This window comes from Stegodyphus dumicola, chromosome 2, assembly GCF_044657685.1.
Source record: "Stegodyphus dumicola isolate Sdum_Otavi_A_Nest chromosome 2, ASM4465768v1".
NCBI classification, from domain to species: domain Eukaryota; kingdom Metazoa; phylum Arthropoda; class Arachnida; order Araneae; family Eresidae; genus Stegodyphus; species Stegodyphus dumicola.
In genome coordinates this window covers 242031508-242103596 of record NC_140769.1, presented here as the reverse complement: position 1 = coordinate 242103596, position 72089 = coordinate 242031508, and positions in this window count along the sequence as shown.

Genomic DNA, 72089 nt, shown 5'->3' with positions numbered 1-72089 from the left:
TATCAGGCAAAGAAGGTATATCTTTAACGAGAATTTTTCTTTGTAAAATTGGCTTTTGTTTATGTTAGCCGAGAAAAAAATTCGTGACTTATACATGCAATCGTCAAAAGAATTTTGAGAACAGTTTTAAATGTTCATGAAGAATTAATTATACGTCAATTTCTTTCCATAGGTAGAAATTTCATCTAAAACTATCGCTATATCCAAAAGTTGAAGTCTATTTCATTTTCAACGAATATTCTATTTGCACATAATATATTTTCTAATTTATTTTAGAAAGAGTAATCTTTCACGTTTTCAAAAGAATAAGGAAATATTCGGTGTAGATACCATGTAGTAAATTTGTTTTTTATATTTCTTCCAGTAATGAAAACGATTACACTGCAATATTTTCAAAGCAAAATTAAGAAAACCGTTTACGCCAAATTTTGCATAAAGTATCTTCTCGTGTATGTATATTTTTATTTAAAGTGTGGAATTTTCTCTTTGAAAATATCAAAAATCATGAAGAGCAAAATTAATTCATGAGAAATAACTTTGAAATGCAATAATTCCATTGTAATATGACATAGTGGATAAAAGTCCAATACAGTTTATTTATTCACAAATAATCCCCCTCATATGCGTAATTTATATACTGCCGATTGAGAAATATAGGTTAGTAAATTAAACCGGTTAATTCAATACTTTTCCTTTATCAATATTTTTACCTGCTCTTCAGTAAAGCGGTAAAGGTGGCTGAACACTTATAGCTCGCTTGGATTTGAATCCCGGATAAATAGTTGGATTCATGGTTTTTGTGTAACGTAAATGCAAGCCAGCTTCTCTTAGAAAGTCCTCCGCGAAGACATAACTCCCCTTATACAGGTAATCGTTGGGTGCTTTGATGTAATTCAGTAAGCGAACAAATTAATCCAATCAATACCGAAAAACGGGTTGATTACATGTGGAGTTTTCCACCAGGAATGTAAATGCGAGCAATTTTCTCTTAAAAAGGTTTACACGAAAGCATCCATTCCCTTAAGCAGATAGCGTTCGCGTGCTTTTCCGTAATCCAATCCTAATTTTCATACATTTAGTAGTAAGTTGACATACACCTTATTACAGACAAAATAACAACTTTTTTTAAGATATTTTTTTATCAACTTGTCTGAATTCTCTCTATCTCTTGAAGAGTATAAGAATTTCAGCAAATAAAACTGGCCAAAATTTTATAACATTTTACTGATGTTTTGATTCAGTTTAGAAGTAACGTGAGCTTTACTGATATTTAAATATTTTTTGGCAGATCTCATCCTAAAATAGGGTGTAAAGATAAATTAATTTTATTTAATTTACAATCAATGAAAATCATTGAAAGCAATCAATGAATGAATGAAAATCAGAAAAACTATTATGCATACAATTGTCTCTTATTTATCTCCTGATAAATCAGACAAAATTGCCTGCATAATAGAAGCACTTTGAAAGAGTTGACAGTTCTTAAGGGTTTTATGCACTCCACAAAACAATGTGAAAATAAAATCTTATTATTCATAAGTATAAAAATGAAGTAAACGAGTAAACGATAAAAACGGTTTTACCTATTTTCTAGAAGGGCATTAAATCTAAAATATTAATCTATTCTTATTTGTTATGATTAAAGAACATTAAATATGGTATGCTTAAAGAGCGTGCAAAATCGCTGACGTTTTAATCATAGCAAAAGTCAGTACTAAAAAAAATAGCATTAAAATTATGAGACAGATTGAGAAAGAGATGGCCTCTATTTAATTTTCAGGTATATTCGCGCGAGACGAAACCTGCGGTTTTTACCAAAATGTAGCTAAACTGATAAGAAGAGGGAAATAATGCGTAGCCAGCGGGTACTCTGAGCAGCGACAATGGACCACCCAAAGATCTACAGATAGGCGATTCTCTAAAATGGGGAGGGCATGGATGGTACGACAGTTGTACCGATGCCGGCGTCTGAGAAAGTCATTCTCCTTGTACAACTGCTGTACCAGCCAGCTTCGAGAGGTCAATCGCATTTACGTTTACTCGGCTGGAGAACTCAGTAAAGGACTTCTTACCACAATGCCCACAGTTGGATAATCTTCGGTTTCTGGCAAGTACTATCTTAGCTGGTAAAAGGCAGCAGACCAACAATAAAGTGCTATTCACATTCAATGTTCCCATGTTTAGCTATTGTCTATTTTGCCTTTCTGCTCACTTTTCGAATATTTGATTTTGAGTGAAACGATCGTTAAGATAGTAGGTGCTTTGAAATTTATAATCATTCATTCTTTGGTATTAAAATAGGAAAATTCTCATCGGAAGACTCAGTGTGAAAGTAATTCAGCTGACAGGGAAGTACTGCTATATGCGGTAGAATTACATTTGCATAAAGGTATAAAACCGGCCCTTTAGAAGAGCTTCAACGTTTTCATATGAACGTGTATTTCTGTTGAAATTCAACTAGTTGCAAAAGCACAAATCTTCATAATTTATTTTGAGATGGTGGAAAAACAGTGCTGATGTGTTATCAAGCTAAAAAAAAAAAAAAAGGGGGGGGAGGACTGTGCTATATCTCCCGTTCTACTGGGCCGATTGACAAAATTCAAACTGCGTTTTTCATGTCTCGAAAGCGCGACTTAGGAATATATTAGATTTATACATAGCACTATTCTAACATAGGCATCTAACATAGGCATGTGTTGAAATCTTACTCCAGCTTTGGATTAGCGTGAAACGTGATTGCTTACAAGCTCTTTTGCGATTTCTAAATTTCTTTTGACTTTTTTGAAGGTGCTTTTATTATAACATTGCAGTTTTTGTTTAGTATTTTTATCACCTGATAATTATGGAAAATTGTAAGGAAGATGTAAAAAATAAAAGGTCTTATATTCATCGACCAAAGAAAAGAAAGTTCCAGGGAAATCAGCATAATGATACAATGAATAAGAAGTGTGGTGTCAGTTCTTCGTTTAAAAAATTATATAGTGACACTGTTTTTCCACCAAGAGATAAAGATAACTTTAGAGCCTAATTTTAGTGGTTATAGACTATTTGATTTGGATATCCTATTTCAATCTATTGAAAATAATTTATGTTGTAAAATTTGTAATGTTCATTTAAGTGAACTATTTCATCATGGTTTAAGCTCAAAATTTGAGTTACTATGCTCAAAGTGTTCATGTAAAAGAACTTTCAGAAACTCTAATATGATGGGTGTCCGAAAAAATATATCAGAGCTAAACAGAAGATTTACGTATGCAATGCGAACTCTTGGTCAATGGAAAGCTGCTATGCAGAAATTCTGCTGCGTTATGGATCTCCCTCCAGTGATTGCACATCCTTCTTTCAAATTCGTCGTTAAATGTGACTGTAAGTGGAGACGGTACGTGGAAGACTCGAGGATATACGTCTTTGGTTGGAGTCTGTTCCGTAATAGGGTCAGAAAGCAACACAGTAATCGATACAGAAATACTGTCTTTATATTGCAAAGGTTGCGAGTCATTTCTAGGAAATGGCGTAAGTGAACACAAGGCCTGTTTGGAGAATCATGCTGGTTCTTCAGGAAAAAAGGAAATGAATGGAAAGATAAACAATTTTTCATGTTCCATGGAAAAAAGAGGTGTAAAATATACTTCTTATATTGGTGACGGTATCAGGTTCAATGTTCTGTCTTACTTTCTTCGGGAACATGCAAGGACCTGACTCGGAACAGAGAGCTTACTAAAGCTATGTTCAATAACTGTGGGAAGTAGACAGGATACACAAGAAGGGTATACAAAACCTTTGTTTTTCTCTCTTTACAATAATTTCCGTACTTCGGAATACAAAGACCCACTACTTGTGGTCTAAACGTAAGAATATAAAAATATTTAACTAAACTCTAACTTAACTTTGGAATAATAAACGTGGAAGATTGGCCGTATATTAACAGGAAGCCGTATGTAGTACAGAGAACTGTTAACACTACAATACGTTTAAACATTATCACGAGGATTAAAACTCTGGCCTGGAAGGCAACCAGCAACTGAGTAAAACTTCTAAGGTAAGCGGCCTGCTTCGACTAACTCCTTCCTCTCTCTCGCTTGGCAAAAAGCCACATCTTAAGTACTTGGCGTTCGCCACACAAATTTTGCATAAATAAGTTAACGCTTTTAATTCTGGCCGGAAGTAGAAAATAAGAAGTGATAGTAAAGATTTAAAATAAAATAAACGTTAGTAAAACTTAAGATCCTTACATACTTCCCGCCAGAGTTAATTAGTTTTAAACTGAGGTCTAAAACGATCTTGTTGAAAACTTTTAGCTCTAGAATCTAACGCGAGGCCTAATCTTTTACAAACATTTCTCACTAGAAACTTGAAATTAAAAAAAAAAAAAAGAAATTTGTTTTTACAATAGCAGCTCCAAGGACACGCAATTTTTCATCTGTACTGCATCTAAACAGGAGCATTTATTCAAATCTGGTTCCTTCCAGAGATCTGGAAGGAAAACTAGTTTAATGAAATGTTACACAATGAAATGGCAAGTAACATGCATATTTATATTTCTCTTAACATTCTTATTTCATTCATGACTTTATTTTAATTATCTCTCCCCGTGCTCTCTGACATGTGTTGTAAAAGAACACCAAACACGAATGTGTTTATGTATACGTGTTCAACACTTCCTCCTACAATCAAAACACTAACGTGTTAAAACTTCAACATACCAAGACCTCATAACACACCCTAACTTCAACTCTAAACCCTGAGGTACTATTCTGAAAGTGGCTAACTCTGAAGTGTAGCGTCAGAGAGCCTAACTACATTCATTCAACCTTTAACACATATTCACCATGATTTGGTCTTTTTACAGTCACACGAATAAAAAAAAAATTTAACATTACTTTCACTTTTACCATATCACGGTATTTCTTAACATTTAAAATAACAGTTCACATTGTATATAAGAACATATTAACATGCCGTTAATTTTACGCATTTGAAAACATACATTAGTAGCACATTGTTAACTTCTATTCTTTTCAAATCAAGTGCCAATTCTTCTACATTGAAATACTACATTTCAAAAAGTCTTTCAGACTAAAACTTCTTTCTTGCCAGAATGTTTTAAATAAAATTTATACAGTAACTTTTACAATATTTAAGTCTTTACATATTCCTATTATACATCAACTTTAGTTTTACGCGCGAGTAATTGAAAAACATAATACCAAAATCGGTAACAAATCATTTCTCGCCTTTTTGGCGATAAAGGTAGACCTCGCATGACGTAAAACTTCTTGAAATCTGCCACTTACAGTAAGAATGAAAGATTAACTTAAGTTTGCAAAGTAACATAAAATTTTACTTATCTTTGTTATATTCGGACATTCTTTTCTGAGCCCAGTCCTGGAAGGTAGCAGAGATTCTCGTTTGATTTATTCTCCTTCTTGTGCGGGCTCGCCCTTCAGTGCCTTCCTCTAGAAGCTTTCTTTTTTTCTCCCGTTCGGTCACCCTTGAATACCTTCTTTTTCGCCTCTGCCTGTGGTCTTGGCCGTTTGATGGCAGCTGGTCTTGGCGGAACCGGGAGACTTCTTTCGCGTTCCTGCTTGGACCTCGTTGCTGGCCGTTCAAATTTTCCTTGTAACTTTTCTTCCGCCGCTGGTGGCCCTTCCGCAGTTCGGCGACATTTGCTGCGGAGAGTCCTGTCGGATGAGTAGATCTTCCGTTTTAGAGCCGGATTATAGTTGCCGTCTTTTGTCCTGGCTCTCTTTGCATACGTCGTCCTTCTCCCTTCTTCATTCTGGGGGTGTTCGTGAGCTCTCTTTTCTGGACGGTGGAACGGCTTCTTTTTCTTGTTACCTTTAATTTTCCAGCGGGGAAACTTTCTTTTCACTTGCTCCTGTCTCTTAATGGCTTGCCCTTGTACTTGTCGTTGTTCCACATCTGGAGCTTGTGCCCGCCGTGTCTGCCGTGCCGGATCCTGCAAAAGATCTGTAAATATTTGCATTTTATTACGATCATAGTAGGGTTTGATTTGATCAATGTTTGCGGAGCAGGTTTCACCATTCCTGGCTTTTAACACTACTACAGCGTGAGTTATTTTTTCTATGACATATGGATCTTCAAATCGTGGAAAAAATTTGGCAGTTTTAACTTCTGGTGCTGAAGAAAGTGAATGCTTAATTTTTAACACTTCATCCCCTACTTTATAAGTTACTCCCCGTCGTTTCAAGTCATAATACAGCTTTTGTTTTCTCTGTGCTACTTCAGTATTCTTTTTTGCTTCTTTAATTAGTTTTTCTATATCAGCCATTTTAAATTCTGTGGCTCTTTGTTGCACATAAAATAATTTATCTAACGGCGTTATAATCTTTCTACCTAAAAATAACTCAGCAGGAGTTTTGCCCGTTGTATCATGTATTGCGGTCCTAAGGGCGAAAGCAAATTCATTGAGATAGTTATCCCAGCTTTTATGAAAATTGTTAACATAACTACGGATAATTTTCACTATAATTCTATTCACCCGTTCCGCTATATTTGATTGCGGCCGATACGGGACCATTTTTAAATGACGTATGCCCAGTTTTTGGCACATGTCTTCAAATACATTACTTACAAATTGAGGACCATTATCCGATATAACTTATAGGGGCGCTCCGTATTTTAAAATATATTTATTTAAAATAGAATCAGTAACTAATTTCGCGGAGTCTCGCTTTAAGGGAACAATTTCGGTCCACTTACTAAAATGATCAACCATAACAAGGACATAGCGACTTTTATTTAACTGACTTTTTGGGAAAGGGCCCAATAAATCGATGCCAATTATTTCATTTGGAAATTCGGATTTAATACTATTTAGAACCCCGGCCGGGCGGAAATTAATATAATTAACTGCTTGACATGTTGGGCAGGACTGGACATACGCCCTTGTTAACTTTTGCAGTTCAGGAAAATAGACTGCCTCGCGTACGCGTTGGATAGGTTTTCGAATACCAGCATGAAAAGCTAAAGGGCTGTCATGGAGCTCCTGCAGGATATTTAATCTAAGACTAGCTGGGATAACAGGTCGAAATTCGTTGTTGGAATTCGTAGTTTTTGTATAAAATAATAGACCATCTATTAGTTCGGTATGGGCCGCCCTATTTCTTATCGCCACAATATCTTGGTGGCTAAAATTTTCAGGATCCTTTAAATACTAATAAATGCTTTCAAACTCAGGATCCGTACCCAGTTCGGTTATTACAGTTTCTCGGGAATTTATTGTACATGCTGTGAGCATTGCCACCTTTACAGTATTACCTTCTTCATCTATTTTAATTCTGGATAGGGCATCTGCTACGATATTTTCCTTTGCGGGGGTATGCTTGAGTACCAGATTATATTCTTGTAGCTTGAGTGCCCATCTTATTAACCTTGGGGATAAGTTTTTCCCTGAGTACAATCTAGTTACCGCCGCATGATCAGAGTACACTGTTATTGGCGCGTTTCCAAAATAGACTCGGAACTTTTGCACTACTAACAGAACTGCAAGTGCCTCTCTCTCGGTCGCGGAATAGTTTCTTTGTGTTTGATTTAAAGTTCGGCTAAAAAATGCCACGGGCTGCTGATTTTGCGAAAGTAGCGCTCCTACCGCATAATCCGAAGCATCCGCTGAAATTTCTAAATTCTCATCCTTTTCAGGAAATTTCAGCACAGGGACTTGCGTTGATGCTTGTTTTAATTTTTCGAAAGCACTATTGGCTTCGGCCGTCCACGAGAATCTTGCCTTTTTCCTTTTTAATTTTAACAATGGTTCAGCAATAGCTGCAAAATCTTTTATAAAGGACCTATAATATGAAAAAAGTCCTATAAAAGAAGAGAGCTTCTTCGCCGTGTTTGGAGTCGGATACTTTTGTACAGCGATTATTTTTGATTCGTCTGTCTCTATTCCTTTCTGAGATATTTTGTAACCTAAATATTTTAATTCAAGTGCTGCAAATTTGCACTTTTCGACATTTACTTTTAGACCGGCCTCATTTAATAAAGAAAACACCTGTCTTAAATCCTGTACATGTTGGTCGAGATTATCACTAGTAATAATGTTATCCTCTAAATAGATAAATGTGGACTTTCCATGAACAGTCCTTAACACAATGTCCATACATCGCTGAAATGTTGCCGGTGCCCCTGAAAGGCCAAACGGCATGCGCAGAAATGCATAAGTGCCAGACTTGGTTATAAAAGCAGTCTTAGGCACGTCCTCAGGCCTAATCCCTATTTGAAAATAACCAGTCGTTAAGTCTAAAGTCGTCATATATTTGGTGGAAGTTATGTTCTTTAGAATTTCTTCAATAATAGGTAACGGATATACCGGATATTTAATTATGGAGTTTAATATACGGTAGTCATTTGCAAATCTCCACCTTTTTCGATGTGTCAATGGATAGTCATTATTTATCTTACATAAAACCACCGGGCTAGCATAACTACTTGAGATGGGCGTTATGATCTTTTTACGTAGCATATCGGTGATATACTATTCTATAATTTTTTCCTTATTCTTATCATACCGGTATGCTTTGTGGCGAACTGGCATTGAATCTCCGGTGTCAATACTATGGTTAGTAACCTGAGTAAATCCTGGAATATCACTAAATAACGAAGCAAATTCACTTACCACTTGTCGGATTCTTTGTTGCTCTTCATTAGGCAGGTGGTCAAGGTTTAACATCGGCGGTTCAGCCTTTTCTTCACGAAATGGTTTCATTGTCAGCTTAAGAGACGCTTCATTAAAATCTAGCGTTGCTTGTGCCTCTGAAAGAAAATCTATTCCTAAGATAATATGAGCTTGCAGATTCTTTACTATGAAAAACATAACCTTTACTTGTTCGCCCTTGATACGGACATACAGCGGTAATTTACCTATACACTTACATCTTTCTCCTTGCGCAGCTAACACTGTCGTACTATCCGAATTATATATACGATATTTACGAAAATACTTCCTAAAAAAATCTTCTGCCACACAGGAATACTGCGCGCCTGTATCCAGGAGTGCGGTGGCTGGGATATTATTTACCAACACTTCAATCTTCGGAAGAGTCAAATTTTTCACCATTACTGTATTTAACTTGAAGGAATAGGGGTTTTCGTGGCCTTCGGATTTTCGCACCCTCCAGTCAGCAGAAATCCGTTTTAGTTTAAATTATTTTTCATTTCCGTGCTTTCCTTCTTTTTCCACTGGCCTTGAGACTTTTTCCTGGATTGCTATTGAACTGTCGACGTTCGCCGGCTTTTTTTGAATGCTCGGGTTTCCTTGCCCACTGATTCGCTTTGCTTCCGTAGCCGTGTGCTTGAGTTTGCTGTAGTCTTGGCGCACCAAATTGGTTTCGCAGTTGATATTGACGTCTTCTTTCAATGTCCGCCGTTCTTCTACTTTCAAAATGGATTGCTAGCTCAAATAACTTTTCCAGTGTAGTCGGATTTCTTAATTCAATAAAGTCTTGCACTTGGGGCAGTAACCTCGGCAAAATCACTTGAATTATCTCAGGATCCGGACGGTTTCCATACAAGATTTTGAAGACGTGAATTTTTCTTAAAATACAGCTTGAGAGATTTTCGATTCTTTGCTGATATATGCTGTAAAGTTCCGTTTCTAATTTCGCACGATCCCTTACGTCAGGGAAGGCTTTTACTAGGGCAGTCTTGAAATTCTCGTAAGTATAGGTGGGACTTCCTGCTTAACCCAAGAGAATTCTGCCTATACATTTGAACCAATTAAGCGCTTGGCCCCTCAAAGCGCTGGTAGCTAAGGTAACTTTTTGAAATTCGTGCACGGGGTAGAGCATGAAGTGGTCATCCAATTTTTCCAAAAAACTGATTACCGGTGAGTTTCCATTAAATGTTGCTTCTAGTTTCATCGAAGCGCGCAGGGTCTGGACGATGTAACCAAATCTTTCCAGGGCGGCAGCTGGCATTTCTGGATTCTGAGCCGCTTCTGCAGGCAGCACAGGTTCTTCTTGAAACTCGGCCATGGTTATTCTTCTTCGTTGGGCGCCACTATCAGGTTCAATGTTCCGTCTTACTTTCTTCGGGAATATGCAAGGACCTGACTCGGAACAGACAGCTTACTAAAGCTATGTTCAATAACTGTGGGAAGTAGACTGGATACACAAGAAAGGTATACAAAACCCTTTATTTTTCTCTCTTTACAATAATTTCCGTACTTTCGAATACAAAGACCCACTACTTGTGGTCTAAACGTAAGAATATAAAAATATTTAACTAAACTCTAACTTAACTTTGGAATAATAAACGTGGAAGATTGGCCGTATATTAACAGGAAGCCGTATGTAGTACAGAGAACTGTTAACACTACAATACGTTTAAACATTATCACGAGGATTAAAACTCTGGCCTGGAAGGCAACCAGCAACTGAGTATAACTTCTAAGGTAAGCGGCCTGCTTCGACTAACTCCTTCCTCTCTCTCGCTTGGCAAAAAGCCACATCTTAAGTACTTGGCGTTCGCCACACAAATTATGCATAAATAAGTTAACGCTTTTAATTCTGGCCGGAAGTAGAAAATAAGAAGTGATAGTAAAGATTTAAAATAAAATAAACGTTAGTAAAACTTAAGATCCTTACATAGTTGATGCAAAACCATTTGCAGGTATAACTGACGCCAAACCATATGGTTCATTAAGTATAGAAAAAATTGAGTGTATTGGACATATTCAAAAACGAATGGGAATATGGCTACGCAAATTAAAACTTGAAAGAAAAAAAGTGAAATTAAATGACGGTAAATTCTGTCTTGGAAAGGGAGACTAACAGATAAGTTAATAAATGAAATAACTTCGTATTATGGTAATGCGATTAGAGAATATAATGAGTCTGTTAGTGATATGAGAAAAGCCATTTGGGCAATTTACTACCACAAAATATCGAGTGATGAAAAGCCGATTCATGACGTTTGTCCTACAAATGAAACCACATGGTGCAAATACAATAAAGCTAAGAAAAATAAAGCTGATTATAAGCATATAAATTCTGAACCAGTCGCTGTAATGGAGGCAATAAAGCCAGTTTTTATACATTTGTCACAACCTTCGTTATATAGACGTTGCCTTGGCGGCAAAACACAAAATAATAATGAATCATTTAATTCCTTAATTTGGAAATTTTGTCCAAAGACATGTCGTGCTGGTAGTAGGATAGTTCAAATTGCTGGAAATGAAGCAGTAATTGCTTTTAACGAAAGGTCTGTTGGTAGACATTCTGTAAAAAATGAGCTACAGCTTTTTAGAAGTAAGTTTTCTATTGAAGGATTTTTACAAATTGATAACAAGAGAATAGATAACGCAGAAAAGAAAGGCTTGTCAGAAACAAAACAACAGCTAAGCTTGAAAGGCAGCAAAAAATGTCAGAAGTGCAGGCCTCCATAAAAATGATGGGGATGTTTATTGTGCTGGTGCGTTTTAATTTGTAAATAAAATTTTAGCAGTTTAGCATACAATTTGAAGTAAGTCGTAAAAGATTTTTTCACCCATGTTAAATAATATGTATATTATACAATATAATACATATCATATGCTTAAATGCTTGAGTTTATTTAACTAAAGTGGTTATGTAAAAATAAATTTTTGTGCAAATATGCCACATGTATTTTAATATACGGCTATCATTCTGTCATGGTAATGTATATAGCAAGGTAAATTTAACGTGTTTCATACTAACAAAAGCTTCTGCAATTTATTAGGATTTATACTTTTTAAATGTATTTTCAAAATCAATATACTATGCACTTTATTATTAGAAAGTTATATACTGAAGTATTGGCATTAAAACTCAAATTTCTTAAAACACGATTTTTCGCAGTTGTATACATAGCATTTAAAGTATGCTAAAGTTACATTGTGGAAGAACTATTAAATGTTTTATACGTTGATATACAGTAATATATTACAGAGAACTTTAGCTAAGACATTTGGCTATAAGTAAATTCTTATTTGTAAGGAAGTTTTAGTTTTATCATTCTTAGTCGATATGTTATACTTGGATGAATGTAGCAGTTTAGCATACAATTTCAAATAAGTCGTAAAGGTTTTTTCCCACTTATGTTTAAATAATATTGCATAATATGATACATATCATATGCTTAAATGCTTGAAAGTACTTAACTGATGTGGTTATGTAAAAATAAATTATTTGTTCAAATATGCTACACGTATTTTAATACACGGCTATCATTCTGTCATGGTATTTTATATAGTATGGTAATTTTAATGTGTTTCATATTGACAAAAGCTTATGCAATTTATTAGGATTTATACTTTTTAAATATATCATTTTGAAAATAAATATACTATGCACTTTATTATTAGAAAGTTGTATACTGAAATATTTGCATCAAAACTCGATTTTCTTAAAATGCATTTTTTCCCAGTTGTATACATAGCATTTAGAGTATGCTAAAGTTACCCTGTGGAAGAACTATTAAATGATTTATATGTTTGATATACAATAATACATTACAGAGAACTTTGCCTGAAACATTTGCCTATAAGTAAGTTCCAATTTGTAAGAAAAATTTTAGTTGTATCATTGATAGCGTAGAAGTTTCAAATCATTTTTAGTTGATATGTTATACTTTGATGATGGCAGCTTATTTTACATTAATTATGCTTATACCAACTATTGGAAATTGTATAATATTACAATATCTCTCAGAAAATAAGCATTTTATATATTTTATGACAAGAGAAGTATTTAAAAAAATATTTACATTAAAACTTGATTATCTCAAAACATAAATTTTCACTGTTGCGCGCATGATATTTTAAAAACGGCTCTTGGTACACACTTTAAATTTAATGGACTTCTTTATATGAGTATTATCATCTAACTGAACCAAAAATATATTGAATATTTTAATAGTCAAAAGTTTTACGCATGGAAATATTAAAAATTTTTTATTAAAGTGCATTGTATAAATTTAGATCTAAATAAAATGAGAATTTAACATGAAATTCTTAAGATTTTTGGTTCACAGTAGTCTTTAGATGCCATACAAGCTGTATATTAAGTATGGAGTTAAAATATATAACAGAATGTTTTAAATTGTGCACGAAAAGTGGGAGTATTACGTGAACATATAATAAATTACCTCACAAAGAAGATTAAATTATAAAAACATTTGTGGCAACACAAACTATTTGCTAACTAATTCAGCTGTGCTATGCAGTGAGCTGTAAAAAACTGGAAGTAACAGCTTTAAAAATAAATATGTTATCCCAATCCTTACAACAGGATCATATTCAGAGGGTTTGAGGGTTTTAAGGTGTACGAGACCCCTTAACGTAGTTCAATGGAGAACGTGATGCACCCACTTCGCATTCCCCAATGACTTTAGCTTTGGCACTTACATTTCAACCGTCACCGGAATGACGGCCTTGATAATTCAACGAAAGAACATATTATTAGTACTCATTTCGTGCTCTTAACGTTCTTAGCATATTTCATAATGCCTTACCGGAAATTTCTGTTTTCAGCTATAATCCTGGAAGGAAAAGTTCTGTTCATGCTGGTTCTATCATCTCGACTTGAGGTTTTGGATGATGGTAAATTACTCATGTATCGATTGTTATACTAAGGGAACTCTATTTGTATGCCTCATGATTGAAAAGTCCATTATTGCCACCAACCATAACGGAAATCTGAAAGGATTTTATGTGGGACTTCTCAATATCTGGCAATCTCTGGCAAATTCCGCTCAACATCCACGATTTGTTTTCGTGACTTCTTGCTGATTAGCAGCATTATCTTCTGTGTCCTAATGTGTTCTGCAGTTCTTTCGTAAGTGTTCATCACCACTGCAGTTCTAGCATACTAAGGTCGCTTTCGTCTGACGTCTGTTCCGCCTCAAGGCACTTACTTAAGTGGGTAGACTGCCTGGACGAGCTGTCACTTGTCCACTAGTTTCTGGGTTGGAGTAGTTCCGATTGGGCTATGGTGTGTGCAAGTTTCTAAAAGGACTGCCACCTTTTTCATGGCGTACACTGTAGGCATTTTTTAAATCTTTGAGATCCACTATTCGCAGTTGTTTCTATACCTCAGGTTCCCGTATGCCACCGAGGAAGTATTTCATGGATTGTACTTCACGTATTTCTGTTGAGCACTCAAAAAAGTAGAGATGGGACAGCATTTCGATATCAGTGGCGAGCTTCTGGATTATTTTGGTGAGCTTCTGCTATCGAGATATTAACTGCAGCCTTCTGTAGCCTTTTAAACACTTCTTAGTAGAGCTTTCGCGTACCGGGTACAGCATCAAAATCTAGCCTCTGGGTTTCTAGAAGAGTGGGACCGATATCGTCTTTTTCTATTTTCAGAGAAGCTGCGAAATTACAGGTTTGTCTTCGGAATTATACCCATTTCCATTTGGAGCTATACAGAACTGGGCCTTGTCCATATGCCAAATGTTTTTTCCATCACACGTGGAAAGCATGAGAAATGGGTCGGAAAACATAGGTACCAATTTAAAGGTATCAGAATCGTCTCCAGTTGTCATTATGAATGTGTTCAAGCTGTCAGATTCTTTGGCGACAACAGCAGAAACTCTGTCATCGATTTGTTGTTCGACATCAGAAACTCTTCCTTTGATTTGTAGTTTGACAACAGAAACACGTTCTCCAGTTTCTCTATCTCTCCTTTCGACCATGTTATTTCTGCTTTCAAAATCCTCGAAAATCTTCTACTGTTGTCTTTTATTTCTTCTTGACAGGCTTAAGTATCAATTTTGGATAGATTCCATCTTTCCTTGAACTGGTATTATTTCCCCTTTCCCTCTTTTGTAGGACGCATTTATCTCTTCTGTAAAGGAATCAACCTCTCCTTTTATATCTTCCTGGAACGCAGCAAAGACTGTCACAAGCTGCCCCAGATGCTCCTCAATTGTTCTTGTCACTAGCATTCTGTCCTACTTCTAACACCCAAAATTGTTCCTGGCATAAAGGTTCGTAAAGCATGCGGAAGAGCTGGTAGCTTGTTAGAATTTATTTGTCCCGAAAAAACACTAAACAATTCTGGAGTTTTTCGAAAAGTACGAGTAAAAAAATATAATTCCAAAAATATACGAAATATAAAGGAACACTGCTAGTAGTTATCACTTTAAAGTGCTGAGAATGATGAAGAAAATACGATGAAAAGCGCACGTAAAGAGCGAACATAAATCTGTCAATACTCTTTACTCTATGCTGAACTGCAAAGTTCAGAACTGAAGTTCATTCTGGTCTTATCTCATTTTCTCACTCTCCATACCAAAAGCCCGAAACTGACAAAACTGTTGGACGTTCGAAATTTTGGAAGAGAAAACAAATGAAGCCACAAGGAAAAATCTACATGGCTTATAATGATTGTCACATTAAAAAAACTATAAACTGTATTTACAGTGGTACCTCGATATACGAGTGCCCCAACATACGAGTGTTTTGAGACAGGAGCTACCGAGCGAGCGATGTTTTTGCTTTGAGACGAGAGCAAGATTTGAGATACGAGGAATCGCACACTACACCGCTGTACACGACCGCAACATGGGCGCGCATGTAGGTGTCGTGTGCAGCGTCTAACAGTTTCTCCCACCTCAGACTAGTCCTCAGTCTGAGTGCTTGTTTCCCTCGTTTTGGAAGCATTTTTGATAAGTTGGGTTCGCGTTTTTTGCTTTTTGTACATTTAGAAAACATTATCATATTTATTTTTATAACCCTGGGTCCAAAGAAGATGATGATGTCTATTGAATTAAAGCGTTAAATAATAGAAAACCATGAGCAAGGTGTGCGAGTAATTGACTTGGGGACGATGTACGGGCGTAACACATCAATGATATTTACTGTGCTTGAACAAAAGGAGTTGATAAAGTATAACGCCAACTAAGGGCGTTACAATAACTTTTAAGCTCCGACTTCTCTCCGTCAAGACATGGAGAAACTACTGATGGTGTGAGTGAGAGAGAAGCAGCTTCAAGGAGGAACCTTAACACAAAGCATCATATGTGAGTAGGCACTATTACGAGTTATTTACGAGCGATTTACGGTTATTTTCTAAAGAAGATCCCACACACTTCTACAAACGTGGAATCGGAAGACCCGTTTAAAGCCAGTCGGGGCTGGTTTGACAAGGCCTGGCTGGGTGTTACAACGTCTGCATGGAAGAAGCTGTGGCCTGAGGCTGTAGCTGAAAGAGAATTCGAAGGATTGGAACCCAAAGTGTCAGTGGTAGAGGAGCTTGTTTCTCTGGGAAAATCCATGAGTCTGGAGGTGGAGGAGAGAGATGTGAACGAACTCGTAGAGGAACAGTCTCAGGAGCTGACAACCGAGGAGTTACACGATCTGCACTTGCAGCAGCATACGGTGGTTCAAGAAAAATTAGTTTTGAAGAGGAGCCAGAGATAGAGGAGGTTATCCCTACAAGAGATATAAAACAGATCTTGAGAATGTGGGATAAAGTTGTAGAGTTCGTGGATAAAAATCACCGCGAAAAAGTTGCAACTAGTCCTAAATCGGAGTTGTTCAACTAAACTTGCATAACTCGATTCCGCAATACCTTGACAGGTAGGAAGAAACAAACCTCCTTGGACAGTTTTTTTAAACGATCTGCGGGTGAAAATGAGCAGATCATGACAAAAAGAGAGAAGAACAGTGACAAAAACTAAGCGCTTCCGTAGGCACTTTTTCTTTTAATTATGTTTATATAGAATATGTATTTGTTATTTATAAATATATGTTTCTTCTTGTTTTTGAATAAGAAACTACATTTTTCTTATTCAAAAACACTTAAAAAAACAGCTGAGGTCGTGTTTTGGGAGCTGGAACGGATTAATGGCATTTCGATTACTTTCAATGCGGAAAATTGCTTTCAGATACGAGCAAGGTTACGAAATATATTAAACTCGTATGTCGAGGTACCACTGTACTTAATTATATAATCGTTAGCAAGCAGATAGTAATAAATAATTTTAAAACTGTGCTGCTATCAATACAAATTATGTTGACTAGTATAATTAATTTAGAATTATGCGAATACATATAATATAAGATGATGTATGTTACTACAGATACGTGTTAATATAATACATATATGTCTGTGCATATATATGAAATCATAATTCTTTTTATACCAGTTAACAGTTAGAATTACTGAACAACCATGAAAGGTTCCCCAAGAATGAAATATGGTGTAACAATGAACACTTAGTTTAGAAATTCGATTCTATTATATATTGTTGTAAAAGTCATTGTAAGAGTGAAAATTCTTCATTCTGCCTTAATGCGATTTTTTGCGTTTAATGCGTTGTTTGGTGATTTTATGATCCCGAATTATATTGATGTGATATATTAATACTGCATTTCTAGATATACGTTTTTTGAGAAACGAGTCAAAGCGATTGATTTTTTGTAAAAATTTGGATTTATCCTTATTTTAATTTATTGATTTATTCAGTGCACCAGCACTGAATTGAGAATGGCTTGTGCTATGCTTCGATGGATGAAGAAGCGTTTGTAAGTAATGAATATTATGAACGTTTGAACATATTTAAATGAATAGTATTAAAAGTATATATTTACTTATATCATATACTAATAGTTTATGGTAAATTTTTCATTATAATTCTCATCACAGTTTCGTTTCTCATTCTATTGCATTTCTATAGCGGTACATAAATTTTGTGGTTTACATATTGTAGATTGCATTAGTTTTGCAGCGCAATTTATTCCTCGGTATGTTACTTGTAGTGTTATTAGAAATTCCATTATTTTTGTATTTTTTCTGCAATTGGTAGTATCTGATTAGGAAATTTATGTTTTATTTCAAGATATATATGAAGTTGGTTATATCAAGTGTTAAATAAACTTTGTTATTCGGGCAATAACGTTAGCTTTATCGAGATACATAAATGCAATTCTTATTTCTTAAATACTCAAGATATAAAGACACACTCGAATAGTAGATTCACTCACTTTACGTTTTTTAAGGGTTATATATATACATTAAGGGCGTGTTCAAAACAACCATTGACGAGTAGTCTTGGCGTAATTCGTATTCATACCAAGATTATCCATTTCTCAAGGCAATAATCTTTGTTATTTTTGCTAAACCGTTTACAAAAATATAATTTTCCGAATCCTGAACTCTTATGCATGGAAAGGCAGATTTTAAGATATTTGTTTTGCAATTTGATGCAAAATTCGTATTTTTAAAACACTGATGTATATGTTCTTTTTTTTAAATTCTGCCAGTATATAACATTATATAACATTTTTGTGTTATCACCATTTATAGTTGTCGCTTGCTGTACAGCCTGCTGAATACATTTTACTTTCTAGGTATCTACAATTACATCGTGTTGTTTCGGTACGAACAGGGGCGAAGTATTCATCACTTAGATACATTTAAAGATAATTAATTAATTTTTTCTGATTTTGATATCTATAATATATAGACAGGATTACTGATAAGAAATGTAAGAAAATAGTAAATGAAGAAGTAAATAGAAAAATTTCTTTCAGGTATTGTGAGATGTCAATATAAACTTCATACATTTTACTAGGGGGCTGTTGACAAAGCAAAATCTTTACTATATATGTCTACGAGCTCTACGTATACAGTGTGTTGCTCAAAGTAAACTTCCTGCATTGTGAAGAGTACTACGTGTATGTCGTGATGCGTTCATGCGAAGCTTGTTCCCTCGTATGAGATCTGCCTCTTCGAACCGAAATTGTCCGTAATCTGCAGCGTCTTGTGTTGTTTATGCAGCTTCTTGAGCTGTTCTGGTATTTCCTGTCGAATCTGACGATGACACGGACAGTCTTGCATCTTTCGTTTACTTGCGACTTCTTCCCGTCATCGCGCATATTCTTTTGACGTTCCGCTTGCCTAATGGGCCTCCGTTTCGCTTCTGCTTACCTTTCCGGAGCACGCAGTGATTCTTGGTTTTCTGAATGTCTTTTGCGTCTGCTACTAGTTTCTGATACAGTTTGAGCAAGCGAAGTTTCTTGTGTTGTTGCTTGTCTGCTGGAACTCCTATTCGTTTCTTCTTCAGTTTCTTGAATGCGTAGCCTTTCTTGTCACTATGCTTGCCTGCTGAGTTTCTAGTTGTATCTTCATTCATTTTTGAAGCATGCAAGTTTTCTTGTACTTGCCTGCTGAGTCTCCTGGTGCTTTTTACTTCATTTTTTCTGTAGCTCGCTGTAACATTTGTGCTGTCTTCTTGCGTTCAGACATTTTCGTAAATTGAAAAAAAAATTATGTAACTGTAGTAAAGTAACATTGCATCTAAAACGTTAAATACTTACAGAAGTTTAAACTTCTACTCAGAAAGGAACTGTACAATAAAAGAAATTAAATTTTTATAAATAAATTTAGAATAGCATAATATGCATAAAACATTTCATTATGAAGAAAATGTATTCATTCTTTCCAAGCAAAAAGTGATTCTTAAATAAATGTTTCTTGCCAAGTCAGGAAACAAAGACCTTTGACACTTCAGGTAATACATTTGAGGTCATGATTTAAATTTATTTTAATATAACAAATTTTCAAAATCTCAATAAAAGAATTAACGTAGCGATAGCATATCGTATCACGTATCTAAAGGTGAAACATAAAAGTTGCCAAAAGCAGCTATTCATTTAAAATACTTACATTAACGAAAGATTTTCGACGTACAATGACGTTATATGGAATCACGTGCTTTCTTCAACTCAGAATATAACCGTAAATAATAATAACCATAAGTTTCACGTTATTCAATGCTATTTATTTCATATTTTTTTAACTTAAAAATTTCTCTTAAACAAACTCTACGATATGAAAGTGAGAAGGGCCAACATTTTTCCAAATAAAGCATTTTGATTTCCAGCGCGCTAGACATCGGCCACTTGGAAAAATGAATGCGAAAAATTAGCGTTTTAAGAAATTTTATATAATATCTCGAGTGATAGTCGTAGGAAGATAACAATAGTCGAAACGTTTTACCATGGATTTTTGAAATTTGAGGGTACCTCCTTCCAAACTCAAATTCCCCCACCGGTTCCGAAGGATATGATGTTACGAAAAAAAAAAACAAAGAGGCAAAAACCCGCATATATTTATATTGTTGATTACTCTTTACAATATTCAATTTCCTTTAAAAACATTAAGCTTCATTTAAATAAAAAGAAATTAAATTCAGACATTTTCCCTAGCTTTCAAGCTTTTATTGTATTTTTAAATATTCTTTTTGTCAGTGTTGCGCAAGTTTTCCGCGGCGTCATTAGGAGCCGTAGGTCGAAGACATTTAAGAATCATTGCTGTAAATAATGATCATATGATAAATTGCAATACATATTCGATTCTTTTGATTAGAATTTGAGTGCAATTCTTTATACATCAGCTACTATGCCCCTTTATGTAATGACAAAGATTATTTTCAATGATTATCCGATGAGAATGATTCTTTACAATGATTATTCGATGACAATGATTATTTGCAACGAATATTAAAAGCTGATGACTATGATTACTTAAATAGAATATGCGATGACAACGATTTTTTCCAAAAACGCTTCGATCACGTCACTATTGTAGTATATCGCTATACTCCTGGGGTTGGGAATTGTACTACGGCCCTGTAATTAAGCGTTTTAAATGATGTCAAAAAAGCCACTGAGCCAGATATTTTATTAGTAACTGCTGCGTATTGGGATCGAAACCGTTATTTAAATCTTCTGAATAAAATTTGGGATAATTCCTTCTACGTCAGAAAATAAAGCAATTTGTAACACGAATTTCAACAAAATTACATGTATCGAATAACAGGATTACTTAAACGGAAAGAACAGTACAACAAATCGCTCTTTGCAGCTCGGCTTTTGTCCGACACTTGTTTTTCAGCTATCGTATCTACCCATTTGAAGATACCATGTGAAGAATCCTTTTTTAGTGTGCAAATTAATTAAATGTATGTTATGTATATATATGGAGATATTGTTTCGAATTAGGAAAGCACCAACTTCTTTTAACGGAAACAACCGAGACATTAAATTCAGTCCAATTTAATTTTTCATCTAAATCATTTCTTAATTGCAAAAGTTCATATTAATTTTCGTTGCAAAGGAGACTAGGTGTTGCTGCAAACAAATGAAATACCAAACATCATAAATTTATTGAAGTCAACAGCAGAAAAGTGTTAAACAATTAATAGATTACTTCAGTGAAACGTAATTGCATTTAAACGTATTAAATTGTTTTCAGCAGATATAATAATCAGGAAGATCCGAAGAGATATTGTGCGTTTAATATTTCTTTTTTTTCGCTAAATTTTTATACATTTCAGTTAACGCGTAAATCTATGTTTTGAACACATGGACCGTTAAGTGAAGAAGTCTGTGGGAAGGAAATTTTTAATCCTGTGCGGAAATTGTCCAAACGATTGATCATTCATCGGCTCAGCATACGCAGCCATAAGGTTGAGAGCCCAATCATTGCTTAGTTGCGCTCGACTGGAAATTTGATCAGCCTGGTCAACGGAAGCCACGGTTTAAAAAATTTACATGTTCTTAAATACTTGCTTATTAACTCTTGTAATATGATTAGATACTTATAGTCACAGTTCTATCACTTTCAATAATATATTTCATAAATTGTTCAAGTGCAGACACACACTTCATATTGTAGAAAAAAAATTCTCTGGAATTTTTGATGCAAATCCTAGTTTTCTTTTTCTAAGAATGGAAAGTAATGGAGAGTGCCATTTATAAAGCTTAGGTTTTGCTAGATTTGCAGGTTTTTTGCGCTCGCATTTTACGTGCCTTCTTAAGAATCTCTGGAAATAAAATGGAAACTTTCCATGATTTGTTGCCAATCTAATTGGAGAAAAAAATGTATTCTTTATAGGGATACTTGCGGAAAGTAACTGTGGAGCAATCTTCTTGTATCTGCCTCGTCCCATCCTGTTTGTTATTTTATCAAAACGTGTTTGAAAATTTTTTTCCTGATTGCAATGTTTGATCTGAGATGATAGATGTCAATCAGACCTTCTAATATGGCATCCTGAGCTGCTGATGGCAGCAGCTTCATTTCCTATTATACCTGTATATCCTCATAATGGAATTTAGGCTAATAAGACGAATATTCATTTCCATATTTACTGTTTTTTGAAGATTTTGAATAAGTAAAGCTATTTTCTTCGTGGAACATAGCGCCTTTAAAAATCTTTGACAAAAATGTAAAAATGTAATGTAAAAATGCTCGCAAAATGTGACTTACTACTTTTGACAAAAAACGTATAAATAATCATTTATTAAATTAATGAATTCAAACATATGAACATATATATTTAATAAAATAAAAATATTTCAGCGCAAATAATTATCGACGTATATTTGAAGAAGAAGAAGAAGCAAAAATATACTTCAGCGAACAATTACTAGAAGAATTGGATCCGCAATGTTTAAGATTGCAATACGTGTCGGAGACGTAAGTCATTTCGGAAAAAATAATAAAACAAAACATAATGTTTCAGGTCCAGTTTAATTATACGTTTAATAATTTTTTGACAAAAACGCTGGTCTGGAAAATAATACGTTTTCAGATTTATAATGCGTAATGTTTTTTCATTCCTTCATTACAAAAATAGATTATAAATGTTTAAGTTGGAAAATCACATTGTGAAGAATTCAAATTTATTGTAATACCTTTTGATTATGAGGAAACTTTATTGCATTAACTAATGAAATACCTAAACAGATAGCTAATATACAAAATACACGTGTTTAAACGGACAGTTTGTAAAATTTGTGAATGAGAAGTAAGTGTGAAATAGTTGATATAATTAGAGTAACAAAGACAAAAAGGACTTTATGTTTATAAATAATATGCATATATATATGTATGTAAAACAAATTAAGTAAACACTGAAATCCATCCCATACTCTATTCGGAACAAAACTCATATAAATTGTTCTCTTCACCTGTTTCTGTTAGACTATATATTTCTAGATTTACAGAGATTTATGATATTATTTAGCTATAGTTTTGAGAATTTACTCATCAAACATAATAAAAATTTCGAGATTCTAACTTTTCATTGCAATTATTTTTTTAATATATAATATTAAATAATTTTGAATTAATAACAAATTAAAAAATAAAAATTAATTAATTAAAATATATGTTTATGTATATATATAAATATATATATATATATATATAATATATGTATATATATATATATATATATATAAATATATATATATTTAAACAAATTTAAATTCTTAACAAATACGTATAAAAGTAAAAAATTAAAAAAATAAAAATATAAAAATGCAAATTTAAATTCTAAAAAAAGGAAAAAAGCCAAATAATTTAAAATAATTTAAAAATATGCAAACATGTAAACGATTTAATTCTCGAACTAATCTACAATATCATTTAAATTCAGAAGCATAAGCAAATCAAGTGCAAAATCTATCTATGAAAAAAAATCTAATATTATATATCCCCATCACATGATTTCAGTTAAAGATGATGACTTAGCTAAGTGGGAATATAAATTTTCCTGAAACAAATATTTCTCTTACTAAACCACAATATTGTAGAACTATGCATATTTTTTCTATCTCTGTCAACGCTGGCACGGTATTCCTATCTCTGTCGTGGTACTTTCTTCCTATTCCAACAATATGAGAAATATAAATATTCTAGAAATAGGTAAGTTTAGAATTTCAAATGAATTGGGGGCGCAAATGTGAATTGAAATAAATCTGAATATTTTATCTTATTCATCTGCCAAATTTGCTCTGTATTATAGATCAATATGTGCGATCAGAATTCCTAACATTAATTCACACACACACACACACACACATATGCATATATATCTATATATATACGTTTATCGTATATATGTTACGGTGAAACACCGAAATCTGGAGAATGTCGGCTTTCACCGGTGAATGTCAACATTCACATAGTCGCTTGTTGTATGTCCGAAATATTTTTCAAAAACACTTATTTCTGACTTACACCGGTAAATGTCGACATTCACCATTTACTAATGGTGAATGTTGAACACATAAGAATATTACATTTTCTTCTCCGTAATTCGGTCGCGAAAAAACGCACTTGGGACTTAAAATAAGAACTTAAGAATATAAGAACTTGAAACACACTGTACATTCAAAATGAGAAAGGAAAATAATAGAAGTTAAAAATTTACTAAATTACGTGATTCAAATCTTATTATTTGCAACAACTTAAACTATTAGGACACTTTCAATTGCACAAGAGGCCCTTGCTTTTACAACTGCATTTATTTGTGGAACACTTCCTTTTGCAACGAGAGCGTGTACATATACTCCTCTCTTTTTGACCTACACCAGAGCATATCTGTGATTGTCGACATACACCGGTGAGGGTCCGAATGTACAAAAATGTAATGCAATATTCGATCATTCACCGACGTATTTGGTGAATGTTGACATTCTCCGGTGAAAGTCGACATTCTCCAGTTTCGATCTTTCACGGTAACATATATATATATATATATATACGATTATATATATATAATTTATTTCCTAAACAATATTGATTAATTGATTATATTGTCTCCTAAGTTTATTTAAAGTAGAATTATTTTAAAATAGTGAATCAATACTGGTAAGTTATATTTTGAAAGATGTTTTGAGGTAACTTGAAAGTAAATTGTTAATAATGTTTTAACGGGGACTAGAATTAAATCATCATGAAGAACAAAATTTCAAATTTAAAAGGAAAAATTAAATTAAAAACATGTAATCATTGTCATTGAACGGAAAATAGTTGACTTTTCAAGGGGAACAAACCAACTCCCGTATATATATATATATATAATCGTTTATTGCAATTCATGATCGAAAACGCTTTCCTGGCCCCATAGTGACGAGACACAACACAAGAAAAATAGGGTACGAACAGTGTAAAGGTATTTGTTTATTATTCTTAGCGCAGCGGAAACTAAGAAATAAGAACAAAAACAGGGGATCGTCATCAAAGAAAGTATTCGAAAGTTCCTTCGGTGACTTCCTCTCGGGATACGTCAACACATTATTGCACGAAACCTGTTAGAAGTCACACAGGAACTTGTGACACATATCGTGGCAGCTGCTGGGAAAGTCCTGGGAATGCACGGTATTTTCGAGAACATCTTATGTTCGATGTGCGAGAGATGTGATACCTGCATCAGGGTGCAGGTCGTAATTTCGAACACCTTCTTTCAGGTCCATAAGTGTCTAATTTTGTTCCTATTTTTTAATTTCTCTTGCGCTAAGCATAACTGCTGTCCGTTCTTTCTTGTGTTTTGTGTTGTTTGTACCGGCCAGGAAAGTGTTTTCGGCCATGTTTTGCCATTTCATTTTTCGTCATCGTCGTCTCTCTCATATATGTGCATAAATACTTATGACTCAAGTGTTGCTACTATATGATGAAATATACAAACACGGTGTTTAAAATGCTACATATTCCCATCCGAAAATATCTTTTTTTTATCCTCTTGCCCTTCAAATAAGAAATATGTGTCCTTCATTGTAAAATCTCCTGGAACTTTCATTCTTCTTTTTTCGAGGTCAATGGAGAAATTATTTTAGCATAGGCAGCTGTCAGTATTCAAACATTAAATTGTAAAAGCCATTAAAGTGTAGCCGAAACGCTCAGAAAGGTTTAATTCGCATAAGGATTTAGGAAATACATTTTGAAAGATTTAGCAAATTTTCCTTCAATAAATTTAATGGAACAGGCAAAAGAAATTACAGGGAACAATAAATATAGGAGAAAACAGATATTTCTTTTCCTAATTTGTTTTGCTTTGTTTGATTACTTTCTTTATTCCTGTATAAATAATAAAACTTTAAGAATGCAACTGAAGATGAGAATAAATTTTTCAATTGAAAACAAATGATGGCAAAAATCTTAGTGCTTCTTGCTGGACGACAAAATAGACCAGCATTATGTTCCGAATTCGGAATAATGAGAGAAAATTTGAAACCTGTGCAGCCAGCGATGCAAAGAGATTGATCTGCGAGAAAGATGACTTAAATGAGGAAACTCGGAGATATTTTAATGATGTGTAAGGTTACCTCTACTGGATAATAATAAGAAATGGTAAAATATGTAAGTAAATTATACAAAAATTGAAGAAATTTAAAATATCTGGCATGCGTAAGAAATAGTAATTGATTCAAAAAATAAATGAATCCAAAGCTTTCAAACTTATACTCGTTTAAATACAGGTTTTGCTGATTCAGAAAGAACGTTACGTGTATATCTTCTAAAATGCTTTTTCCATGCTTTGTTTGTAGTTGTTTTATTTTTCATTTCAGTTTCATTTTTCCTCCTATTTTGCAATTTTCGCCATTGTTTCCCTCTGTTTTAAGCCACCTGTTTATTATTACTATTATTATTATTTCAACTTATGTAAAAATTAAGTAAGGAAAAGTAAGGCACTGAAACTTTGCAAATTATTACGCTCTACGTGAGATTCATGGAGGTCGCTTATTGCATACAAATCACGCCAAATGCTTTAACTTTTCTGCTTGGCTTTAGGTCACAAGAACAAAAGCAACAAATTCGCCTTTTGTAGAAAAACATTCTGTCAGGCAATAAATCTACGGGGAGATTTTTCCCTATGAAACTGAGCCAAAAGTGTTATATAGTATCTAAATATGGAAGTGTTGTGCATGTTAAACGTGATAGTCGTTGCATTACTTTCACTTTTTTACTACTGAAATAAAGATATACTGATTATTTTGTAGATTGGAAAACCCTCCTTGTGATCATGAAAAGAAGCAAAAACTGGAAAACGAGAAAGAACTGGAAAAGAAGCGAGAACCCGAAAAGATGCAAAAACTGGAAAAGAATCAAGAACTGGATAAAAAGGAAGAACATGAAAAGAAGGAGAAACTGGAAAAGAAGCAAGAACTGAAAAAGAAGAAAAAACTGGAATTGACACAAAAACTAGAAAAGAAGCAAGAACTGAAAAAGAAGCAAAAGTTGGAAAAGATACAAAAACTAGAAAAGAAGCAAGAGCAGGAAAAGATACAAGAATTAGAAAAGAAGCAAGAACTGAAAAAGAAGCAAGAGCTGAAAAAGAAGCAAAAACTGGAAAAGAAGCAAGAACTGAAAATGAAACAAGAGCAGAAAAAGAAGCAAAAATTGGAAAAGAAGGAAGAACTGAAAAACAAACAAAAACTGGAAAAGCAACAGAAACTAGAAAAGAAGCAAGAACTGAAAGAGAAACAAACACTAGAATGGATTCAAAAACTAGAAAAGAAAGAAGAACTGAAAAAGAAGAAAAAACGGGAAGAGATACTAAAACTAGAAAAGAAAGAAGAACTGAAAATGGAGAAACAAGTGAAAGAGATACAAAAACTAGTAAACAAAGAAGAACTGAAAAGTCAAAAGAAACTGGAAAAAATGCAAGAACTAAAAAACAAAGAAGAACTGAAAAAGTAGAAGAAACTGGAAAAAATGCAAAAAACAACAAACAAAGAAGAACTGAAAAAGAATAAGAAACTGGAAAAAATGCAAGAACTAAAAAACAAAGAAGAACTGAAAAAGAAGAAGAAACTGGAAGAAATGCAAAAAACAACAAACAAAGAAGAACTGAAAAAGAATAAGAAACTGGAAAAAATGCAAAAACTGGAAAAGAAGCAAGAGCCGGAAAAGATGCCAGAACTGGAAAATATAGACGAGTCAGAAAAGACGCAATACCTGGAAAAAAAGCAAAAAACGGAAAAGAATCCTCATCTGAAAAACAAGCTGGAACCGGAAAAGAACTGTCAAACCCGAAAAGGAAACCGGATGAACTGCGAAAAGAGCCAGAACTCGATAACAACTGTAGAACGATTGATTTAATGATCAAACGAAGCAAGACCCGGAAAAGAAAAATAGAACAAATAAATCATACACCTGCTTCATTTTACCAAAATTTATTATCAATAACATTTTTATTATGAAGAACTTTATGGTATTCTTAGTATATGGACAGCATTTGATAATATTTTGCTCGGTAACTGTAACTACTGATATATTATTAGCTAGTAATTAGTCATGCTAACTTTAAGATATCAGCATTATTTTAGCAGCAACTAAGTACACTCTTTCGTAGTTCAGATCTATGTTTTCAGTGCCTTTCATGGCTGCGAGGTCTTCCGGTTTTACCTGGAAAGTCACAGTTTATTGACTTTTTTAACACATAGTCACATGACAGTATTTTTCAACAATAAATTTATGTTATGCTACTGGCTTTAAATTGTGCAAATAAATATTGCACGTCATATCTTTCATAATTGAACTCATGAAATTAATTTATACAGATTTCATTTTAAAATTTGTTTGACCCTGAGCTGTCTTATCCAACTGCAGATATTTATAGGACTTTATATCAAGATTCAAAGAAACGCTCAAAAAGGAATGTTTATCCGCTTTTAATTATGTGTTAATCAGCTTGAGTTGCATTACTAAGATTGTAATTCTAAACAAATTAAAAGCTATTGTAGTATGTACATTAGCTTTTAATTTGCTTTCACCTTGTTTAAATGTAGTTTGACATACCACAGTTTCCGTTTCTACTCAGGATTTTTCTAGTGTAAAAATTCAAGATTACAAATTAAAATGAGCGAAAAAATAACTTTTAAAATGTGTGTATACATTAAATCAGAATCATAATATAATTAGAGAAAAAAACTGAATAATATATTATAAAGCGAATTTATATCAATTTCGATTTCTTTCAAAATAGAGATTCCTTCGCACCTCACAAATCTCACAGAAACTCTCGGTTTGTGATTCGTGAGCTTTAGTTTTTTATATTTGGAATTTGGCAGCAATATGATTCACTGTTACGATACAAATTCTTGCTCACAAATTGGTTATCTAACTAGAAAATGGTATAACTAAAATAAAATAAATATTATTAGATGGAAATGTTGGTTTGCTTTGCGTTTATCTGAATGGTATCGTATATATAAACCTGTTGGAGACGTTTTTTTCCCACACATCGAATAGAGACACATAGTCACATAATATAAATAATCTGAGTACATTACTATAGTGTAAGATGAAGCTCTACCACATTTCTCTATTACTTTAGACTGCGAAAGATTTGCTAAAGCATTACAGGATCATACTCTGAAGGATCTCGCCGTTCTGTTTCATTTTCTTCCCCCTCGAAAACACATTATCTTAATACAATAGATTACTTTTGAAGGAATGTATTATTTGAAAACCTTGTAACTGTAAGAATTATTCTCTGACGTTATTACACAAAAAGCGGTTGAGAGCCTAATCTTTTGCTATGCGCTTTAAGATGTATAAAAGCATTTTGAAATGTAAGGCCTACAAACCGAAACGTAACTTTATCTTATTTCTGTACTATTCGTTAGAGTTATATACATTCCCATCAATAGATACTCAATGGCTAAATATTCTGGTTACCCAAATCAGTTCTTTTTTTCCTCTCTTCTTTCTCTTAATTTTAAATAATCCGGAAAGTAAAGCTATAGAAAATTTCACTTCTTCATTAGAAATCTGATTTGGAATTTTGTTTTCCGAGATAAAAATTTTAATTCCTTATCTCTTTTCTCAACACAAAGATCGAAAAACGTAACATCGACATTTTGAAAACATTTGTAAACTAATAGAAGGGAAAAAGCAGAATATAATGGTTCAGCAAGCATGTAAATATCTCTATCACTTAAGTTTCAGCTATGTTTGTTATAGTATATTCAGGCGTATAAGACGCACTTTTAAAACAAAATGTAAGATGGAAATTTATGCGTGCGCGCTGTACGCCAGCTATAAAAATTTTATGTTTGGAAATATGGAAAAAGTGAGCATACGAAAATTAGATTTCTGCGTGTAATTAAATTTTTTTTTTTTAAAAGAAATAACACAGTTTATGTACTTAAAAATTTTCGTTATAAAAATTCTGTTTCATTTTCACCTTCACATCTGATCCATACTTCCATAGATCCAAGTTCCTCATATTCGGCTTAAGTTATATCTTCAAGCACATCATCGGATTCTGTTTCATTTTCGCCGTCACTTTTTCTCTGATCAACAGATAAATAATCATCTTCCGTTTCAACTAGACCGTCAGATATACCACATATATTAAATGGGTTTAATTTTATTTCGTGCTTTTATTATTTACTGACACACTATTTATGGACTGGCATGACGTATTTGGTCTCCATTTGTAACTGTTTTTTTCACCTTCACGTTTGCTCGAGTATTCCACTGACGTTAAAAATATTCTATCGATGATATATTGGCATATATGTCTAATATCTGAACTAATGGCAATAATCCGCCTGGATAAACTGTCATATCTGTATAACATTATTTCAACAACATATTTGTGTTATCCGTTAGATGGAGGCTGAACATGTCCCAAAGTATTGGATTTTCTTGATTATCTGAGACAAAATGAAGCTTTTGCCAAATATTTCTTATCCACAGTTTCACGACATTTTTCTCCGCCGATCATTTCTCTTGAATACGGATGAAAACACTTTCGGGAAACTGCACTTCTGCAAAATCTTTCTTTTAAAGATATCGATGGGATTTTAATTTCGTACGGTCGGCTAAGCAGGAGATCAGTACGGTGAGGTGAGATTTCTCGTTGGACTATTGTTTCTATGTTAACCGTTATTTTTCTTTCATATCATTGTTTATTTATCTCCTACCGTATAAAAACTACTGGAATGACATCCATATTTGCAACACGTGATAGTAATTAAATTTTTCCATATTTTTAAAAACTCATCAAAGTTTTATCTCTATATTTGCGAAGCCTTTGAAAAAATTTTGTCTTTTTTTCTCGGAGAACTGAATTATTCCGTGGAGTAAATCGAAAACACAAACTCAGTTTGCTTTAGAGTTTTCACTTCCATTTGCACTCCTTTTTTCTATTTTTAAGTCAAAGAAACGTACGCTGTTTCTTGTTACAATTAATTCATTCTAGCGATGATGGGGATTTTCTACAATGCAGTTTCCAACACTTTCGCCGACGGTAAGCTATTTCATTACTTCTTTATGCAATGCACAGTTATTCTTTGGCGCAATAATCATTGTAAAATTTCATGTTTCCTCCACTCGTGTACGAAGCCCTCACGAAAACCAAACTGCATGATTTCCATTTTCTTTCGCAAACTGAATGACTTAACATTTGAAACTTGCATTGTGTTTGTTTCGTTCGGCAAAAGCCATAACTACTGCTGAAGAAAGCACTGGATGAACTACACTTCACTAAAATCAAATGTGATATCGTTAAGTCTTTGATGTTGACATCAGAACCACGGTTTCAAATGACTACAGAAAGAAGAACATGACTCCTAATTCCGCAAATTCACTTTGGTCGAAAGTGCACTCTTATCCAAATTATGTTCCTTGTTTCTCGAAGTCCTAGAATAACATTCTCTTCCACATCCAGAATGAATACAAATCACCTCCTACCTTGCAGAAATATTTTCCCCGATAATCATTTCTCCTGCGCACCACCTTATCGCTTGCCAAACTGCAATGTTTCCGCAATTGACATATTTGCTCGTGTTTCCTAAGGTATGAAATAATCAAGAAGAGCTGTTGCGGGATATGATGTTTTTGGTATTGCCAAACCACCATGTGTATTTTATTGCTTTCTTTATTTACTAAAGACCTGATGCATTGTAATTAAGCGATATAAGAACTTGATTTATATGCGATTACGTTTTCTTATACAAAATGTTCCAACAATGTGCTTATGCGTATTAAGTTTTCATTTCAATTTCATTTATTCAAAACTCAGTCTAGTTATATTTATAAAATTTTCAATAGCAAACGAATGTTTTAAGAAAACAGTTTAGACGTTTTGGGTCAAGATACTTTTCAAAAAAAGTCTAATCCAAGAGTTATTTATATGAGAAATTTTATGTAAAAACAAATGGCGCACATTTTTACGTTTGAAATTTACTGGCATATTCCATGCCAAATTTAGTAAGAGATTTCAGGTTTTTACCAGCTAAAGGAAGTTAAGGATTTCTAGAATGATTTGCAAGGTCAAGGAAGAGTTTTGTCTATTGTTAATTGATATTTTCATTTCCAAAAAAGAACGTTAAGCATTAAATTTTGAAAGAAGTTTTTTATTTTCTTTTGGCACGATGCGTAATGAGTTTATTTCAAAAAAGCTGAAAATAAAAGTACCAGTTATCTATATTTTACTATTTATATCATAATAAATAACTTACTAATTTAAAATTTAATTATAAAAAAGATTTTACTCCCACAAAAGCCGTTTTATCCATTTACGCCAGTTTGGGCACTTTTCTACTGCATATGCCTTTCATCAAATTGTACACGCTCTGTCAACAAAATATTCACTCGCTCTTTATTTGTGCAACCGTGGATATACTTCAATTAATAATCTGTTTTAAATGACGCAACTTTTTGTCTTTTCGAATAATAAACGGTTATTATTGCACAAAGTACGAAATCTGACTAATTATTTTTTCCTCCAATACCTAGACTTCTGTCTAGGTATTTGGTTATAAGAAATAAATCACAAAACAATTGACTGATGTCCATCGAAATCAGACGGAGATACTTATGTTCAAAATTATTTCATAACGAGTGCAAACTTTTTCCTCATAAAATCATGAGTGTCGGAGAAACATATGAAGAGCTAGGCTTCGTAATTTTTACAAAACAAATTATTTTAAATTTAAAAGTACCAAAGCGCAAACATTTACGTTTTTCAAAACACTTTTGTACTTGGAAGTCAATGCCCACCACAAACGACCAAGATCCGGTCTGAAATTTTGCAAACAGTTCACAGTCATCCGTTTCGAGTATCTTTCATTTTGGTTATTTGCGTATGCTATATAACCTTCTCAAATATTCTCATGCTTGTGACTCAGAATTGAATTATCATTTTAACTGATATTTTTATGTGATGTGTAACAATAATTTTGTTTATTTTTCAGGATGAAGATTCAGGCCCCCTTTGCGCATACCGACTGTAATTTGAATAGCCAGTTTACAATAACAAGCTTAATAGTAACCGACTGTCATAGGGATGCGCCCGAGGCTTAAAGAAACGCGAATCTCTATCAAATTTGCAACTTGTGCAAATGTAATTTTGACTTTAAAATTCTTTTATTTTCCCTTTCTCGTGTCAAAAATGTTTTTCTCTTCAATATTTAACTTTAATAACGTGAAACTTTAATTTAAATTTTTCTTTTCACTATTTTTACTTTAAAAAGGTTTTAAGTTCTTTCATTTTACAAAAGTAATACTGATTTTGAAAACTATAAATATTTCCTTTTGGTTTTTTATTTTAAAATTTGCTTTTAAATGCTCACTTTATTTGTTTTACAGAAATATTATATACTCTTATAAGCAAAATATATTTCTTTTTTGTATTTCCACAAATGGCATTTTTTAAAAAATATTTTACTCCTTTTTATTAAGGGGTGTTGGAAACCCTATAGCGGCAATGTTAAATTGGCCATTTTTGGATTACCTTTTCTGAAAATCTGCTGTTCTTACAGGCTTGAAGGTTTTTACATAATTAAAGTACATCTATCCCCTCGCGCCCTTTCCACCACGAAGGCAGGTCGTCTATGCACTCGCCATAGTAGGAAAATAATCTCTATCTTTATCCTCTAATTTATTACACATAACGGTACACAATATACAATAAAACAAATATCACTAGTATAGTATACATTTAATTATATACATAATATAAGGCGTGCAAAACATGCTTTAAGTAATCTCAACTATATACATAATATAAGGCGCGCAAAACATGTTTTAAGTAATCTCTTTCCACACGGCATGGCTGCCGGTCCAATCGCTAAAGTACCAAGTCTCGTATTCACGCCACCAGCCTGCCTCGATCGGTTTTTCCGAGGAATCTCGAATTCTTTTAATACGGTGTCTTTAATCATAATATTGTTATTTCAATCCATTTCATCGAGAGTCACGATCAAACTTTTAACTTTTGTTTTTAAACTCTGCAAAAGAATTTTCCCTTCTTCAGATATTTTATAGAGATTAAGAATCACTTCAGCATGATGTAAAAAGAACAGCCATTTCTCAGCTTTCGATGGTGGGTCAAACATAACTCCTTTCATTATTTTCAAATGTTTCAATAATCGTTTCCCTTGCTCTAAGAATCTCTAAGAATCTCCTATATCTTGATAAAAATAAGAACCTTAATTTCTCATTTCCATATAATAAAATATACTTTCTCGGTGTCTAGTGACTTTAACGCCTGACATTCGAATCATGTTATTAACAGACATAAAAAGAATTATAATTTTCTAAGTTAATATGGTTAATATATAAATTAAGAAGGACTTACCTTTGATCCCGATAGTGAAAATATCAAACGAAGAGCACAACTTGACGCTGTTAACTTTAATCATGAGCACACTGCAGTGGCACGTAACTTGACATGATTACAACACGGTAATTCACATTACCCCTGATTTAACTTTTCACGATTTCATTAGGATGATGAACACTGATGATCCCATTTTACCACTCACTGGCTGTTAACTTTTTAGCACATCACGCTTTCACAAATCGGATGAATTTATTCGCACACATGGCCCTAAACGCGCCATTTTCTTTCGTCATAAAAATCTTCTCTCATCGTAGATCCATTCGTGAACTATCACCGAATTTCATTTTATAACTTTCAGTAACTTTTTACAACCATATTTATTTATTATTTTCACTATTTAGTGATTTCCTTTTTCACAATCTTATCCAATCGACTGCGCCGATTTGCACCTCGCGCCGTTTCAACTCCGAGGCGGGTTCGGTCATTTCTAATGCACTCGCCATAATAGGAAAATAATCTCGATCAGCTTTGAAATTTTATCCACTAATTTATTAAACAATACACAATAAAACAAATACCACTACTATACATTTAGCTTAAGTTATCCCTTTGCACACGGCATGACTGCCGGTCCAACCGCAAAAGTCACAAGTCTCCTATTCTTCCCACCAGCTTGCCTCCACTCTGTTTTCCGGCGTAACTACGTCCCTTCCTTTAACCGTCTTTAGCCCCTCGCAGATAAAATGTTCTGGAAACGTCTTTCGCTGAAGGACCATTACAATACCTTGCTGAATATCCTGAAACGAGCTTTTTTATCATTTTAAATTTTAGAGTATTTTACAGTATATTTTGTTACGCATAGTAAAATTTAGCACTGATTATAATCAAAAGCTCATTTCGGCAAATATTTGGAAGCGTAGTAAATAAGGTATAAAAATTTCAGATACCTGTGAGCAGTAGTTCTTGAGAACAGGTACTACATCGAGTATAAAAAATCACGTTCGGGGGAAAAACGCGATTTTATGTAAAAATTCTCAATTATCAAAGTATTCAATGACAAATTAAAGCTAGATTTTGTACAGTCCTAATTTTCAAAGAGATTAAAGAACGGTGTTTTAAGAAAGCTAAAATTGTAGAGAATGTGAAAATGCAAATATCAGAAATCCTCATTTTATGAAATGTTTTGGCTTTTAACACCCCTCCAACTATTCTATTCTTTAAAGGTCCTTTCTCTTTTTTTTCTATTTTGGTAAAACTTGATATATAAATTTAATTCTTTGTCTTTTAATTTTTAATTTTATATCTCTGGTCGCATTTCTCTTTAACGATTAACATTTTGCATTTTGCTTATTATTATTATATTAAAATTATGCGAAATGAACAAACAGTAAATAATGAGATGCTCAATTAAAAACAAATACAGATTTAATGATAAAACTGAAATTTTTAATGTCATTACAAACAAGATTTCAAGGGGTTTAAGAGGCCGTTGCCTAAAAAAATAAGAAAACAATTCGTCGTTTCCGGAAGAAATGAAACTTTAAAAAATATTTTCGTTGTCACAAAAACCAAACTTTTTGAAACATTACGTTATTCAAACTCTTACGTCACTTCCGAGTGTCACGTTATTTAAGATGGCATAGGTTTCGGCTACGTCCCCAAGCCTCTGGCATCTCCTGAGGGCGGTTGGTTACTACACCTGTACCAAAGATAGTGAACTTCCGGTGATATTCTTCTGTCTTTAGCTGAATGAAACTGGCTCTTTTTGACGGCACACTAGCGAAACACTAAAAAATCATGATTTAAATAATTTAACTGGTATTTTAAGGACGAGGATTTAGATTAACTGCTGATGATTTTTTATTTAGGTGATCGTGAGTATATGGTTTAATGATGAAGAGTATGAATATTTGAGTAGGATGATAATAAAACTTGAAATGATTGGGCTCTGTATCTAGGTGAAGATCTTTTATTTTGACGACGACTTCAATGATGATGATGAAGATGATACATAGGATGGTTTAGAATGACTGATGTGATTTGGGTGATGATGGTTTATCTTATTCTGACGATGATCATGGTGACGCGATATACATGATGGTTAAAATGACGATGTGTATTAAGTGATAATAATTATTTAGATGAATTTGATGGTGACATAGTTTTGACTGATGACGATTTTGTACATGATGTGAGAGTGATTTATATAATAATTTAGAGGAGTTAGACAATGAAGACGATGATTAAATTAGGATGAAGAACATGATGATTTGGTTGATATTGCTTTCTATTTAGATGATCTGGAAGATCTCTCTCGACGATGATAATGGTGATGATGACATATACGACGGTTTAAACTGAAGGTATGATTTTGATGATGATGATTATTTAAATGATGGTTTTGAATTATCTGGTGATAATTTTATAATTTTTTTCTTGGTTATTCAGATAACAATTTTGATGGTGATTTAGACGGTTGAGGTGATGAAGACGATGATCAAATGAGAATCATATTGTTGATGGTGGTGATTTAGATGATACTGCTTTTTATTTAGTTGATTTGAGCTTTGATGATTTATCTTAATTTGGCGATATTTTCAATGACGATGATGATGATAATATATATATGATGGTTTAACATGAAGATGTGTTTTGGGTAGTTATGCTTAGTTAGATGTCTTAGATTAGCAGATGAAATTGATTGGATTTAGAAGGAAATTTATATAGATGATGATTTCAATGAGTTAGATATTGATTTAGATGAAGGTATATTCATTTGATAATGATTATTTAAACAATAAGAGGGTCGTCCGAAAAATTACTTTGCCGTAAACCATAAAAAACAAAGTCTTATTACCTGGAAAAACCTATTGCAAAAGATACAGCTATATTTCTGCTACTTCTCAGCATAAGAAACATCGGAACTATACCAATTGTCATAGCGTCGGTTACCTATTTCCATTAGAGTGTCATAGAAGTCTGTCGCCTGGGAAGAAAGGCAGCCCGTCACATTTGTCTGCAACATTTCACCTGTAGGAAAGTGTGCCCAGACAAGAACGTCTTCAGGTGCAATAAAAGGTGGAAGTACTTAACAGCAAGATCGGAGCCATAAAATGGATGGTCAGACATCTCCCAGCGAAACGTTTGCAACATATATTTTGTGGAATTCCCCGTATGCGTCCGATGTTGTCGTAGGACACCACAACACCAGCACTGAGCATCCCAAACCATTTGTTCTGAATGGCTCTTCAGATGTTCTATAGCAAAGCGCAATAAAGATCAGCTTTCACCGGAGCACCACTCGCCAATACGTCAATGAGCAGAATGCCTTTACTATCCCAGAATACCGTGGACTTCAATTTCCGTGCATAGACTGAGGATCGTCCGGCGCTTGGATCCCTGTGACGCCAATCAATCGTGAGTTGCTGTTTTCTGTGGTGAAGTGAGCTACCCACATCTCATCACCTGTAACGATTCTGTTAAATTGCGTTCAATAAACTGATTTATGTATCTGCTGCCTCTAGTTCTTTGTGTTTAAGTTTATAGTATTCGAAATGGAAATCAAATACAATCAATCATATATATAGATTACATATCAATTCATATATTTGAATTAAATACATATTTACTTACCGGCCCGAAACTTTCTTAACACGTTGAGCGCGGCGCCGGTCTCTTGGGACCGACAGTGAACTTTCCGTGTGACCGGCGTCGGTCCTTGGGAACGGCACTGGAATTTTCGTTTGCCTGGCGTCGTTCCACGGAACCGACAGTATATGTTAAAAAATAAATATAGTCTGAATGAAATGTGATCAAATTTAGCATTAATGAAATGTATTGAAACATTCTAAACACAAATACGGCTTAGCTTTAAGGCTTAGCTCGCTGCCGGCTGAACGGAAAGGACAGCAAATTCGGCGCAGAACTCAGCGTGTTTATTAGAAAGCTACCGCTCGGCCTTAAAAACGCACAGCAGTTTGGTTTAAATAACCATTGATAACACTATTCTATAACGTTCTTTCTATTACGTTCTATAACATTTCTATAACATTTCTATAACATTTCTATAACATTTCTATAACGTTTCTATAACGTATCTATAACGTATTAACGTATTATTCTATAACGTTCTTTGTACGTTAAAGTACATATAGCACAAGAGTGTGCAAGGAAACTGATATATAACAAATTTATTTAATATTTTTCATATAATAAGGATAATTTCAAACTGTAAACATAATTCTAAAAATCCATGACATTATCGAATTGAGACCTGTTTCGATGTCAGATATATCTCGTAATGAAATCTGAAATTTTTTGAAATTTAACAACTAATTTTTCGAGGTATTTGACAGTCCAACCTGTATAAGTTTCATTTATTTGTTTAAATGTTTGTAAAGTGTTATCACAGATTTTCATAAAAAAGGGTGTGAGAGATAAATGATAAAATTGATAGATAGAAAGGGAGGGAATATTATGCATTTGTTCAGAAACATAAACGTAGTATTTGTGAGATTTCTCGCACAGCCAAGTTATAATTGTTTTGTTAAATTCTTTTTTTTTTTCATATTTAATTCTTTTAAATTAATTTCTCAAAGTTTGTCATAATTTATGTGACTCAACTAGGTACGAAAAATTGATTCGGAATGTAAAAGAAATATATGTATTCTGTAACATTATTTTTTGTAAAGTTTAATTTTTTTTAATTAACAAGGTCTGTAACCAATGCTTGCACTTATTTAATGCACGGAGTTCCAAGCAATTTCACTCATCATCCTACAAGCTGCAATAAACACAAAAACACAACTCTGAAAATGAATTATTCTAACAAGGATTGTAAAGCCAAAGGCATATAATTAGTCTCCTCTGTATGCTCAGTTCATTCAATATGATTTCTCTCACAGCTTATAAATTTTCAGATGAGTTACTCACGTTCGTTTTTAATGGTAATCAAAATAATGTAAAACTGCAATTAAAAAGATTAAAATTTCGACAAATTGACTAAATGAAAAATATATTCGCTGGTCGCTTAAAATTGCTTCAACGGTACCTAGTTCCAAATTGCAAGACGGGTATTCCACACACGGATAATCGAGAATTAGTATAACATTCTATAGCAAAATAATGCAAATTCCATGCTTTTTTCATGTAATGCATTCATGCTGTCAGATTTATTATGTCTAATCTTATAATATTATTGTAAAATTACTGCCGGTAGAAATCATTCCTTGAAAATGAAGGCCCCTTGCCACCTTCTTGATGCCTAATTTCAAATGGATAATTCAAACGTGGCCAAAGGAGAAATATTAAAATTTTCAAAAATTCGTGTTTACGGTTTTTTAATACCTAGATTTACCACTGCTAACTAATATTATGATATAATAATATATTAATAATTAGTCAAATGAAATTTATGTGGCTTCGTGTCAACCACTTGGTATTTTTAACGCTGTGTTTGAGCAAAAACAGAATATTGTTTATTTAAGCTATAATAAACATCCTACAGTAACATTTAGTTATTGTACATTGTTTTTTATCAGCACTTACGAGCTGAAGTTTCGTCTTATTAAACTATCGATATTGGTGTTTTTCATGCTCCTATATTGTTTTTGTATACAAATAATGGAAATTACAATTGTGATGATCTGTTCCATAAAACTCTCAGTATTCTGCAATCCTAACCACATGACCAATGGTGCCCCAAACATACAAGAAACAAACAGATATTTACTAGTAGGAATGATTTTCGAAACGTTTGCTTGAACAAAACTCAAAACAAAATAAAACAATAGGGTCGAATCAAAATGTTAATGTTTCATAAAAATGTTCAGGATAATGTTAGATGTAAAGCCTGTTTTCGTTTCCCTGGCAGACGTACTAGGAAGTTTCATAAATGAAAGTTTTCTCTTTTGGTGGGATACTGGCTGTGACCTTTACATCGAACATTCATTGCTGGACAGTACGTGTATAATTACAGATAGATAGAGATAAGTAATTAACAGAGTGTTTGACATATATAAACTCATCATTCAGATTTCCAAAGTGTTCAAATAGTAAAAACACGATACCGTATGCTTTTACCACTTCACTTATGATGTATACTATGCCCATATGAGGTACTTCTCCCTGTTAGAGTTAACTAAATCTTAGCTATTGAAATATAGCATTTTCAAATTCTTTCCATTTGAATTTAACATGAATAATTTTACTCTGATCTCTCTCTTTCTTTTCTGTTTGTTTCTTACTTCTAGCCATCTATATCCAGATCTATATCTTCTACTTGTGCCTGTGATATTTAATGTAACGGCATTTTGCTTTAGAGTAAATAGATTTAAAATAATTAAAAATTGCATTCCTATTTTCAAAATACTTTTATTAATATTTCAAAGTAAACATTTTGATATTCGTCAAATGGAACTCGAACCTAAAATTTAATTTTTATTAAATCTTTAATCTATTTCCAGCACTATGCATAAAAATACCCTTTCTTGTTAAAATAACGAAACTGATTTCAGATTTACTAGTAATGAATCAAATTGCAAATTGCTTAGATGACATTTTTCAGCTCTCAGAATACATTCCATTTAACTATGCAGTAAATCGAATGATTGTTTGCAGTTAACAATATGTAAAAAGCTGTTTGGGCCAGGTGGAGAAACAGGTCGTTTACATCTGGAGAAAACGAATGTTTGACAATGTCTATATACTATATATAAACTAATAATTAGAAACTTCCGCGTAATGCCCTTATGAAATAATTCACTGTATATTAGAAAAGTACGAGAAACAGACGCATATTTTTTCGAATGAAAAAAATCGAAAAATTATGTGCTTACTAAAATCAAAAATCTCAGGCGAACAACACATAAGGCCTTGTATAGGCCTTATGAGTTGTTCCTTATTAGTTATGTGAATTTCCTTATAAGGCCTATTAAAATATACACACTTTTTGCTGCTGATCATTTAAATTTATTTCTTCGAATTGCTCTTTCAAACTTGAATACCCGATTCCTAAAAGAAAGTTGCTGATTTTGAAATTACGTATACTGCACAATTTTGGTCGTGCGTTTATGAATTTTTTCTAATTTTATTTCTTTATTAGCGGAAGTACCCGATGTCAATTAAGTTAGATTGAAAGCAATGTATCTAACAACAGAGAGAACGATACCGTTGTAATCCTTCTCTAACGATGTAAAAAATACGATTCATAGTTATACATTTTTCAGTCTGGTGCGATATGCAACCCCACATAAAAAATTTCGATAGAAAAATATAATTCTCTCTCATTGTATCAGAAGCAATGTCACTAAGCTTCTAGTGATTTTCGTCTTTCTAATCAAATGGCCATAACAGCTCAAGTTCCATCCACTATTTCACCTATATTCAACTTTAGTCGATTCAATGTCGCAAAATATTTATCATAATTGATCAGAAATCAATAACGCAAACAAACAAACAAACACACAAACAGACATTCTTCTTTATATATATAGGTTATGTAAAATTTACAAATTTTTTTATTAACAAAATGTACGATTTGCAAGCGAGCAGTAGCAACACTTTTCGAAATAAAACAATTCTATCTCCAACGCCCGAGACTGTTACCACTAGGAAAAATGAGTGCGAAAATTAGAACTTTCAGAATTTTTAATTAGTATTTTGGCTCATGAAAGTGGTTAAGATGAGAATAGTCGAAATGGCTTCCCTCGAATTTTCGGAATCGGGAATAACGTATTTAATGTTTGGGAAAGCTATTTTTATTTCATCTTTTGTCTATTTTCGTATTTTAACAAACACTAGGATTTGAAAGAGAGCAATGGTAACAACTTTCGAAATAAAGCAGATTTTCGTCTCCAGCTTGCGAGACTGTTGCCACTCGGAAAATGAGAAAGAAAATTATCGTTTTCCCGAGTTTTTAATTTATAGCTCTGATTTTAGCTACTTTTTTTTTTTTTTTTTTTTTTTTTTTGAGAAAAGTGACGTCGACCTAATTGTAGAAAGTTTGGGGGTGATAGCTATAGTAGTGATTGAGTTATGAGAGGACAAACACACAAACTTTCTTCTTTATATACTATATAGATAACAAGTATGAAACTTTCCCAAATGTAAGTATACGAACCGCGAGACTGTATTAAAATTTGGATTTACTTATTTGTCAAAAAAGAATTTTTTTAAAAATTTGACATCGCCAAAACATGAATATTTTCGTGATTTAAAAACATTTCAATAACTGGATTTATATTACTACAAGCAACGGTTGCAAAAATAAAGGTCGTGTAGGGACTTTTAAGCCGGATAAAGGATGTTGGTGTACATATACGTGAGCATATACATATACGGTTGGTACAGCTAACCTGCAATATAAAGAGAGAAGCAGGCCTACTCTTTAGAAAATTTCAATATTCTTCGGCTAAACGTTTTTGAGTTATGCGAGATACATACACACATATATTATATCTACATACATACAGAGAACACGAAAAAATCCCTTTTGAATGCATCATAAAATATACTATGAAAAGGAAGAAGTCTTTATTCTGTCCGTATGAGATGTCGCACAAAAATCATACAAATGGATTCAGATATGGACAAAATGGATATTTCCACTGAAATGTGATACTTGAAAATTTTCGTAATTATAATACTTCCTTTATATTGTAAAATGCAGTAATAAAATATTACCTAAATGGGAAATCTTAAAAAGATGAGAATTAGTACCAGAATTCCACAGCTATACTTTTAAGAAGTGGTCGTAAAAAAAAGTGGTTCGCTGAGAACTTCGTTCTAAAAGTTCAAGCAATAACTAAAACATTTTCGAATAAATTGTGTGTGAAAACTGTATGTCCCGTCGTTCAAAAGTAGTGGACTGTAAATTCACTTGATGTTCCCTCAGTGTAGAACCCAAGAAACCTCAGAGTCATAATGTTGACCGAAACTACTTTATTGGCTTTCAAACATTAAGTTGGCTGAGGAACGGCGAAGAACTCTTTGAAATCTCCGACTTCAGTAGCGGCTCACCAAGTAAACTCAGGAGAACCTCTGCTTAGTTGAAACTCACCGCAACTTAAAAGCTCTAAACCCGAGCTTTACGATCCTAACAAATTTGTGTCTGCGCCTCTCCTCGGTACAAACGGAGAAATACAATTTGCGTAACATAGAACTAAAATATTTAATCCTTTGCGGCGCACTGTACGTTAAAGTCGGAATTTCAGCAAGAAACGTTGTATTCAGTCTATTTAGTCCTAAATAAATATACAGGTAAAATGTTGTAAAAATTGCACTTACCGTTTTAATTCTGTGGGTGTTCCATGAGGTGGAACACTGCGCCGCCAGAGCTTATAAAAGTGCGACTAAGCGAGCTTTGCAGTGAAGCACGAAAATGAGTAGAAGCGTTTGCATAAGAATGAAAAAACTCTGTATTATGGCTGTATACATGGTTTCCTGGATATACACAATATTCTTGAATATATACGAATAAATGAGATACATATCTATATACACAAGTCCTATATACAAAAATGTTTATAAATTTTCCTATTTCTTAGCTTCGTGAAATTGTTCAAAGCAAGTCACACCTTTTTGATGGAAGCACAAACCAACTAAGATTAAAATAATTAACTACGATTAATATTAACAAAAAAGAAAAATAAGCTTATAATATATAGATACACGAAAAATATCTACACAATTATTGAAAATAAACGGGAATGAGACTAAAAAGACAGCAAAACATTCGCGTAGGTCTAAGTAAAGATGAGTGAAGCTACTAATGAAATTCCCGCCTAAAAACTACCCCCAAAAATTTCGAGATGCCAGTATTAATGCTTTCATAACACAAAACCCACCTCGCCCCTCAATGCTGCTTTGTTTGAATTCATTCCCTCCCCAAAAAAAAATCAACGGAAAGAGAAAACGAAAACAACGGATGTTCTCTCCTGAGAGCACAGATGTTCTGATTAGTAAGAGCATGAGATTGCTAAAGGCGCAGGGTTCCCGCTAATGGAACACCTGGTTTTATTCAATGATTCTGCGTATGATTTTTGTATGAAAGATTAAAAAAAAAAATTTGGAGTACAGCCAAAAAAATTGTGCCTATTTTTTCTCCAAATAAAATTTTTATATCATTAAAAAATAGAGAAAATTACTTGAAAAAAATGGATTTTAATAACAGATAATAAATTAAAGTTATGTGTCTCCTTGCGATATGCTGCTATCTACGGTTTAAAAAGAAAAGTTCAAAGTATATTATAAAAGCATTTTTATCTATTTACGGTTGAATTTAGAGGCTTTCGAAGCGATTCAATTTGGGTGTTCCATGTAGTGGCACACTGAGACACAAAAGCTTAACCATATTTTAGAATCATTTATAAAATATATAAATGTAAAGTTAAATATAAAATATTCGTTTCAAAGCGATCGTTGACGATTCCATATCTCTTTAGTCTTCCGTTGATGCGGTCATCTTAGAGAGACATTGTGAAAAACCTATATTTACTTATTTTTTCAAAAACATCGGTCATCTGAGGATGGTAACCGACAAGAGGATTTATTGTACCTATATTTTCTTTTTGTAAAATTCTGCGTTTACATTTTCTAGATCTAAATTTAAATTTGATCTTTCTCAAAAAAATAGTGTGAAAATGAATGCATTTCCGTTAATAATCTATTCCGTTAATAACTCTATCTGGCTGCAGTGGTCCAGAGGTAAAGTCGTTGAACGCTGGTAGCTAGACCCAGCACAAAAACACGCTGCTTGAGAATTTTGTGGTTTTTCTAATGTGTAATGTGCGTACGAAACTTTTCCTGAGAATGTCCTCCCCAAACGCTTCCCTCCTCTTAGTAAAAGAGCCCTAACGTACTCTTCCAATAATCCAATAAATTTAAATACGGTACTGAAATATTACGTAGTTCATCCTGACTTGTGTCATCACAACTAACGAATCGCAACATGCAAAGGATACTTATATAAAAGGATTACTTTGAAGAAGCTGAAGGAAAAAGAACAAAAGAAGTCTTAATTTTATTCAAAGAACATAATATTAGAAATTTCATACATGCATAAAACTTTTAAATACATTTAATCTAAAGTAAATGTTCCTTTTCCCTTTTTTAATTTTTTAAAAATATATTGTTCATGAAGAACTGCCAATACAACTTTATGAAATGACTTAATTAAATAATAACGTTTAATAGTTAAGTAAATAAATTTAAAATTCTCTTAAAATAAAAAATAAAAAACTGCGTAGTACTCCCATACGTATCATTAATTTTCTACTTCCTTTCAACTTTTCAATGCAAGAGTTCCTTCTTGGATTTTTAGCAAAAAATTATTAATGAAAGGAAATATATGAAATATAGAGGTAAAAATATTCCTCATTCTTACTCGCACCTAGAATTCATTATTCGAATACGCACCAGCACCTTTTAAAAGTAGAAAATATATATCTGCAGAATAATCGTCATGCGATTATTTTATTTACTCTCTTTTATAGGAATATATTTTCCACGACGATATTTTTAAACTGCGAAGTTTTGGAACCGCTTTCTGTTCTTCGTCGATGTTTTGTACCACGATTGTTTTCTTCGATGATGTTTTAGACTTACGATATGTTTTCCTGCCTTCTTTTCTCCCACATGTTTTCTACAACGAAGTTTCCGTCTTACGTTGTTTTCTCCGCTACGTTTTCGTCCGCGATGTCTTCGTCGGACCTCCTAGAATTCACTCGCAAGCAAGCGAAGTAATCGTTCCATTTAGACTCTTGTCCTTCGATAAAATAATACCTGGCCCATTATGGATTTATGCAAATGTACAGAGACGTATAAGATTATGGGGTTCATTTAAAAATGACTTTTCAGTCCACTTTCATATTAGTTTGATTACCATTAAAAACGAACATGAGAAAGGTGTCTAAAAATTTGCGTCTTATAATTAGGAATTTTTGAATAAGATTACAATCAAATTTTTTTTCTTATGGTTGGCACTTGCCTATGTCGGCATCGTCCTGCCCTAAGGCCAGATCGGTAGTCTCTTTATCATGGAGGCGCCTAGTAGGCGGGCCATCATTGCCTCCTATGAAGGGACTTACAATTTTACATCCATGCCTTCTCCGGGATTCGAACCCGAGCCCTTCGGTATCGCACTAAGTTTTCCCTAACCACCATAACGCTAAAAAAGGCTTGCAGCTACAGATTTGGTTTTATTCTTGACTTATCATTATAATCGTTAGAATATTTTATTCTCACAATTAAATATTGTTTTTTTTTCTTTAGCTTGTACAACGATGATTCAAATTTTAGTGTTTTTCCAGCATTAATGCGGTGCGCACATTGATTACAGACATGTTGTTTAAAAAAATAAAATTTACGAAAAAAAAATGCAGATCAATTTTTTACCAGTGGGAATCAATTTTTCGTAACTATTTCAGTAGTGTCAGTTAGGTCAGACTTGTAGAGATTAATATTAAAATATTAAAACTGAGACTCGGTCTTTCAGAAAGCCTCACAAGTACTTTCTCTCTTTCCATAACAATGTATGTTATTGTAGTTATGATTGATCAATACCAGTATTGATCACAGATAATTTTTAAGAAAATCTGTGATAACTCTTTACCGACTTTTAAACAAAGGAATGAAGCTTATACAGTGTGAGCTGTCAAGTACTTCAGAAACTGTGTTCTTAAACGTTTAAAAATATTTCATATCTTTTAATGAAATACATCTGACACTGAAGCATGTCTCCATTCGATGTTGCCACCGATGCTTGAAATTATATTCACAGTTTCAGCATGTTTATAATAAAAATTGTAACCAATGTGCTACTCACTGGTTTTCTCATATACTCCTGCGCTTTATGTACTTTAAAATTACAAACGGCTACAACTGTGTCTCTGTTCACCTTGTTTATTTAATCAAACTACTTTGTCTTTAACTGACAGAGTGTTGGCTTTATAGTAATATATACTTCTCACACTTCTGCTGCTTTGTTTTGTGTTAAAAATGTTTCTTCAGTTTTATTTGGACCGTAAACTCTTCAAGAAAGTAATTCAGAAATCTGATTTAGAATGTGCGTGTTGATGATTGACTGATTCAGATGCTTGATTATTTTCTGATTAGATCTCATTTGCGTCTGCAAGAAGTGCCAATAGTTAGGTAATAAATCTATGCAGACTTTCGTCAGAACTCGTTGGTATGCAAGTAAATAAAATGCTTACACAAATGAATAAAATCCTCATATTACCATTTCGACGTTTCATATACAGATAATTTGACTAAAACCTGATAATAATTTATATTTTCTCTCTCATTGTAATGTTTCTTTATACAAACGTTCTTCCAAATAAATGTTTCCACAATATTATTACAATAGGTTCTCAAGCATTACCCTCTTAACCTTCTAAAACCGGGCCGAAATTCTCATATTATAGCTTTCAGACCAGCGCGATCCGAAACAGTTTTGCCCCCTCTTTGACATTTTCCTAATGAGAAAAGTCGTCAGTTCTCCTCCATGTATGAAGTAAAATTTACATGTTTGTCGGACGCCTACGTCCCATAGTAGAGGAGTTGCTAGATTTGCAATTTTTTCGATGATTATTTTGCTTTTATATTTAAATGAAAGCAAAATTCTAAATAAATAGTGCATAAATAAATGTGCAGTACTGGATGCATATCCAGTGCACACTTTATTTAGAACAAAATGTATGCAATGTTTATATTTCATTCATTATTTCTAATCAATCTCGTAAATAATTTGTGAATTTTTTAACTTTGTTTTCACTCTTCATTTATATTCGCGTATTTTCGTATTAGAAATTAGAAAGCGAGAACAAAATTTAACAAAATATAGTAAATACAGACTAGATCTGTAAGTCTGCAGGCCGGAATGCGATTTTTAATAACATATTTTCATTAATAAAATAATGGTAATGACTAAGTTAATGAAATAATAATAATAATATTTATTACCATTAGATGATTAGAATGAGATTCAATACAATTAGATTTTGAGATGAACTTACAGCATTAATAAAGCTTTACATAACAATAACAGAGATTTAAATCTGCTTTTTTCGATAATTTTGTTATTATAATATAAAAATCAAAATCCGAGATACATTGGTTGCGTTTAATAATTAATTTTAACAAATATTACATTGGACTATCAGGCAAAGAAGGTATATCTTTAACGAGAATTTTTCTTTGTAAAATTGGCTTTTGTTTATGTTAGCCGAGAAAAAAATTCGTGACTTATACATGCAATCATCAAAAGAATTTTGAGAACAGTTTTAAATGTTCATGAAGAATTAATTATACGTCAATTTCTTTCCATAGGTAGAAATTTCGTCTAAAACTATCGTTATATCCAAAAGTTGAAGTCTATTTCATTTTCAACGAATATTCTATTTGCACATAATATATTTTCTAATTTATTTTAGAAAGAGTAATCTTTCACGTTTTCAAAAGAATAAGGAAATATTCGGTGTAGATACCATGTAGTAAATTTGTTTTTTATATTTCTTCCAGTAATGAAAACGATTACACTGCAATATTTTCAAAGCAAAATTAAGAAAACCGTTTACGCCAAATTTTGCATAAAGTATCTTCTCGTGTATATTTTTATTTAAAGTGTGGAATTTTCTCTTTGAAAATATCAAAAATCATGAAGAGCAAAATTAATTCATGAGAAATAACTTTGAAATGCAATAATTCCATTGTAATATGACATAGTGGATAAAAGTCCAATACAGTTTATTTATTCACAAATAATCCCCCTCATATGCGAAATTTATGTACTGTCGATTGAGAAATATAGGTTAGTAAATTAAACCGGTTAATTCAATACTTTTCCTTTATCAATATTTTTACCTGCTCTTCAGTAAAGCGGTAAAGGTGGCTGAACACTTATAGCTCGCTTGGATTTGAATCCCGGATAAATAGTTGGATTCATGGTTTTTGTGTAACGTAAATGCAAGCCAGCTTCTCTTAGAAAGTCCTCCGCGAAGACATAACTCCCCTTATACAGGTAATCGTTGGGTGCTTTGATGTAATTCAGTAAGCGAACAAATTAATCCAATCAATACCGAAAAACGGGTTGATTACATGTGGAGTTTTCCACCAGGAATGTAAATGCGAGCAATTTTCTCTTAAAAAGGTTTACACGAAAGCATCCATTCCCTTAAGCAGATAGCGTTCGCGTGCTTTTCCGTAATCCAATCCTAATTTTCATACATTTAGTAGTAAATTGACATACACCTTATTACAGACAAAATAACAACTTTTTTAAGATATTTTTTGTCAACTTGTCTGAATTCTCTCTATCTCTTGAAGAGTATAAGAATTTCAGCAAATAAAACTGGCCCAAAATTTTATAACATTTTACTGATGTTTTGATTCAGTTTAGAAGTAACGTGAGCTTTACTGATATTTAAATATTTTTTGGCAGATCTCATCCTAAAATAGGGTGTAAAGATAAATTAATTTTATTTAATTTACAATCAATGAAAATCATTGAAAGCAATCACTGAATGAATGAAAATCAGAAAAACTATTATGCATACAATTGTCTCTTACTTATCTCCTGATAAATCAGACAAAATTGCCTGCATAATAGAAGCACTTTGGAAGAGTTGACAGTTCTTAAGGGTTTTATGCACTCCACAAAACAATGTCAAAATAAAATCTTATTATTCATAAGTATGAAAATGAAGTAAACGAGTAAACGATAAAAACGGTTTTACCTATTTTCTAGAAGGGCATTAAATCTAAAATATTAATCTATTCTTATTTGTTATGATTAAAGAACATTAAATATGGTATGCTTAAAGAGCGTGCAAAATCGCTGACGTTTTAATCATAGCAAAAGTCAGTACTAAAAAAAATAGCATTAAAATTATGAGACAGATTGAGAAAGAGATGGCCTCTATTTAATTTTCAAGTATATTCGCGCGAGACGAAACCTGCGGTTTTTGCCAAAATGTAGCTAAACTGATAAGAAGAGGGAAATAATGCGTAGCCAGCGGCTACTCTGAGCAGCGACAATGGACCACCCAAAGATCTACAGATAGGCGATTCTCTAAAATGGGGAAGGCATGGATGGTACGACAGTTGTACCAATGCCGGCGTCTGAGAAAGTCATTCTCCTTGTACAACTGCTGTACCAGCCGTCTTCGAGAGGTTAATCGCATTTACGTTTACTCGGCTGGAGAACTCAGTAAAGGACTTCTTACCACAATGCCCACAGTTGGATAATCTTCGGTTTCTGGCAAGTACTATCTAGCTGGTAAAAGGCAGCAGACCAACAATAAAGTGCTATTCACATTCAATGTTCCCATGTTTAGCTATTGTCTATTTTGCCTTTCTGCTCACTTTTCGAATATTTGATTTTGAGTGAAACGATCGTTAAGATAGTAGGTGCTTTGAAATTTATAATCATTCATCCTTTGGTATTTAAATAGGAAAATTCTCATCGGAAGACTCAGTGTGAAAGTAATTCAGCTGACAGGGAAGTACTGCTATATGCGGTAGAATTACATTTACATAAAGGTATAAAACCGGCCCTTTAAAAGAGCTTCAACGTTTTCATATGAACGTGTATTTCTGTTGAAATTCAACTAGTTGCAAAAGCACAAATCTTCATAATTTATTTTGAGATGGTGGAAAAACAGTGCTGATGTGTTATCAAGCTAAAAAAAAAAAGGGGGGAGGACTGTGCTATATCTCCCGTTCTACTGGGCCGATTGACAAAATTCAAACTGCGTTTTTCATGTCTCCAAAGCGCGACTTAGGAATATATTAGATTTATACATAGCACTATTCTAACATAGGCATCTAACATAGGCATGTGTTGAAATCTTACTCCAGCTTTGGATTAGCGTGAAACGTGATTGCTTACAAGCTCTTTTGCGATTTCTAAATTTCTTTTGACTTTTTTGAAGGTGCTTTTATTATAACATTGCAGTTTTTGTTTAGTATTTTTATCACCTGATAATTATGGAAAATTGTAAGGAAGATGTAAAAAATAAAAGGTCTTATATTCATCGACCAAAGAAAAGAAAGTTCCAGGGAAATCAGCATAATGATACAATGAATAAGAAGTGTGGTGTCAGTTCTTCGTTTAAAAAATTATATAGTGACACTGTTTTGCCACCAAGAGATAAAGATAACTTTAGAGCCTAATTTTAGTGGTTATAGACTATTTGATTTGGATATCCTATTTCAATCTATTGAAAATAATTTATGTTGTAAAATTTGTAATGTTCATTTAAGTGAACTATTTCATCATGGTTTAAGCTCAAAATTTGAGTTACTATGCTCAAAGTGTTCATGTAAAAGAACTTTCAGAAACTCTAATATGATGGGTGTCCGAAAAAATATATCAGAGCTAAACAGAAGATTTACGTATGCAATGCGAACTCTTGGTCAATGGAAAGCTGCTATGCAGAAATTCTGCTGCGTTATGGATCTCCCTCCAGTGATTGCACATCCTTCTTTCAAATTCGTCGTTAAATGTGACTGTAAGTGGAGACGGTACGTTTACGTTTCGTTTCGTTTATTAGATTACGGCAAAGCACTCGAGGGCTATCTGCCTTAAGGGAGGGATGCCTTTGTGGAGGACTTTTTAAGGGAAACTGGCTCGTATACACGTTACACATGGGGAAAACCACGAAAACACCCATGCAGCCAGCCCGTTCGCGGGATTCGAACCTCGGACCGAACTACCAGTGTTCAGCGACGTTACCGCTCGGCCGCTGGTGGGCCGGAGACGGTACGTGGAAGACTCGAGGATATACGTCTTTGGTTGGAGTCTGTTCCGTAATAGGGTCAGAAAGCAACACAGTAATCGATACAGAAATACTGTCTTTATATTGCAAAGGTTGCGAGTCATTTCTAGGAAATGGCGTAAGTGAACACAAGGCCTGTTTGGAGAATCATGCTGGTTCTTCAGGAAAAAAGGAAATGAATGGAAAGATAAACAATTTTTCATGTTCCATGGAAAAAAGAGGTGTAAAATATACTTCTTATATTGGTGACGGTATCAGGTTCAATGTTCTGTCTTACTTTCTTCGGGAACATGCAAGGACCTGACTCGGAACAGAGAGCTTACTAAAGCTATGTTCAATAACTGTGGGAAGTAGACAGGATACACAAGAATGGTATATAAAACCCTTTGTTTTTCTCTCTTTACAATAATTTCCGTACTTTGGAATACAAAGACCCACTACTTGTGGTCTAAACGTAAGAATATAAAAATATTTAACTAAACTCTAACTTAACTTTGGAATAATAAACGTGGAAGATTGGCCGTATATTAACAGGAAGCCGTATGTAGTACAGAGAACTGTTAACACTACAATACGTTTAAACATTATCACGAGGATTAAACTCTGGCCTGGAAGGCAACCAGCAACTGAGAAAAACTTCTAAGGTAAGCGGCCTGCTTCGACTAACTCCTTCCTCTCTCTCGCTTGGCAAAAAGCCACATCTTAAGTACTTGGCGTTCGGCAGACAAATTTTGCATAAATAAGTTAACGCTTTTAATTCTGGCCGGAAGTAGAAAATAAGAAGTGATAGTAAAGATTTAAAATAAAATAAACGTTAGTAAAACTTAAGATCCTTACATACTTCCCGCCAGAGTTAATTAGTTTTAAACTGAGGTCTAAAACGACCTTGTTGAAAACTTTTAGCTCTAGAATCTAACGCGAGGCCTAATCTTTTACAAACATTTCTCACTAGAAACTTGAAATTAAAAAAAAAAAAAAATGAAATATGTTTTTACAATAGCAGCTCCAAGGACACGCAGTTTTTCATCTGTACTGCATCTAAACAGGAGCTTTTATTCAAATCTGGTTCCTTCCAGAGATCTGGAAGGAAAACTAGTTTAATGAAATGTTACACAATGTAATGGCAAGTAACATGCATATTTATATTTCTCTTAACATTCTTATTTCATTCATGACTATTTTAATTATCTCTCCCCGTGCTCTCTGACATGTGTTGTAAAAGAACACCAAACACGAATGTGTTTATGTATACGTGTTCAACACTTCCTCCTACAATCAAAACACTAACGTGTTAAAAATTCAACATACCAAGACCTCGTAACACACCCTAACTTCAACTCTAAACCCTGAGGTACTATTCTGAAAGTGGCTAACTCTGAAGTGTAGCGTCAGAGAACCTAACTACATTCATTCAACCTTTAACACATATTCACCATGATTTGGTCTTTTTACAGTCACACGAATAAAAAAAAATTTAACATTACTTTCACTTTTACCATATCACGGTATTTCTTAACATTTAAAATAACAGTTCACGTTGTATATAAGAACATATTAAAATGCCGTTAATTTTACGCATTTGAAAACATACATTAGTAGTCCATTGTTAACTTCTTTTCTTTTCAAATCAAGTGCCAATTCTTCTACATTGAAATACTACATTTCAAAAAGTCTTTCAGACTAAAATTTCTTTCTTGCCAGAATGTTTTAAATAAAATTTATACAATAACTTTTACAATATTTAAGTCTTTACATATTCCTATTATACATCAACTTTAGTTTTACGCGCGAGTAATTGAAAAACATAATACCAAAATCGGTAACAAATCATTTCTCGCCTTTTTGGCGATAAAGGTAGACCTCGCATGACGTAAAACTTCTTGAAATCTGCCACTTGCAGTAAGAATGAAAGATTAACTTAAGTTTGCAAAGTAACATAAAACTTTACTTATCTTTGTTATAATCGGGCATTCTTTTCTGAGCCCAGTCCTGGAAGGTAGCAGAGATTCTCGTTTGATTTATTCTCCTTCTTGTGCGGGCTCGCCCTTCAGTGCCTTCCTCTAGAAGCTTTCTTTTTTTCTCCCGTTCGGTCACCCTTGAATACCTTCTTTTTCGCCTCTGCCTGTGGTCTTGGCCGTTTGATGGCAGCTGGTCTTGGCGGAACCGGGAGACTTCTTTCGCGTTCCTGCTTGGACCTCGTTGCTGGCCGTTCAAATTTTCCTTGTAACTTTTCTTCCGCCGCTGGTGGCCCTTCCGCAGTTCGGCGACATTTGCTGCGGAGAGTCCTGTCGGATGAGTAGATCTTCCGTTTTAGAGCCGGATTATAGTTGCCGTCTCTTGTCCTGGCTCTCTTTGCATACGTCGTCCTTCTCCCTTCTTCATTCTGGGGGTGTTCGTGAGCTCTCTTTTCTGGACGGTGGAACGGCTTCTTTTTCTTGTTACCTTTAATTTTCCAGCGGGGAAACTTTCTTTTCACTTGCTCCAGCCTCTTAATGGCTTGCCCTTGTACTTGTCGTTGTTCCACATCTGGAGCTTGTGCCCGCCGTGTCTGCCGTGCCGGATCCTGCAAAAGATCTGTAAATATTTGCATTTTATTACGATCATAGTAGGGTTTGATTTGATCAATGTTTGCGGAGCAGGTTTCACCATTCCTGGCTTTTAACACTACTACAGCGTGAGTTATTTTTTCTATGACATATGGATCTTCAAATCGTGGAAAAAATTTGGCAGTTTTATCTTCTGGTGCTGAAGAAAGTGAATGCTTAATTTTTAACACTTCATCCCCTACTTTATAAGTTACTCCCCGTCGTTTCAAGTCATAATACAGCTTTTGTTTTCTCTGTGCTACTTCAGTATTCTTTTTTGCTTCTTTAATTAGTTTTTCTATATCAGCCATTTTAAATTCTGTAGCTCTTTGTTGCACATAAAATAATTTATCTAACGGCGTTATAATCTTTCTACCTAAAAATAACTCAGCAGGAGTTTTGCCCGTTGTATCATGTTTTGCGGTCCTAAGGGCGAAAGCAAATTCATTGAGATAGTTATCCCAGCTTTTATGAAAATTGTTAACATAACTACGGATAATTTTCACTATAATTCTATTCACCCGTTCCGCTATATTTGATTGCGGCCGATACGGGACCATTTTTAAATGACGTATGCCCAGTTTTTGGCACATGTCTTCAAATACATTACTTACAAATTGAGGACCATTATCCGATATAACTTATAGGGGCGCTCCGTATTTTAAAATATATTTATTTAAAATAGAATCAGTAACTAATTTCGCGGAGTCTCGCTTTAAGGGAACAATTTCGGTCCACTTACTAAAATGATCAACCATAACAAGGACATAGCGAGTTTTATTTAACTGACTTTTTGGGAAAGGGCCCAATAAATCGATGCCAATTATTTCATTTGGAAATTCGGATTTAATACTATTTAGAAACCCGGCCGGGAGGAAATTAATATAATTAACTGCTTGACATGTTGGGCAGGACTGGACATACGCCCTTGTTAACTTTTGCAGTTCAGGAAAATAGACTGCCTCGCGTACGCGTTGGATAGGTTTTCGAATAACAGCATGAGAAGCTAAAGGGCTGTCATGGAGCTCCTGCAGGATATTTAATCTAAGACTAGCTGGGATAACAGGTCGAAATTCGTTGTTGCAATTCGTAGTTTTTGTATAAAATAATAGACCATCTATTAGTTCGTTATGGGCCGCCCTATTTCTTATCGCCACAATATCTTGGTGGCTAAAATTTTCAGGATCCTTTAAATACTAATAAATGATTTCAAACTCAGGATCCTTACCCAGTTCGGTTATTACAGTTTCTCGGGAATTTATTGTACATGCTGTGAGCATTGCCACCTTTACAGTATAACCTTCTTCATCTAATTTAATTCTGGATAGGGCATCTGCTACGATATTTTCCTTTCCGGGGGTATGCTTGATTACCAGATTATATTTTTGTAGCTTGAGTGCCCATCTTATTAACCTTGGGGATAAGTTTTTCCCTGAGTACAATCTAGTTACCGCCGCATGATCAGAGTACACTGTTATTGGCGCCTTTCCAAAATAGACTCGGAACTTTTGCACTACTAACAGAACTGCAAGTGCCTCTCTCTCGGTCGCGGAATAGTTTCTTTGTGTTTGATTTAAAGTTCGGCTAAAAAATGCCACGGGCTGCTGATTTTGCGAAAGTAGCGCTCCTACCGCATAATCCGAAGCATCCACTTAAATTTCTAAATTCTCATTCTTTTCAGGAAATTTCAGCACAGGGGCTTGCGTTAATGCTTGTTTTAATTTTTCGAAAGCACTATTGGCTTCGGCCGTCCACGAGAATCTTGCCTTTTTCCTTTTTAATTTTAACAATGGTTCAGCAATAGCTGCAAAATCTTTTATAAAGGACCTATAATAAGAACAAAGTCCTAGAAAAGAAGAGAGCTTCTTCGCCGTGTTTGGAGTCGGATACTTTTGTACAGCGATTATTTTTGATTCGTCTGTCTCTATTCCTTTCTGAGATATTTTGTAACCTAAATATTTTAATTCAAGTGCTGCTAATTTGCACTTTTCGACATTAACTTTTAGACCGGCCTCATTTAATAAAGAAAACACCTGTCTTAAATCCTGTACATGTTGGTCGAGATTATCACTAGTAATAATGATATCCTCTAAATAGATAAATGTGGACTTTCCATGAACAGTCCTTAACACAATGTCCATACATCGCTGAAATGTTGCCGGTGCCCCTGAAAGTTTGGCATGCGCAGAAATGCATAAGTGCCAGACTTGGTTATAAAAGCAGTCTTAGGCACGTCCTCAGGCCTGATCCCTCTTTGAAAATAACCAGTCGTTAAGTCTAAAATCGTCATATATTTGGTGGATGTTATGTTCCTTAGAATTTCTTCAATAATAGGTAACGGATATACCGGATATTTAGTTATGGAGTTTAATATACGGTAGTCAATTGCGAATCTCCACCTTTTTCGATGTGTCAATGGATAGTCATTATTTATCTTACATAAAACCACCGGGCTAGCATAACTACTTGAGATGGGCGTTATGATCTTTTTACGTAGCATATCGGTGATATACTATTCTATAATTTTTTCCTTATTCTTATCATACCGGTATGCTTTGTGGCGAACTGGCATTGAATCTCCGGTGTCAATACTATGGTTAGTAACCTGAGTAAATCCTGGAATATCACTAAATAACGAAGCAAATTCACTTACCACTTGTCGGATTCTTTGTTGCTCTTCATTAGGCAGGTGGTCAAGGTTTAACATCGGCGGTTCAGCCTTTTCTTCACGAAATGGTTTCATTGTCAGCTTAAGAGACGCTTCATTAAAATCTAGCGTTGCTTGTGCCTCTGAAAGAAAATCTATTCCTAAGATAATATGAGCTTGCAGATTCTTTACTATGAAAAACATAACCTTTACTTGTTCGTCCTTGATACGGACATACAGCGGTAGTTTACATCTTTCTCCTTGCGCAGCTAACACTGTCGTATTATCCGAATTATATATACGATATTTACGAAAATACTTCCTAAAAAAATCTTCTGCCACACAGGAATACTGCGCGCCTGTATCCAGGAGTGCGGTGGCTGGGATATTATTTACCAACACTTCAATCTTCGGAAGAGTCAAATTTTTCACCATTACTGTATTTAACTTTTTTTTTTTTTTTCGTGGGTTTTCGTGGCCTTCGGATTTTCGCACCCTCCAGTCAGCAGAAATCCGTTTTAGTTTAAATTATTTTTCATTTCCGTGCTTTCCTTCTTTTTCCACTGGCCTTGAGACTTTTTCCTGGATTGCTATTGAACTGTCGACGTTCGCCGGCTTTTTTTGAATGCTCGGGTTTCCTTGCCCACTGATTCGCTTTGCTTCCGTAGCCGTGTGCTTGAGTTTGCTGTAGTCTTGGCGCACCAAATTGGTTTCGCAGTTGATATTGACGTCTTCTTTCAATGTCCGCCGTTCTTCTACTTTCAAACTAGATTGCTAGCTCAAATAACTTTTCCAGTGTAGTCGGATTTCTTAATTCAATAAAGTCTTGCACTTGGGGCAGTAACCTCGGCAAAATCACTTGAATTATCTCAGGATCCGGACGGTTTCCATACAAGATTTTGAAGACGTGAATTTTTCTTAAAATACAGCTTGAGAGATTTTCGATTCTTTGCTGATATATGCTGAAAAGTTCCGTTTCTAATTTCGCACGATCCCTTACGTCACGGAAGGCTTTTACTAGGGCAGTCTTGAAATTCTCGTAAGTATAGGTGGGACTTCCTGCTTGACCCAAGAGACTTCTGCCTATACATTTGAACCAATTAAGCGCTTGCCCCCTCAAAGCGCTGGTAGCTAAGGTAACTTTTTGAAATTCGTGTACGGGGTAGAGCATGAAGTGGTCATCCAATTTTTCCAAAAAACTGATTACCGGTGAGTTTCCATTAAATGTTGCTTCTAGTTTCATCGAAGCGCGCAGGGTCTGGACGATGTAACCAAATCTTTCCAGGGCGGCAGCTGGCATTTCTGGATTCTGAGCCGCTTCTGCAGGCAGCACAGGTTCTTCTTGAAACTCGGCCATGGTTATTCTTCTTCGTTGGGCGCCACTATCAGGTTCAATGTTCCGTCTTACTTTCTTCGGGAATATGCAAGGAACTGACTCGGAACAGAGAGCTTAATAAAGCTATGTTCAATAACTGTGGGAAGTAGACAGGATACACAAGAAAGGTATACAAAACCCTTTATTTTTCTCTCTTTACAATAATTTCCGTACTTTGGAATACAAAGACCCACTACTTGTGGTCTAAACGTAAGAATATAAAAATATTTAACTAAACTCTAACTTAACTTTGGAATAATAAACGTGGAAGATTGGCCGTATATTAACAGGAAGCCGTATGTAGTACAGAGAACTGTTAACACTACAATACGTTTAAACATTATCACGAGGATTAAAACTCTGGCCTGGAAGGCAACCAGCAACTGAGTAAAACTTCTAAGGTAAGCGGCCTGCTTCGACTAACTCCTTCCTCTCTCACGCTTGGCAAAAAGCCACATCTTAAGTACTTGGCGTTCGCCACACAAATTTTGCATAAATAAGTTAACGCTTTTAATTCTGGCCGGAAGTAGAAAATAAGAAGTGATAGTAAAGATTTAAAATAAAATAAACGTTAGTAAAACTTAAGATCCTTACATAGTTGATGCAAAACCATTTGCAGGTATAACTGACGCCAAACCATATGGTTCATTAAGTATAGAAAAAATTGAGTGTGTTGGATATATTCAAAAACGAATGGGAATATGGCTACGCAAATTAAAACTTGAAAGAAAAAAAGTGAAATTAAATGACGGTAAAATCTGTCTGGGAAAGGGATACTAACAGATAAGTTAATAAATGAAATAACTTCGTATTATGATAATGCGATTAGAGAATATAATGAGTCTGTTAGTGATATGAGAAAAGCCATTTGGGCAATTTACTACCACAAAATATCGAGTGATGAAAAGCCGATTCATGACGTTTGTCCTACAAATGAAACCACATGGTGCAAATACAATAAAGCTAAGCAAAATAAAGCTGATTATAAGCATATAAATTCTGAACCAGTCGCTGTAATGGAGGCAATAAAGCCAGTTTTTATAGATTTGTCACAACCTTCGTTATATAGACGTTGCCTTGGCGGCAAAACACAAACAAATAATGAATCATTTAATTCCTTAATTTGGAAATTTTGTTCAAAGACATGTCGTGCTGGTAGTAGGATAGTTCAAATTGCTGGAAATGAAGCAGTAATTGCTTTTAACGAAAGGTCTGTTGGTAGACATTCTGTAAAAAATGAGCTACAGCTTTTTAGAAGTAAGTTTTCTATTGAAGGATTTTTACAAATTGATAACAAGAGAATAGATAACGCAGAAAAGAAAGGCTTGTCAGAAACAAAACAACAGCTAAGCTTGAAAGGCAGCAAAAAATGTCAGAAGTGCAGGCCTCCATAAAAATGATGGGGATGTTTATTGTGCTGGTGCGTTTTAATTTGGAAATAAAATTTTAGCAGTTTAGCATACAATTTGAAGTAAGTCGTAAAAGATTTTTTCACCCATGTTAAATAATATGTATATTATACAATATAATACATATCATATGCTTAAATGCTTGAGTTTATTTAACTAAAGTGGTTATGTAAAAATAAATGTTTGTGCAAATATGCCACATGTATTTTAATATACGGCTATCATTCTGTCATGCTAATGTATATAGCAAGGTAAATTTAACGTGTTTCATACTAACAAAAGCTTCTGCAATTTATTAGGATTTATACTTTTTAAATGTATTTTCAAAATAAATATACTATGCACTTTATTATTAGAAAGTTATATACTGAAGTATTGGCATTAAAACTCAAATTTCTTAAAACACGATTTTTCGCAGTTGTATACATAGCATTTAAAGTATGCTAAAGTTACATTGTGGAAGAACTATTAAATGTTTTATATGTTTGATATACAGTAATATATTACAGAGAACTTTAGCTAAGACATTTGGCTATAAGTAAATTCTTATTTGTAAGGAAGTTTTAGTTTTATCATTCTTAGTCGATATGTTATACTTCGATGAATGTAGCAGTTTAGCATACAATTTCAAATAAGTCGTAAAGGTTTTTTCCCACTTATGTTTAAATAATATTGCATAATATGATACATATCATATGCTTAAATGCTTGAAAGTACTTAACTGATATAGTTATGTAAAAATAAATTATTTGTTCAAATATGCTACACGTATTTTAATACACGGCTATCATTCTGTCATGGTATTTTATATATTATGGTAATTTTAATGTGTTTCATATTGACAAAAGCTTATGCAATTTATTAGGATTTATACTTTTTAAATATATCATTTTGAAAATAAATATACTATGCACTTTATTATTAGAAAGTTGTATACTGAAATATTTGCATCAAAACTCGATTTTCTTAAAATGCATTTTTTCCCAGTTGTATACATAGCATTTAGAGTATGCTAAAGTTACCCTGTGGAAGAACTATTAAATGATTTATATGTTTGATATACAATAATACATTACAGAGAACTTTACCTGAAACATTTGCCTATAAGTAAGTTCCAATTTGTAAGAAAAATTTTAGTTGTATCATTGATAGCGTAGAAGTTTCAAATCATTTTTAGTTGATATGTTATACTTTGATGATGGCAGCTTATTTTACATTAATTATGCTTATACCAACTATTGGAAATTGTATAATATTACAATATTTCTCAGAAAATAAGCATTTTATATATTTTATGACAAGAGAAGTATTTAAAAAAATATTTACGTTAAAACTTGATTATCTCAAAACATAAATTTTCACTGTTGCGCGCATGATATTTTAAAAACGGTTCTTGGTACACACTTTAAATTTAATGGACTTCTTTATATGAGTATTATCATCTAACTGAACCAAAAATATATATTGCATATTTTAATAGTCAAAAGTTTTACGCATGGAAATATTAAAAATTTTTTATTAAAATGCATTGTATAAATTTAGTTCTAAATAAAATGAGAATTTAACATGAAATTCTTAAGATTTTTGGTTCACAGTAGTCTTTAGATGCTATACAAGCTGTATATTAACTATGAAGTTAAAATATATAACAGAATGTTTTAAATTGTGCACGCAAAGTGGGAGTATTACGTGAACATATAATAAATTACCTCACAAAGAAGATTAAATTATAAAAACATTTGTGGCAACACAAACTATTTGCTTACTAATTCAGCAGTGCTATGCAGTGAGCTGTAAAAAACTGGAAGTAATAGCTTTAAAAATAAATATGTTATCCCAATCCTTACAACAGGATCATATTGAGAGGTTTTGAGGGTTCTAAGGTGTACGAGACCCCTTAACGTAGTTCAATGGAGAACGTGATGCAACCACTTCGCATTCCCCAATGACTTTAGCTTTGGCACTTACGTTTCAACCGTCACCGGAATGACGGCCTTGATAATTCAACAAAAGAACATATTATTAGTACTCATTTCGTGCTCTTAACGTTCTTAGCATATTTCATAATGCCTTACCGGAAATTTCTGTTTTCAGCTTTAATCCTGGAAGGAAAAGTTCTGTTCATGCTGGTTCTATCATCTCGACTTGAGGTTTTGGATGATGGTAATTTACTCATGTATCGATTGTTATACTAAGGGAACTCTATTTGTATGCCTCATGATTGAAAAGTCCATTATTGCCACCAACCATAACCGAAATCTGAAAGGATTTTATGTGGGACTTCTCAATATCTGGCAATCTCTGGCAAATTCAGCTCAACATCCACGATTTATTTTCGTGACTTCTTGCTGATTAGCAGCATTATCTTCTGTGTCCTAATGTGTTCTGCAGTTTTTTCGTAAGTGTTCATCACCGCTGCAGTTCTAGCATACTAAGGTCGCTTTCGTCTGACGTCTGTTCCGCCTCAAGGCACTTACTTAAGTGGGTAGACTGCCTGGACGAGCTGTCACTTGTCCACTAGTTTCTGGGTTGGAGTAGTTCCGATTGGGCTATGGTGTGTGCAAGTTTCTAAAAGGACTGCCACCTTTTTCATGGCGTACACTGTAGGCATTTTTTAAATCTTTGAGATCCACTATTCGCAGTTGTTTCTATACCTCAGGTTCCCGTATGCCACCGAGGAAGTATTTCATGGATTGTACTTCACGTATTTCTGTTGAGCACTCAAAAAAGTAGAGATGGGACAGCATTTCGATATCAGTGGCGAGCTTCTGGATTATCTTGGTGAGCTTCTGCTATCGAGATATTAACTGCAGCCTTCTGTAGCCTTTTAAACACTTCTTAGTAGAGCTTTCGCGTACCGGGTACATCATCAAAATCTAGCCTCTGGGTTTCTAGAAGAGTGGGACCGATATCGTCTTCTTCTATTCTCAGAGAAGCTGCGAAATTACAGGTTTGTCTTCGGAATCCTACCCATTTCCATTTGGAGCTATACAGAACTGGGCCTTGTCCATATGCCAAATGTTTTTTCCATCACACGTGGAAAGCATGAGAAATGGGTCGGAAAACATAGGTACCAATTTAAAGGTATCAGAATCGTCTCCAGTTGTCATTATGAATGTGTTCAAGCTGTCAGATTCTTTGGCGACAACAGCAGAAACTGTCATCGATTTGTTGTTCGACATCAGAAACTCTTCCTTTGATTTGTAGTTTGACAGCATTAACTCTTTCTTTGATTTGCTGTTTGACAACAGAAACACGTTCTCCAGTTTCTCTAACTCTCCTTTCGACCATGCTATTTCTGCTTTCAAAATCCTCGAAAATCTTCTACTGTTGTCTTTTATTTCTTCTTGACAGGCTTAAGTATCAATTTTGGATAGATTCCATCTTTCCTTGAACTAGTATTATTTCCCCTTTCCCTCTTTTGTAGGACGCATTTATCTCTTCTGTAAAGGAATCAACCTCTCCTTTTATATCTTCCTGGAACGCAGCAAAGACTGTCACAAGCTGCCCCAGATGCTCCTCAATTGTTCTTGTCACTAGCATTCTGTCCTACTTCTAACACCCAAAATTGTTCCTGGCATAAAGGTTCGTAAAGCATGCGGAAGAGCTGGTAGCTTGTTAGAATTTATTTGTCCCGAAAAAACACTAAACAATTCTGGAGTTTTTCGAAAAGTACGAGTAAAAAGATATAATTCCAAAAATATACGAAATATAAAGGAACACTGCTAGTAGTTATCACTTGAAAGTGCTGAGAATGATGAAGAAAATACGATGAAAAGCGCACGTAAAGAGCGAACATAAATCTGTCAATACTAATTACTCTATGCTGAACTGCAAAGTTCAGAACTGAAGTTCATTCTGGTCTTATCTCATTTTCTCACTCTCCATACCAAAAGCCCGAAACTGACAAAACTGTTGGACGTTCGAAATTTTGGAAGGGAAAACAAATGAAGCCACAAGGAAAAATCTACATGGCTTATAATGATTGTCACATTAAAAAAACTATAAACTGTATTTACAGTGGTACCTCGATATACGAGTGCCCCAACATACGAGTGTTTTGAGACAGGAGCTACCGAGCGAGCGATGTTTTTGCTTTGAGACGAGAGCAAGATTTGAGATACGAGGAATCACACACTACACCGCTGTACACGACCGCAACATGCGCGCGCATGTAGGTGTCGTGTGCAGCGTCTAACAGTTTCTGCCACCTCAGACTAGTCCTCAGTCTGAGTGCTTGTTTCCCTCGTTTTGGAAGCATTTTTGATAAGTTGGGTTCGCGTTTTTTGCTTTTTGTACATTTAGAAAACATTATCATATTTATTTTTATAACCCTGGGTCCAAAGAAGATGATGATGTCTATTGAATTAAAGCGTTAAATAATAGAAAACCATGAGCAAGGTGTGCGAGTAATTGACTTGGGGACGATGTACGGGCGTAACACATCAATGATATTTACTGTGCTTGAACAAAAGGAGTTGATAAAGTATAACGCCAACTAAGGGCGTTACAATAACTTTTAAGCTCCGACTTGTCTTCGTCAAGACATGGAGAAACTACTGATTGTGTGAGTGAGAGAGAAGCAGCTTCAAGGAGGAATCTTAACACAAAGCATCATATGTGAGTAGGCACTATTACGAGTTATTTACGAGCGATTTACGGTTATTTTCTAAAGAAGATCCCACACACTTCTACAAACGTGGAATCGGAAGACCCGTTTAAAGCCAGTCGGGGCTGGTTTGACAAGGCCTAGCTGGGTGTTACAACGTCTGCATGGAAGAAGCTGTGGCCTGAGGCTGTAGCTGAAAGAGAATTCGAAGGATTGGAACCCAAAGTGTCAGTGGTAGAGGAGCTTGTTTCTCTGGGAAAATCCATGAGTCTGGAGGTGGAGGAGAGAGATGTGAACGAACTCGTAGAGGAACAGTCTCAGGAGCTGACAACCGAGGAGTTACACGATCTGCATTTGCAGCAGCATACGGTGGTTCAACGAATAATTAGTTTTGAAGAGGAGCCAGAGATAGAGGAGGTTATCCCTACAAGAGATATAAAACAGATCTTGAGAATGTGGGATAAAGTTGTAGAGTTCGTGGATAAAAATCACCGCGAAAAAGTTGCAACTAGTCCTAAATCGGAGTTGTTCAACTAAACTTGCATAACTCGATTCCGCAATACCTTGACAGGTAGGAAGAAACAAACCTCCTTGGACAGTTTTTTTAAACGATCTACGGGTGAAAATGAGCAGATCATGACAAAAAGAGCGAAGACCAGTGACAAAAATTAAGCGCTTCCGTAGGCACTTTTTCTTTTAATTATGTTTTTATAGAATATGTATTTGTTATTTATAAATATATGTTTCTTCTTGTTTTTGAATAAGAAACTACATTTTTCTTATTCAAAAACACTTAAAAAAACAGCTGAGGTCGTGTTTTGGGAGCTGGAACGGATTAATGGCATTTCGATTACTTTCAATGCGGAAAATTGCTTTGAGATACGAGCAAGGTTACGAAACATATTAAACTCGTATGTCGAGGTACCACTGTACTTACTTATATAATCGTTAGCAAGCAGATAGTAATAAATAATTTTAAAACTGTGCTGCTATCAATACAAATTATGTTGACTAGTATAATTAATTTAGAATTATGCGAATACATATAATATAAGATGATGTATGTTACTACAGATACGTGTTAATATAATACATATATAAGTCTGTGCATATATATGAAATCATAATTCTTTTTATACCAGTTAACAGTTAGAATTACTGAACAACCATGAAAGGTTCCCCAAGAATGAAATATGGTGTAACAATGAACACTTAGTTTAGAAATTCGATTCTATTATATATTGCTGTAAAAGTCATTGTAAGAGTGAAAATTCTTCATTCTGCCTTAATGCGATTTTTTGCGTTTAATGCGTTGTTTCGTGATTTTATGATCCCGAATTATATTGATGTGATATATTAATACTGCATTTCTAGATATACGTTTTTTGAGAAACGAGTCAAAGCGATTGATTTTTTGTAAAAATTTGGATTTATCCTTATTTTATTGACGTGCACCAGCACTGAATTGAGAATGGCTTGTGCTATGCTTCGATGGATGAAGAAGCGTTTGTAAGTAATGAATATTATGAACGTTTGAACATATTTAAATGAATAGTATTAAAAGTATATATTTACTTATATCATATACTAATAGTTTATGGTAAATTTTTCATTATAATTCTCATCACAGTTTCGTTTCTCATTCTATTGCATTTCTATAGCGTAACATAAATTTTGTGGTTTACATATTGTAGATTGCATCAGTTTTGCAGCGCAATTTATTCCTCGGTATGTTACTTGTAGTGTTATTAGAAATTCCATTATTTTTGTATTTTTTCTGCAATTGGTAGTATCTGATTAGGAAATTTATGTTTTATTTCAAGATATATATGAAGTTGGTTATATCAAGTGTTAAATAAACGTTGTTATTCGGGCAATAGCGTTAGCTTTATCGAGATACATAAATGCAATTCTTATTTCTTAAATACTGAAGATATAAAGACACACTCGAATAGTAGATTCACTCACTTTACGTTTTTTAAGGGTTATATATATACATTAAGGGCGTGTTCAAAACAACCATTGACGAGTAGTCTTGGCGTAATTCGTATTCATACCAAGATTATCCATTTCTCAAGGCAATAATTTTTGTTATTTTTCCTAAACCGTTTACAAAAATATAATTTTCCGAATCCTGAACTCTTATGCATGGAAAGGCAGATTTTAAGATATTTGTTTTGCAATTTGATGCAAAATTCGTATTTTTAAAACACTGATGTATATGTTCTTTTTTTAAAATTCTGCCAGTATATAACATTATATAACATTTTTGTGTTATCACCATTTATAGTTGTCGCTTGCTGTACAGCCTGCTGAATACATTTTACTTTCTAGGTATCTAGAATTACATCGTGTTGTTTCGGTACGAATAGGGGCGAAGTATTCATCACTTAGATACATTTAAAGATAATTATTTAATTTTTTCTGATTTTGATATCTATAATATATAGACAGGATTACTGATAAGAAATGTAAGAAAATAGTAAATGAAGAAGTAAATAGAAAAATTTCTTTCAGGTATTGTGAGATGTCAATATAAACTTCATACATTTTACTAGGGGGCTGTTGACAAAGCAAAATCTTTACTATATATGTCTACGAGCTCTACGTATACAGTGTGTTGCTCAAAGTAAACTTCCTGCATTGTGAAGAGTACTTAGTGTATGTCGTGATGCGTTCATGCGAAGCTTGTTCCCTCGTATGAGATCTGCCTCTTCGAACCGAAATTGTCCGTAATCTGCAGCGTCTTGAGTTGTTTATGTAGCTTCTTGAGCTGTTCTGGTATTTCCTGTCGAATCTGACGATGACGCGGACAGTCTTGCATCTTTCGTTTACTTGCGACTTCTTCCCGTCATCGCGCATATTCTTTTGACGTTCCGCTTGCCTAATGGGCCTCCGTTTCGCTTCTGCTTACCTTTCCGGAGCACGCAGTGATTCTTGGTTTTCTGAATGTCTTTTGCGTCTGCTACTAGTTTCTGATACAGTTTGAGCAAGCGAAGTTTCTTGAGTTGTTGCTTGTCTGCTGGAACTCCTATTCGTTTCTTCTTCAGTTTCTTGAATGCGTAACCTTTCTTGTCACTATGCTTGCCTGCTGAGTTTCTAGTTGTATCTTCATTCATTTTTGAAGCATGCAAGTTTTCTTGTACTTGCCTGCTGAGTCTCCTAGTGCTTTTTACTTCATTTTTTCTGTAGCTCGCTGTAACATTTGTGCTGTCTTCTTGCGTTCAGACATTTTCGTAAATTGAAAAAAAAATTATGTAACTGTAGTAAAGTAACATTGCATCTAAAACGTTAAATACTTACAGAAGTTTAAACTTCTACTCAGAAAGGAACTGTACAATAAAAGAAATTAAATTTTTATAAATAAATTTAGAATAGCATAATATGCATAAAACATTTCATTATGAAGAAAATGTATTCATTCTTTCCAAGCAAAAAGTGATTCTTAAAAAAATGTTTCTTGCCAAGTCAGGAAACAAAGACCTTTGACACTTCAGGTAATACATTTGAGGTCATGATTTAAATTTATTTTAATATAACAAATTTTCAAAATCTCAATAAAAGAATTAACGTAGCGATAGCATATCGTATCACGTATCTAAAGGTGAAACATAAAAGTTGCCAAAAGCAGCTATTCATTTAAAATACTTACATTAACGAAAGATTTTCAACGTACAATGACGTTATATGGAATCACGTGCTTTCTTCAACTCAGAATATAACCGTAAATAATAATAACCATAAGTTTCACGTTATTCAATGCTATTTATTTCATATTTTTTTAACTTAAAAATTTCTCTTAAACAAACTCTACGATATGAAAGTGAGAAGGGCCAACATTTTTCCAAATAAAGCATTTTGATTTCCAGCGCGCTAGACATCGGCCACTTGGAAAAATGAATGCGAAAAATTAGCGTTTTAAGAAATTTTATATAATATCTCGAGTGATAGTCGTAGGAAGATAACAATAGTCGAAACGTTTTACCATGGATTTTTGAAATTTGAGGGTACCTCCTTCCAAACTCAAATTCCCCCACCGGTTCCGAAGGATATGATGTTACGAAAAAAAAAAACAAAGAGGCAAAAACCCGCATATATTTATATTGTTGATTACTCTTTACAATATTCAATTTCCTTTGAAAACATTAAGCTTCATTTAAATAAAAAGAAATTAAATTCAGACATTTTCCCTAGCTTTCAAGCTTTTATTGTATTTTTAAATATTCTTTTTGTCAGTGTTGCGCAAGTTTTCCGCGGCGTCATTAGGAGCCGTAGGTCGAAGACATTTAAGAATCATTGCTGTAAATAATGATCATATGATAAATTGCAATACATATTCGATTCTTTTGATTAGAATTTGAGTGCAATTCTTTATACATCAGCTACTATGCCCCTTTATGTAATGACAAAGATTATTTTCAATGATTATCCGATGAGAATGATTCTTTACAATGATTATTCGATGACAATGATTATTTGCAACGAATATTAAAAGCTGATGACTATGATTACTTAAATAGAATATGCGATGACAACGATTTTTTCCAAAAACGCTTCGATCACGTCACTATTGTAGTATATCGCTATACTCCTGGGGTTGGGAATTGTACTACGGCCCTGTAATTAAGCGTTTTAAATGACGTCAAAAAAGCCACTGAGCCAGATATTTTATTAGTAACTGCTGCGTATTGGGATCGAAACCGTTATTTAAATCTTCTGAATAAAATTTGGGATAATTCCTTCTACGTCAGAAAATAAAGCAATTTGTAACACGAATTTCAACAAAATTACATGCATCGAATAACAGGATTACTTAAACGGAAAGAACAGTACAACAAATCGCTCTTTGCAGCTCGGCTTTTGTCCGACACTTGTTTTTCAGCTATCGTATCTACCCATTTGAAGATACCATGTGAAGAATCCTTTTTTAGTGTGCAAATTAATTAAATGTATGTTATGTATATATATGGAGATATTTTTTCGAAGTAGGAAAGCACCAACTTCTTTTAACGGAAACAACCGAGACATTAAATTCAGTCCAATTTAATTTTTCATCTAAATCATTTCTTAATTGCAAAAGTTCATATTAATTTTCGTTGTAAAGGAGACTAGGTGTTGCTGCAAACAAATGAAATACCAAACATCATAAATTTATTGAAGTCAACAGCAGAAAAGTGTTAAACAATTAATAGATTACTTCAGTGAAACGTAATTGCATTTAAACGTATTAAATTGTTTTCAGCAGATATAATAATCAGGAAGATCCGAAGAGATATTGTGCGTTTAATATTTCTTTTTTTTCGCTAAATTTTTATACATTTCAGTTAACGTGTAAATCTATGTTTTGAACACATGGACCGTTAAGTGAAGAAGTCTGTGGGAAGGCAATTTTTAATCCTGTGCGGAAATTGTCCAAACGATTGATCATTCATCGGCTCAGCATACGCAGCCATAAGGTTGAGAGCCCAATCATTGCTTAGTTGCGCTCGACTGGAAATTTGATCAGCCTGGTCAACGGAAGCCACGGTTTAAAAAATTTACATGTTCTTAAATACTTGCTTATTAACTCTTGTAATATGATTAGATACTTATAGTCACAGTTCTATCACTTTCAATAATATATTTCATAAATTGTTCAAGTGCAGACACACACTTCATATTGTAGAAAAAAAAATTCTCTGGAATTTTTGATGCAAATCCTAGTTTTCTTTTTCTAAGAATGGAAAGTAATGGAGAGTGCCATTTATAAAGCTTAGGTTTTGCTAGATTTGCAGGTTTGTCGCGCTCGCATTTTACGTGCCTTCTTAAGAATCTCTGGAAATAAAATGGAAACTTTCCATGATTTGTTGCCAATCTAATTGGAGAAAAAAATGTATTCTTTATAGGGATATTTGCGGAACGTAACTGTGGAGCAATCTTCTTGTATCTGCCTCGTCCCATCCTGTTTGTTATTTTATCAAAACGTGTTTGGAAATTTTTTTCCTGATTGCAATGTTTGATCTGAGATGATAGATGTCAATCAAACCTTCTAATATGGCATCCTGAGCTGCTGATGCCAGCAGCTTCATTTCCTATTATACCTGTATATCCTCATAATGGAATTTAGGCTAATAAGACGAATATTCATTTCCATATTTACTGTTTTTTGAAGATTTTGAATAAGTAAAGCTATTTTCTTCGTGGAACATAGCGCCTTTAAAAATCTTTGACAAAAATGTAAAAATGTAATGTAAAAATGCTCGCAAAATGTGACTTACTACTTTTGACAAAAAACGTATAAATAATCATTTATTAAATTAATGAATTCAAACATATGAACATATATATTTAATAAAATAAAAATATTTCAGCGCAAATAATTATCGACGTATATTTGAAGAAGAAGAAGAAGCAAAAATATACTTCAGCGAACAATTACTAGAAGAATTGGATCCGCAATGTTTAAGATTGCAATACGTGTCGGAGACGTAAGTCATTTCGGAAAAAATAATAAAACAAAACATAATGTTTCAGGTCCAGTTTAATTATACGTTTAATAAATTTTTGACAAAAACGCTGGTCTGGAAAATAATACGTTTTCAGATTTATAATGCGTAATGTTTTTTCATTCCTTCATTACAAAAATAGATTATAAATGTTTAAGTTGGAAAATCACATTGTGAAGAATTCAAATTTATTGTAATACCTTTTGATTATGAGGAAACTTTATTGCATTAACTAATGAAATACCTAAACAGAAAGCTAATATACAAAACACACGTGTTTAAACGGCCAGTTTGTAAAATTTGTGAATGAGAAGTAAGTGTGAAATAGTTGATATAATTAGAGTAACAAAGACAAAAAGAACTTTATGTTTATAAATAATATGCATATATATATGTATGTAAAACAAATTAAGTAAACACTGAAATCCATCATATACTCTATTCGGAACAAAACTCATATAAATTGTTCTCTTCACCTGTTTCTGTTAGACTATATATTTCTAGATTTACAGAGATTTATGATATTATTTAGCTGTAGTTTTGAGAATTTACTCATCAAACATAATAAAAATTTCAAGATTCTAACTTTTCATTGCAATTATTTTTTTAATATATAATATTAAATAATTTTGAATTAATAACAAATTAAAAAATAAAAATTAATTAATTAAAATATATGTTTATGTATTAATATATGTATATATTATAATATATGTATATATATATATATATATATATAATATATGTATATATATATATATATATATATAATATATGTATATATATATATATATATATAAATATATATATATTTAACCAAATTTAAATTCTTAACAAATA